This window comes from Chenopodium quinoa, unplaced genomic scaffold (assembly GCF_001683475.1).
Source record: "Chenopodium quinoa cultivar QQ74 unplaced genomic scaffold, ASM168347v1, whole genome shotgun sequence".
NCBI lineage: Eukaryota > Viridiplantae > Streptophyta > Magnoliopsida > Caryophyllales > Amaranthaceae > Chenopodium > Chenopodium quinoa.
Window position 1 is genome coordinate 1,323,365 of NW_018743197.1, and position 72,089 is coordinate 1,395,453.

At 40.4% G+C, this 72,089-nt stretch overlaps 2 protein-coding genes and 2 long non-coding RNA genes across 4 annotated transcripts; 3 read left to right on the forward strand and 1 right to left on the reverse strand.

Moving 5' to 3' along the window:
* Window positions 1-21,836: 21,836 nt before the first annotated feature.
* LOC110733199 lies at window positions 21,837-23,562 on the reverse strand. The gene is made up of 3 exons (XR_002513590.1): window positions 23,318-23,562; window positions 22,345-22,388; window positions 21,837-22,255 (listed from the first exon to the last, which is right to left on the reverse strand). It is a non-coding gene; the product is annotated as an uncharacterized LOC110733199 (long non-coding RNA).
* Window positions 23,563-23,826: 264 nt separating this feature from the next.
* On the forward strand, window positions 23,827-29,679 carry LOC110733228 (glutamate decarboxylase-like). Its single transcript, XM_021913245.1, has 6 exons — window positions 23,827-23,921; window positions 25,491-25,695; window positions 26,642-26,842; window positions 26,998-27,466; window positions 28,463-28,515; window positions 29,092-29,679. Exons 1-6 carry the CDS (start codon window positions 23,827-23,829, stop codon window positions 29,578-29,580), a joined length of 1,512 nt encoding a protein of 503 aa, XP_021768937.1. The 3' UTR covers window positions 29,581-29,679.
* A 669-nt stretch (window positions 29,680-30,348) lies between these two features.
* Window positions 30,349-32,280, forward strand: LOC110733176. Its single transcript, XR_002513565.1, has 3 exons — window positions 30,349-30,917; window positions 31,003-31,834; window positions 31,919-32,280. It is a non-coding gene; the product is annotated as an uncharacterized LOC110733176 (long non-coding RNA).
* Window positions 32,281-35,534: 3,254 nt separating this feature from the next.
* LOC110733177 (RNA polymerase II subunit 5-mediating protein homolog) lies at window positions 35,535-37,217 on the forward strand. The gene is made up of 4 exons (XM_021913189.1): window positions 35,535-35,954; window positions 36,031-36,161; window positions 36,242-36,295; window positions 36,395-37,217. Exons 2-4 carry the CDS (start codon window positions 36,060-36,062, stop codon window positions 36,926-36,928), a joined length of 690 nt encoding a protein of 229 aa, XP_021768881.1. The 5' UTR covers window positions 35,535-35,954; window positions 36,031-36,059; the 3' UTR covers window positions 36,929-37,217.
* Window positions 37,218-72,089: the final 34,872 nt, after the last annotated feature.

Sequence of the window (72,089 nt, forward strand, 5' to 3'; positions counted from 1 at the left end):
GGCTGTCGCCTAACTTCTTTCCTCGCCATGGTTTCTTTTCTTTTACCGGATGGGTTTCTTTTTAGGATCCACGGCGAGTTTATGGACAACGAGATCCGGGCTGATGCCTGGCATCTCTTCCACTTTAAAGGCAAAGATGTCTTTGAATTCTCTCAACAGCTGGTGCAAGCTCTCACCCAGCTTAGCAAATGCAACCGTCCCCACCTTAACCGTCCACTCTGGGCGACTGTCGTCCAAAGGGATATCAATATGTTCGCCAGCAGGCTGGGGACGGAGATCATCTAACCGTTCCCTAGTCAGTGATTGCTATTATTTTTCTTTTTTGACCACCACCAGCTGATCAGTCTTTCTTTTCTTTCTGGCTGGTGGGGCCGACTGTTCTTCCTCGACATCGTCGAGGTCGATTGTTTACTTGCCCCGGCCGGATGCTGCGGCCGCGGGCTTGACGTCCGAGAGATAACACTCTCGAGCCGTCTTCCGATCCCTATTGAGGGAACCGTCTGTTCCATCATCCTTCTCATACTTGATTAGCATGAGAGCAGGAATGATGACGGTCTTACACTCATTTAGAGTGGGTCGGCCAAAGATGAGGTTGTAAGCTATGAGCTCTTCAACCACAAGGAAACGGATGGTCATGTGCCGACCGTCTCCCCAATTCCCCTGGCGGACGAGTAAGGTAATTTGTTCGACTGGGTGCACAAGTCCTCCCCCAAACCCAACAAGGGTGTGAGAGACCTCCATCATGCTATCCGGTTTGCATTTGAGATTGGATATGCATTTGTGGTTGATGAGGTTCGAGGAGCATCCTGTGTCGATCAAAATTCGACCAACCAGTTGGTTGGCCACCTTGCATTCAATGACCACAGGGTCATCATGCGACCGACAGACTTTGCCTCTGTCCTGCTCGGTGATGATAACTTTAGGGAAGGCGGATGTGCCTTCCGCCTCTCCTTCTTCAACAGAGTTGACCATCTTTCTTAGATGGTCCTTGATGCCCCGAATGGTCGGGCCACCCCCGGCAAATCTTCCTGCTATTGTGTATACCTGATTTTCATCAGTTTCGGCACTCACAGTAGGCTGGGGAGTCTTTTTCTTGGACTGCCCCGGATTTGCCTTGGAAGTCACTTTGGACTTCACATAGGACTTTCAGTTGTCCCTTGTCGGCCAGACGATCGAGCTCCTACTTTGGACTGAAACAGTCGTTCGTGTCATGGCCGACATCCTCATGGAAATGGCAATGCTTGTTTTTGTTCTGATTTTCAGCGGAACCTTTCATAGGGGTCGGCTTCTCAAGAGTCAGCCGATCCTTGATTTCTAAGAGGATGGAGAAGTAGTCCTTATGGAACTCGTACCTTGGAACGTACGGTTTCTACTCTTTTTTCTTCTTCTGGGCCGGTTGATCAGAGTTATCAATGGCCCAGATTTGTTTTTTCTTTTTGCTCTATTCTGGCTTAGGAGCCGGCTGAGCAGGCCGACTCTCCTTCTGTCGGTTGGACTTCTTAGGGTCCGACTACTTATTGGAGGAGCAGAGTTCGGTCGCCTGTATATAGGCTTCCGCCTCTCGTAAGGCTCCCTGCAGAGTGAAAATTTGTTTGCGGACGAGTTCATACTTAAAAGTAGACCCGTCCTTCAGACCCTTAAAGAAGTCTGTGAAGGCGACCTTATCAGACAGCCCATCAATCTGGATTTGTACCAGATTGAACCGCCTGACATAGAAACACAGGCCTTCTCTATCTCCCTGTTGTACATTGCCCAAATCAAGGCTTGTCTTTTTGGCAGGGATGTTCATAGAGAAGTTTGAAGCGAACAAGGACGCAAGCGTCTTGAAGCTATTGATACAACCAGCCAGCAGATTGCCGAACCACTGTTGGGCTATGCCCTTTAGGGTGGCTGGAAAACAACAACACCATGAGGCATCATTCAACCCTTGTAAATACATGAGGTGAGTGTATGCTAGCAGGTGGTCTTCTGGGTTGGAGGTCCCATCATAGGTTCCAACCAGAACATTTTTAACCTTGGCCGGTTGTTCGGCTTCGGTTGTTTCCCTAAAGAAGGCAGGGGGTTAATCTCCAAGGTGTTGCAGCCTGAGCTGCCAGTCCATCGGATGATAGCCGTATGCCGCCTAGCCTCCAAAGAGGGCAGGTTGCATGTAAGGTAAAGCAGGCGACTGGTACAATGGCGAAGCCATGTACTGGGCCGACTGGATCACATGAGGGCCACACTGAACCCGTGGGCTGCTTGCTGGAGTCTCATGTACAGACTAGGACTACCTCGCAAAGGTATTCCGAAAGCTATCATGGTAGGTCGACGTTGAAGCCACTCTGATAGCTGGGTTTTCTTCTGCTCAATGTAATGTCGAGCATCAGAGGATGTTTTCTTCCTACTATCCGGCTGTTTGTGCCGGACGGCTTTTCTTGAACCCGTTTCTGGGAAACGGAGCCTTGTGAGGTCGAATTGGGGTCGAGCCTTCTCCATAGGAGCAGGATGAGAAATCGGTTGGCGATCCCTGACCGGCTTCTGTTTGCCAGCTTGAGCTGGCTTCTTGGCCGACTGCTCCTTTCTAGGAGTTGGCGACTTCTTGGAGGCAAGTTGTTTGATTTCACCCTTAAGACTGCTCAGGAGTTTCATGAGTTCATCTCGAGTGACGGGAGTTGATCCTGCCGCCTGGGAAGGATCACCCGTCCGCCCCGAGGGATTCTTTGGCTGACAAGCAGTTTTGCTTGGCCCCGCCTGATCAGTGTGACGCTCCTGCTTTTCCTTATTGCAGATGCGTCTAGAGATGAGGGACCCGTTAGGATCCACAGAGGTTTCGACGTCAGCGTCGTCCCCTGAGTCATGGTCTGTCTGGATCACTATGTTTTTTGGAGGCCGATTGGTCTCAGGATTCGGTACATGGACTTGTGAAGCCATCTCAAAAGTACTCTAAATGTTTCGGGGGTTTTTGTCCCTCGGGAGAGTTACAACACTAAGACTGGATTCAGCAAAGGGCGCCTGTACCTGCAAAGCAAACAGACCGCCGGATGGTCGGTGGTCCGCCTCCGAAGATTAAGTTAGTAAGTATTTGGAGTAAAACGTGCGGAAATAAAGTTATCTGCTCGGATTCCAAGCTCAAGTAAGGTGTTGTCTGTTTCTTGAAAACAACAGCTCTGTAATTAATGTGGAAGTGACGTGTTGTCTCGTGTTCTGTGTATTCTCCGTGTAATAAATGAGGGAATTGTCCCTATTTATAGGGTCTTTTGGAAAAGTGTGCCCTCCCTAGTATCTGGTGACCTAGGGATTAGGTCACGCCGCAAAACGGCGCCTCAAGGTTTGGGCCCTTGAAGGCTGCCATTCCAGAAGCAATATATGGGTGACACGTGTCACTAATCTTAAAAGGCTTTAGGGCGCATCTTAGGGTGACGCGTGTTGCCCTCCTAATGGTCCATTCTGAATCATCAATCAACCCTGAACGGAGGGATGGCTTCCTACCACGTGTCACCATCTCAAAGTTCCAGGTGGCACCTCTACCTATGACACGTGGCGGCTCCTGATTGGGCCACTTGGCTGGGTATAAAAATACCCAAATCAGTACCTATCAATGAAAGCGTTTACTATTGACTCCCAAGTAGAGGTTATTTCTTTCTCAAGAGAAAAGAACCATTGTTGGCAAACGGTTTCAAAAGATAGAGAAAACAAAGAGGGAAACAATTTCTCGTCAATACCCTTAATGCTCATTAATGTTTCAAAAGCTCTTAGGTGAAAATAAGGGTTGTCAGTCGCTTTGAAGTTCGGGATGTCGTTGGCATTGAACTTATGTGGAAGAAGATCCTTGTCCATCGAGACCCCTTGTGAGCTAATTCCTTGAAATTTATAGTCACTAGACAACTTGCTCAAACTTTCTTGCATGAGGTCCATCTCTGTTGTTGCTTCACAGGATCATCGATTTTGAGGGTTAAAACCTTCAACGCCTCATTTACAGTAATCAATTGGTTCCTGAGCTCATTAACTTCTTCTTGAGTTTCCATTATCTTCTTAGCTTTCCTTTTTCGGGCGATTGGTCTATCAAAAAGTTGAACTTGAATAAAAAGATTGTCTTTGATCAAACGTCCTTCCTTTCTTGGCCACGCGCTGTAAATTAAACCATTTTTGTTTTAATTACTTGACTCAAATTGACTTTGACTTTACGAGTTTTGAAAAATATAAAAGCAAAAATAAGGTACATATTAGGATGCATATTTTTGGCAAAAATAAGGTGTATATTTTTTGGAATCAAGTATAGGGTTAAAACAAGTGGTTTAAATTGGAGGATTAATATCCGACTTACCCTCCTAAAAAAAATGACGGAAAATACGCGCATACAAGACTCTTTTAGACATGGTCAAAGTGTGCATTAGTGTGTGTTTTATATAGTGAGTGCAAGTGACATGATTCGACTTTTGTGTAAGACCATGGGACTTAGTGCCTAGACTCGATTAAGGACTTGACATGGTATTATTACCAATAAAAATTAACCAAATTGATTAGCAAACTATTCAATTAGACATAAAGTGATGACTCGAGCAATAAACCGAACTGTCTCCAAAACGACAGGACTGGCGCCTCTCTTTGCAGTGTAGCACCAGACGATAGGACTGTCGCCAGGCGCTACGCTCCACAGAGTGGCGCTGCAGTTTAAATCTTGGCGCCATTGCTGGAACGTCAATGTAAAACTGCTTTCGGTATTATTACTCTACAGGATATGCCTAAAGTTGTACTAAGTCAACTCTGATTAAATTATAAGACTTTAATTACTTTAATTAATTAATTAATTAATTAATTAGGCAAAGTTCTTTTAGTCATAAACCATTTTATTTAGTCTTAACACGAGTCAAACAAACGGTTAGGAAAAACACATAGAGTATGCACAACAAATAATGCACAATTAGTCAAGTAGGCACAACACGATGCAATGAGTTTGCAACCTAACCATGGCTCTAGTTCTCTAAAGTTTGGGATATGGGTTACTCAAAGAGGGTCCATTGTTAATTGTCCGGATGCACCGCGCGGAAGCCTAAACGTGAAGGGTTGGCGCGAGTGGGTGGGACACCGCGAGTTAAGAAAAACTCGCTTCCATGGTTTGGTGAATTCAACATTCTCGGATGTACCCTTTGTTGCACAGAGCGTTCAATCAGGTAAATGGAACATGAATTCCCAAAGGGTTATGTCCATATGTAGAACACATATGGGTTTCAAAAAAGTGAGAAAAACTCAATCAGGAAGTAGGATCGAGCAAACAGTGCTAAAAACTAGTCAAAATTAGAACGCATATTTCTGGCTCGGTATTGGAAGAGCTTGGCGCCAGCAAACAGAGGCCGGCGACAACGATTCGGCTTTAGCACCTGGCGACAGAAGATGTCGCCTGGCTAAAGTTAAATAATTGGCGCTAGACTTTGTTTCTTGACGCTAGTTCCTACATGCCTCAGCAGCTTTCTGTGCTCGATAAAATTTTCCAGTTTCGCACAGCATTATTTCGGTCCTAGTTGTGAAAGATATTCCTCAAATTTCCTACGCGTAAAAATCCTATGTTTTAACTCATTATGGATTGTCATTCCAATGAGATCTTTTTTATGCATATGACAACAATGTTAATCAAAATTACGCACATGAAATACTTAGAACTTTTCGAGTCTCATCCACTCATTCTAAATAATTGCCAAAATAACTTTTAGGAATTAATAAAAATCTTCACCAGTGGAGTCGCCAAAAACTATAGGGAATATTTCAAGCATTATCCCTAGCTTGAGCCCCATTTTGATCGTACACTAAAGTACGGTGGCGTCCAAAGGGAAAGAAGATAGAGCAAAAGAGTCGCCAATAAGTTTTAGGAACTTGTAAACCGTTCACGAGGTGAAGGTTACACCCCTTAACGATCCAGGAGATCGTTAACTCCAATAGGTCTGGAACCATGACTGGTAGTTCGGGGATGAAGGTACAAATTCAACTTAAAAGAGATTGAACCTGCCCTAATAATAGCCCTCTATTTTATTCTTCTCGTATTCATGTGCGCTTTCTGACTAACATGCAATCAATAGGATTAACCCTAAACCTGTTTATCTATGTTGGTTGAATATTAATGCACAAATAAATCTATTATTGGTGATCACTTGCATTATAATCAAAGTAACCCTAACAAGATTATTAATTATCTTATTAAGTGTGATTACAAGTACAAAATTCCCTTTAAACATGCATAAAGGATCAAGCAATAAAAAAAAATAATATCAATCAACATAATAATAATAATAAATAATAATCTTAATAATAATAATTATAATAATCATGTTCATGTTAAAGCATAATAATAATAGCAAGATCCTAGGCATGATACTAACAAGATTAATAACAAACCCTAGCATGTCACTAAACAATAAAAATCAAAGCTTTAACCCTAACATGATACTATCATGAATATCACGAAGAGAATAGGAAGCATCACAGGAATCATAATTGTCATATTTGATAATAGAAGTTATAATCTTTTCTCTAAACATGATACTAGGAAGATCAAAACGCCCAAACATGATACTAGGAATCATAATAACAACCTAGACATGATTTCTATATCATAATATCAATTAAATCAATTAAAGCACTTACTTGGATGGCTCGTATCTCTTTCTAATAACAAAATACACACGTTAGTAACTTCAAGGAAAATAATAAATGAAAACACTTAAATTAAATAATTGAAAGACAGATTTGGGACCAAACCCTCATAAATTAAAACCTTTCACGTTTAGGGCGAAGGAAACTTCGAACTTGGCTAGGTGTTTCTTGGTCTTGTGAATGCGGAATTTTGTAGAAAAAGCTAGAGAAGGAGAAGAATTCTTGAAAACTAGAGAGAATAAGAATTGATGGAATTTGTTGATTTTAGATGATTGAAAACGGAGGTTTTAGGAGGCTATTTATAGAGAAAATCAATCAAACCGATAGAAAAACAAGTTAGAGTTTCGACGAGAATAAAACAGGTTAGCGTCAGACGCTGAACAATAGCGCCAGACGCTAAGGCTAGCGTCAGGCGCCAAGCATTAGCGTCAGGCGCTAATCCCTGTCTTCAGGCGCTAACAATTAATTTCACGTGTTTTCTTAATGTCGATAAAATTTAGCCGTACAGAAGGGGCAAAATGGTATTTTCCTCAAAAACACTCTTTTATTCTGATTAAAACTCTAAAAAGTCAACCAAAGTCAATTTATCAATGTTAATTGAATTAGGAATGAAAAGAACCTTCTAGAAGAATCTAGAAGACTAAAATCAATTCTAATTGCATTAGGAATGATAAATCAATATTAGGCCCTCCTCTAGATCATTGGGCCGCACATAAATATCAAACCGGGCCCAACTCAGTATTTTGGCCATAACTTCCTCATTATTCATCGGAATTGGGCTTATAATATATTTCGTTTGAAAGCTCTTTTCAAGCCCCATCCAACTACACCAATATTGGACCCTTGCTATGGACCAAACCAAACTGGATTGGCTGTTTTCTTAAAATAGGTTTTAAAAAACATAGAGAAAAGAAAAGAATTATAAACTATCCACGACACTTGACTTTCCACACTTTCACTTCATTCGATTATGATTAGACGTGAAAGATACTCATCACCGGGTTTGGTTTTGGGGTGACACAGTTGGGTGTCTACAATACCCATCTTAGAATGTCTAAGTTCAATGGGTCAAACGAAGTCACCAAAGAACTCACATATTGTACTACAATCATTCCTACTAATAAGGAGATGTAGTACATTGATTATTGTTATGTGTGTGAGGTTGAGTTAGATAACTCTTAATAAGTTTGTAGCCTTATTTAAGGTGGTTTGTGACAGTACAAACTTGATGAACTTACCTATGTGAATATAGCGGTTACGCCCAATCCCCTATGAGGTTTTAAAGGCTAGAACCTCTAGAGCATTCATGAAAAATGCAGGTAAATGTAGGGCATTTTTTTAATTTTCGTGAGAACACCTTTGATTTTAGAAAAGTTTAGTACGCAACTGTGTTTTACTAACCTCATAAAAGGTTCAAGGTTAAGTCCACATGACATTGAAACTTGCAAAACTGAGTATTCATTGCCCAAATTCATATTTCTTTCTTTGCTCTTTTGAATCATGTGGGGGAATGTTGGAGTTATTCATTAATCAATCCCTATAATACTACTCCAAGTCTAGGTTCTTTGTTGTTGCTTCAAAAGATCAAAAAATTATATTTTTTTATTACCTAAATTGATATTACATATCAATTAGTTGACTTTATCATCTTAATTTCCTCCTAGCCATTACATAAAGTGATACTATACTTGGAACTTTGGAAGGTTCATTCTTTGGCATGCAAATTAAAGGGAGAATATTGATTCTCATTGACTTAGGAGTATGCATGTTGCCGTGAGAATGGGTGGGTTCATAATCTTGATTAATCAATCAATATGCATGGGAGGTAATTAGTGGACTTTCAATTTCCTCCACCTAACCGTAATATATGCTAAATGCATGCATGATATCACGTGATTAGTGGAGCGAATTGATCTATTCTTTGTAGTTGATTTCCATGAGCTAATTCCTTCCATATTTTGATGATCTTGGAGTAGTATATAATTAAGGCCTTTTGTAGACACCCATTTGTGTCTCCCCAAAGCCAAACCCAGTGATGAGTACCTTTCACGTCGAATCATAATCGAATGAAGTTAAAGTGTGGAAAGTTTAGTGTTGCGGATAGTTTTAATTTCTTTTCTCTTCTCTCTGTTTTTGAAAACCTATTTTAAGAAAATATTCAATCAATTTTAGTTGGTCCATGATATGGGTCCAATATTAGTTTATTTGGATAGGGATTTAAAAGAGCTTTCCAACGATATATTATAAGCCCAATTCCGATGAATATTGAGAAAGTTATGGTCAAATTACTAAAATGGGCCCGGTTTGAGCCTTATATGCGGCCCAATGATCTAGAGAATGGCCTAATATAGATTTATCATTCTTAATGCAATTAGGAATGGTTTTAGTCTTCTAGATTCTTCTAGAAGGTTCTTTTCATTCCTAATTCAATTAGCATTGATAAATTGACTTTTGTTGACTTTTTAGAGTTTTAATCAGAATAAAAGAGCGTTTTTGAGGAAAATACGATTTTATCCTTCTGTACGGCAATTTCTATCTGATTTCAGAAAACGCGTCAATATTTTAGTCAGCGCCAAACACCAGCATTAGCGCCTGACGCTAAGCTTGGCGCCTGGCGCTAACCTTTTTTTACGCGTCAGAACTCTGTTTTGATTGTTTATCTTTTTGGTTGATTTTCTCCATATATAGTCTTCTACAAACTCCGTTTTCAATCACCAACTCTCGTCAAGATTTTCTTGAATACTCTATCACTCTCTCTCTTTTCTAAACTAGCCTTCTCTCAATAACAAAATTCCGCATTCGTAAGACTTAGATACACCTAGCCATATTCGAAGTTGCCTTCAATTCGCCCTAGACGTGAAAGGTTTAATTTTACTAAGGGTTTGGTCACAAATCTCTCTTTCAATTATTTAATTTAATTGTTGTTTTATTATTTTCCTTGAAGTTACTAACGCGTGTATTTTGTTATTAGAAAGAGATACGAGGCATCCAAGTAAGTATTTTAATGGTTTTTATTGATGTTATTATGTAGAAATCATGCTTAGGTCGTTATTATGATTCCTAGTATCATGTCTAGGGTAATTTTAATATTAAGTATGATTAATAGTATGACGCTTCCTATGTTTTCCTAATATTTATGATTGTTAGTATCATGTTAAGGCTAAAGCTTTGATTTTTATTGTTTAGTAACATGCTAGGGTTTGTTATTAATCTTGTTAGTATCATGCCTAGGATCTTGCTATTATTATGCTTTAACATGATTATTGATTATAATTATTATTTTTATTATTATTATGTTGCTTGATATTATTTATTTTTATTGCTTGATCACGCCTTTTATGCATGTTTAAAGGGAATTTGTACTTGTAATCACGCTTAATAAGAGAATTAATAATTTTGTTTAGGGTTAATTTGATTATAATTCAAGTGATCGCCAATAATAGATTTATTTGTGCATTAATATTCAACCAACATAGATAAACAGGTTTAGGGTAATCCTATTGATTGCATGTTAGTCAGAAAGCGCACATGAATACGATCAGAATAAAGTAGAGGCCTATTATTAGGGAAGGTTCAATCTCTTTTAGGTTGGATTTGTACCTTCATCCCCGAACCCTATTTGGTTCAAGACCTGATGGAGTTGACGATCTCTTGGATCGTTAAGGGGTGTAACCTTCACCTCGTGAACGGTTTACAAGTTCCTAAAAATTTTGCTGGCGACTCTTTTGCTCTAGCTTCCTTCCCTTTGGATGCCACCATACTTTAGTGTATGATCACAGCGGGGTTCAAGCTAGGGGTTAATGCTTGAAATATTCCCTACACCTTTGTACTTCATTCGGACACATAAAAATTACATACTACACTCTATTCCATACTCCAAAAATGATACACAATATTATAGTCTCTAATTGTTTGGAAATGTTCAAAGTGTTCTCAATCTAGCTCTTTGTAGTACACCGTAGCGTTGGAGTCGTGTATCCCTAGAGGTCGGTTGCTACGAGTCCGTGTGTATTGTACGGGGCAAATTCGACTTTAGGGAAGTGATTTATTGTCACGCCACGACAATTTCAGATAAGCCTTTCTAATTTTATCGTCTAGTAGTCATACTATATTATTCTCTAGTCGTTATACTTCTTACAAATATAATTGATAATACAAAGCAAGCAACAACCAAATGGGTTGTTAGTCATCATTTCAAAACCTAATGAGCCCACATAAAGTCTTTTGAAAATTATGAACAAGTCTTTAGCTTACAACCATTCTTGGAGATGCTATAAGGCAAGAGATACAAAGAGCAAGTTGGACTAGGTTTAATATGCAAAGAATATTTTATTGGAGGTATCCTTTTTTTTTTTACAACAGAAACAAACAGATTACATATTAATACTAAAGTTAATAAAGTTAACCGCCGCTTCTCCAGCTATCAGATGAGCTCTTTGAACGCGCTGACGGTCCGCCTTGTGAACACTACAGACCTGAAAGGTTGAGCCAAGATGCTGAATCTTGCGGATAAGCCAAAGGTAATCTATGTTACCCTGGCCATCCCCTCGAAGGAGGGAAGCAAGATTACAGGAGTCAGTAAGCACCATTAGAGAATGAAAGCCATTATCAAAAGCCCACTGTAACCTATACAAGAAAGACAGTGCCTCCGCATGTAAAGCTGAAGAGCCAGCCCCGAAGTTACTTCCACCAATGATCCGATAATCCCCCGGGTCATCATTATCCAAGCACCACCCCATCCCGACATGTTGAGAATCTTTGAACCAAGACCCATCAATTTTCATAGACAGTAAAACACTCCCATGAGAATTTAGACCAAACTGAGCTACGAAAAACCCAGGCGGAATAGGGGAATCACCAACACTCCAGACATCGTTTGGGGAATTTGCAAAGGCATCCGAAGCTACAAAAATTGAATGTGATTCCATTATTGTGGTGAACTGTGAATCAAACGGGCGTGATGCCAACGAGTCCTTAAAGACTCTGGAATTTCGACATAGCCACAGACTCCAAAGCGTACCGACAAAGGTACCTAAGCGAGTACTAGATGGGCCATCCTGACTAATAAAAAGTCGGATATAATCTAGGATCCAATTAGAGAGAGAAAGGTCTCCATTAAATTCTTAGCGGATGCCAAGGCATCCACCCCTCCAAACTAATCGTGCAGTAGTGTACATTTTGAAAAGATGTTGTATGTCCTCTGGTTCTGAACGACAGAGGTCACAGAACACATCTTGAATTGGAACACCCCTGTGATGGAGCTAAACCTTCACTACAAGATCCCGGTGTAGCAGTTTCCATATAAACATCTTCCATTTAGGTTTTATCTGGAGAGACCAAAGAACTTTCCAGAAGGAATTAGTACTAGAAGGTGTGGTGACAAGAGAAAGTTGTTGTTGAAGCATTGCATAACCTGTTTTCACCGAGTATGATCCAGATGGGGTGCTCGCCCAGAACCGGAAGTCTTTCTGAGTCGTATCAGGAACCTCCATTGCAAGGATTGTAGAGGCCGACGAAGGAACAAACCAGTCAACTACCTTAGTTGTATCCTACAACCTTGTGTGAGGATGAATAAAAAAACTAACCGTTTGCGCAGCAGAACTTAACAAAGGAATTCCGGGTTTGAACTCCGGAACACAACCATTGACCCACCTGGCCGAACCATCCAGGGTGGAGAGGCCATTACCAATCTTCCAATTGTAGCCCTATTTCAAAAGAGTGTCCGCCTTAAGTAACCCCCGTAGGCCATACGAAAGACGACCATTGTGAGGATTGTTGGACAGGAAGGTAGTACGCGCTCCAAAAACTTTGGAAACTAGCAGTTGTGGGTTAGAAAAAAGTCTTCAAACCTGTTTCATAAGCAATGCTTTGTTTAAGGAAGATAGACATCGAATGCCCAAGACACCCAAGCCACGAGGAAGATGCATAGTATCCTTATTAACCAAGTGCATACCCTTAGCGTCCGAATGTGCCAAGAAGAACCGCATGAGCAAGGAATCAATTTTCCTAGTAACCGAGACAGGTAACTCATAGCAAGCGAGAACATGGGAGGCCATTACTACAAGGATAGAGTTGATAAAAATTAACTTTTGTTATTGTGACATCCGGATGGCATTTAAACAATTAATCCTTCCAACGATTTTGTCGATTATGAACTGGAAGTGGTCCTTCTTCTTTCCCACAAAGTCAATAGGAGCTCCCTGATGATGATCAAACACCTGAACAAGCTTCATTCAAAATATCGATTTGAAACCTGCCTGAGAGGATAAACTGATATTCGGGCTAAACTTAATCAATGACTTTGACAAGTTTAGCTCTTCTCCTGAAATCTTCGTAAACCGTTGGAGATCTGCATGATATTAGTACATGAAGTAAACGTTGCCCGGAAAAAGATGAGCGTGTCATCCGCAAAGAATAAATGCGAGATGGTAGGGCTCGATCTAGATAGTTGAATTCCTTGAAAAAGCTTCATATCCTGTCCTTGGTGCAACATACGAGAGAAAATATCCATGTAGAAAAGAAAAACATAAGGAGAAATGGGATCACCCTGACGAAGACCACATTGTGGTTTAAAAGGCTCTGAGGTTGTGCCATTGATCAAGGATTTGTAAGAAACCGTGGCAAGGAATTACTGGATCATTTGAAGCCAACGTGCTGGAAACCCATAGGCCTTTAAGACCTGCAATAGAAAACTCCAGTGAACTCTATCATAAGCTTTGCTCATATCGATTTTAATTGAGGCAAGCCAATTAGTGCCAGACTTAGAACAATTGATTTTCTCCCATTAATTCATGACTCAACAAAATATTATCTGTCATAACACGTCCTTGTACAAAGGCGTGCTGAGAATCTGAGATGAGAAGAGGAAGATAACGGCGAAGCCTGCTCACCAAGCACATAGAAGCGCATTTGTACACTGTGTTGCAAAGCCTAATCGGACGCAAATGTCCCATCTTTGTTGGGGTACCAATCTTAGAAATCATAACAAGGAGAGATTGATTCCACTCTTTCAGTAGGTATCCTGTCTGAAAAAAACTTAGAATGCCTTAAATAACTGAATCACCCACTACATCCCAGTGAGTTTTAAAGAACTCAACTGTGATTCCGTCCGGACCCGGAGACTTACAGTTCCCTAAAGAAAACATTGCAGTTCGGATCTCAGAAGCAGAGAAAGGCCGTTCCAAATTAGCGAGTTGAGAGGAATTAAAACGAGGAAGATCTAATTTGCGAAGGTCGATATCAATTTCGGGATCATAGGGAGGCAAACTATCAGTCTTGAACGTTTTTTTCAGAGACTCCACAAGAACTCGCTGAACATCTGTTTGCCCATGTTGGAGCTCTCCCAGATCATCTAACAACGCGGTAATCTCATATTTTTTTTTCTGAAGACTCTTAACCTTTGAGAACAGAACTTTAGACGGGTAATCGCCCTTCAGTATCCAGTTTTTCTTACAACGTTGTCTCCAATACTGTAGCTGCACCAATATATTGTCCTTTGATGAACCTATATTATTCAGATAGAGCGAGGCATCAGAAACCGACTGGAGAGTCTCTCCCTCAATGGAAAGGTCGTTGGAGACACCATACCCTGATTAATGCTTTTACATGTTCCAGATTCTTTGAGAGAATGAACATAGGTGAGACGAAGAATTGTCGTTGCCAAGTAGAGAGAACAAAGTCATGAATTTCTTTAAAGTTGAGACACCAATTATCCAATTGTTAAGGACGGTTTGAGTGGCTCTGGAACTAGGATCGGTTGATTAAGAACGCGACTATCATGATAATTATTAAACCAATCAGAGGTCATATAGGCCCGATCCAAACGCTGTAAAATGAGTTGATCGTTATCCCTATTATTTGTCCATGTATAGGGGGGACCTTTGAAGGGATTAGCAAGTAAACTAGACTGAATTATAAAGTCAATACAAGAATCCCAACCCTTAATGACAGAAGACCCACCCAACCTATAAGAGTGATGCTCAATTTGATTAATATCTCCAATAATCAAGCAATTAGGAGCAATAGCAAGTAAATCCAAAATCAAACTCCAAACTTGGGGTCTATCTTCCAGAACAGGAGCACCCATAAACAAACATCACACATTTACTATTTCCATTAGTAAGCTTTACATTACATAGTACAACGTTTAAACAACAAAAAACGCAAGAAACATCCTCCGAACCATAACCAAAGACTACTAAACCCCAACCGACGTCGGACTAGTAATACTAAGGAAGCTATTCACAACGGAAACTGAGATTTTAGTTTCACACAAAAACAAAAAAGTAGGAGCAAAAGAGTGCAACAACCAATACACATAAGGAAGCTTAGGCGAAGTTAGGTCGTTTAGTCCCCGACAATTCCAAGATGTAATCTTCGTAAGACCTTGGGGAGCTGTAAAGGGCCAGCTACCTTACCAAAGTTGTCCAAGAAAACATTAGACAAGTGAGCAGAAGATGCACTTGTACCAAAACAAAAGGCCTTTGATGCAAACCCATGATCTGAAATATTTTGTGATTTGCAAGAAGAAGCAGAGGCCGCCTCTTCAACCTTTCTTTTCCCACCTGACAATCCCATGAAAAGGTTGGAAGAGCAGCCCATAGAAGTGTCACCAAGCTGAGCTTTATTAGCAGCAACAAACCCCAAGTAGTTTGCCATAGAAGCATCCGAGAAAGACTTAGCAACAGCCTTCCGCGTGTCCGTAGCAGGCAAGGTAAAACCTCCCTTAGATTGGACATTAAGAGACCTTATTTTCCGACGTTTTTGAGACCACGTCGAACCATAATAACCAAAAAAAGGATCTTGATCATATGAGAGGCACCTATGAAAAGGGCCTCGGGAACTCCTTTTGTGTGGGTGAGCATCAGTGTGAGAATGTATTGGACGCATAGGAACCTTATTTGCTGGAGGCGGGTTAGAGTGGTCGTCTAAATGAAGACTTACGAGCATGGCTGGCACTGTTTCAGTAGCGTCAACAACAACAACATCATAACAACCAACAGCAGAGTACAGAACAACGTAATTTGTAGCAACAAAACCTATAGAGGTAGACTGAACATCAGCAGAAATAAAAGTTGCAGGACACGTAGCAGCAGCATAAACAGCAGCAGGATTAAAAGCAGGGGCTGCGGCAGTATTAACAGTTTCAATTGCGGCAGCAGCAGCAGCTGCATAACAACGAACAGCAGAGTTCATAGCAGCATAATTAGCAGCAGCAGAACCTATAGAAGCAGAACCAATAGCAGAAGAATTAAGGGCAACAATACACGATGCAGCAGAATGAACATCAACTGCATTAACAGCACTTCTTGCAGCACTATTAACAGTGAAAGCAGCAGTAGCAGGCATTGCAAATTCCTCCGAGTCAGAGCTATTCGTAAGAAAACTCTCCTCAAGTGTTGCTAAAATTCAAAATCCCCCTGCATAAGTAACATGACTTCGAAGCTGCGTAAAGGGAGCATACAGATCTCCTTGTGGAATAGCAGCTCGATTCTCTTCAAGGAACCTTGTTGAACTTGGGTTATGGTACGACTCCGGGGTTGTTGGGTCTGTTTCAGAAGAAACAGAACTCTGAACACCTTTTGATGAAGCAAAATCATAAGTCGTTGAATTCGAGGTAGAGGAAGAAACCACATAAATTGGGTGAGACAAGCAACCATTTTGATAAACCCCATTTATAGGAATAAACTCCGGATCAATATTATCATTATTGTCCCCTGTATGAGCAGCGTCGTGCATATGTCCATTTGGAAAGCTATTATCCCCTGCCCCCGAAGAATCCGAATCCGAGTTATCAGTTTCAGCACCATCATCCGAATCAGGATTATCATCACCATTATGATCGTCATCAGGATGTTCCTGATCGTGTTCATTATCATCATTACCATCATGATTATTCCCATTAGGATGATTGTCATCATCATTATCCATATCATCATTATCATCCTCATCTCCTACAACATCAGAACCCGAAGAATCCTCACTGTTACACTCGAAATCTTGCGCTAAAACAAGAAGATTAACTCTTGTGTTTCTATTATTGAAAACATCCTGAGTACCTTCGACCATATTTGTGTAAAATGGTCTGAGATTTTGATTATACAGCACCGTTAACCCCTGATCCTCGAAGGCTTCCAGACGAGCATTAATCCTTCTAGCAGCCACATAGTCCAAACTGTGACAGAAATCCGAGAAATGACCCACCAAACAACATTTTTTACAGAACAAAAACACCCCTTCGTAGCGGAAATAAATCCATATAGGGTCACCATCACCCGGAAAAAACAACTTGGAATTAATGGTTTAGAGAGATCGACTAAGACTTGACCCCGCAATTCTGGCTCCGTAGGAAGGCCATCACCATCATATTCAAGCGTTTCGACTACCCCTACAAGCTTTAAGGTTTCAACAGCCCACTCAGGGTCCAGGAGCCCTAGTGGCAGCCCATACACTCGAATCCAAAGCCTCGTGATATAAATATTAACATTGGCAGGGACGGTGTACCTATTACATCTACGAATATTGCCAATTCGACCATCCAAAACGAAAGTGTGTTGCTCAAGTAAAGCTTCTACGTCAGCCAAATTTGAGCATGCAAATATATAATAACAACCAGTACGGTGAACAACAATATTACCTCGTGAGAGCCATTGAGAATCAACCATCTGTTGAACGAACGCACGACTTGGAGGAGTGGGACCAAAGAATCTTCCAATAACCGCTTTGTTCCAGTCAATATTCGTAATATATATAATTCTCCAAAGGTTGATTTATATAAACCCCCGATTGGTACAAGGTCCATTGATTAATATGCGCCATAACGAACACGACAACACGGACAAGGTAATTAAGAAGGAGGAGTTACTGAACTGGGTGAAGAACAGAGGAGTAAAGAGCAATAAATTTTGAGAATCCAGAAGAGAAAGATAGCAGAGGTTATGAAATTTGGTAAAACCAAAAATTTAATCCCAAATAACTGAGATTGAGACTAAGCATACTCTTAGACTTCCAAGTGATCCACGTGTTGGAGCCAGGAAACAAAGAGCAACACACCTAGAAAAGTGGGGCTCAAGAACACTCCTTGAGCACAAAGAAAGCTCCCAGAAAAGGAATTGATTATTTTAAAAGCTTTAAAAACAGATTGGATAGGAGAAAATGGGGCCCTCACACCAAATATAAGCTAAAATGATGCAAAGGAATCCTTAAAAGGAACAAATTTGAGGAAACTAACGAAAGAACAGCCAAGAACAAGAGGTAACCCTAGAAACCTAGGAACCGCGCCTTGGTAATTGTAGAGAGAATAAACACCTGCTTGCTTGGCTTTTTTTTAGAATACTATGTATAGGTATCCATTTTAAAGTATGGGGCAATCTAAGCTTCTAGGAATAGAGAAATTACTAGTTTAATTTCTAGTAAGGCTTTAATAAGGTTAACTTAAAAACCTTTAGTATAAAGGAAGAAAGAATAAAAGTTGTGTTAAAAAATATACTAAATAAATTAAGTTTTTATAATTGATTTTTTTTCACAAGGTTTTATAAATATAATCTTGAACTATATATATTTTGTCGTCTCTCCTTTTTCTCTATTCTTATCTCTTCCTTCTTCCTCAAAACCTAATAATGATAATAATTTGTTGTTCTAGGGCCTATCACTAACCTTTTGGTTGATGGTATGCTCCTAGATCTCTTGTTTTCCTTCTAGATTTCTTCGGGGCTACCCAATTTGTGGGTTATTTCTACTTGTATATATATATCAGGTTTAATTTCTCTCGTTTTGAGAGTTTAGCGCTAAATTTTTTAATTCTGTTGGGAAAATTGATTCTTTGATGAAGATTTGTGCAATGTTACAATGGAGGTTAATTCTACATCTACAATAAAAATATTATTGATTTTAAAACTATAATAAATCGAAAGACCTCCTCATAGAAGGTTGTATCAAACAACGATGTGAAAGAGGATATTCATTAATGTCATAAGTGATTAGAATATTATTTGATCCAATTTCTATTGTATTTGCTAGTATATTATTTGATCCAATTTCTATCGTGTTTGCTAGTTTTGTTATATATATATATATATATATATATATATATATATATATATATATATATATATATATATATATATATATATAATAAATGTCGTATGACTTATCTATCAAAAAAATAAATTTTTCTTTAACAAGATGTGTACTACCTCTGGTTTTTTTAGTTAACACGTTTTGACTTTAGTGCTATTCACACTCTTTCCTTTGATCGTGTTTTGTGACTTATACGTAATGAAAAATATAGTTTAGGTCTTGTTTGATTCGTCACAATGTATATTTTTAAAATATCAAATTTTTATAAATTTTGGTAATTGATAATTAAAAATATTAACGATTGAACTTGTACATTGATAAACATAACTAAAGAAACATGACAACTACAAACGAAACGGATGAACTAACCGTTTTGATAGGGCTAGACACAAAACAATAAAAGACGAAGGTGAGGCAGTTTCTTATAAATTAGTTTAGATGTCGACACCGAAAATCGGATTTATGCGGCCAGCGAAGCTGCCGACTTCCATGGCACCCCACATCCATGGCCCACATAAGCACGTGTCACCCATTCATCTGATCACCTCGTAAGTTGTAAACTTGTAATCAATCCAAAATCCCCCACCCATAATATTAATAATTTCATATCATATGATATTGTTCACTTTAATAATTTTGATCAAATTCTACTCCACTTTCCTCTTCTCTTCTTTTGCTGATATATTAGACCAACATCTTGTGCAATAACTATAGTATATCTGTATATAGGGGTGTACACCGGTCCAAAACCGGACCGGACCTGGACCGGACCTGTTTGGACCGGGGACCTGAATTGGGTAATTATGAGGACCGGGGACGGACCTGAATTAACAGGTCCGGTTCCGGGCCAGACCTGAAAAATCAGGTCCGGCCCGGGTTTGGACCTGAATGGACCTGTTTTGTGTCTTTTTCGTTTTTTTTTTTTAATACAAAACCTGTTGGACTTGCATATGGACCTGCATATGGACCTGTTTTGTGATTTTTAGACCTGTTGCATAATTTAATAATTACATACAAACCAAAATTATCAATTACAAAACTACATAAAGTCTATAAAGTCCCGATTCTCAAACACCAAAAATACAAATGAGTCCACCGAAAATACAAATAAGTCCACGAAAACTCATAAAATTACATAAATTCTCTTAAGTCTCAACTCTCAAGTACTAGAAATACATAAATTCTCCAACGAGTTGTTTTCCCTTTGATCGCGTGATTCACACTAATGAGTCCACGAAAACAACTTCATCGTCTACATCGTTAGATTCACCACGTTGCACCTCTAAATAAAATACAATATAGAATATATTAATGATTGATAACAATGAAATAATAAATTTGGCGTAACAAAATTTCAAATACATAAAATTATTACTACCTTTCTCTATTTCCTCTAACTCTTTCAAATTTTCTTCCACATCAACAATTGGCACTTCCTTAGCTCTAAGCCAATCTTGTGTGCAAAGTAACGCTTGAACCATCTTCAATACAAAAATATTACACAAATATGTATAAACAAAGTCATATTAAGATATAAACAAACTTGATTTTATAAAATAAAAAGATAACGATGCATTACCTTAGGAGTTAAAGAACTCCGAAATGGATCTAGAGTACGACCTCCCGTACTAAAAGCAGATTCCGATGCAACGGTCGACAATGGGATGGCTAGTATGTCACGTGCCATGCGATTAAGAATCACATAACGCTGACCATTCTTACCCCACCATGTCAATGCATCTTGTTCTTCCTCCTCCGGCCCTAATTGATCATTTAAGTACCTATCCAACTCACTTATCGCATACCCACTTGTCCCCTTCAATCGTTTTGCTCTTTCTTTTAGTTTCCTCACATAATCGGAACCCACTCCTTTACTATTATCAATATCCATTGACATATTATCTCCACAATCTGGAATATTAGAAGTAGCATACATTTTTCTATATTCCTCAAATAAAGAGTAAGCGAACTCCTTCACATCATTAGCAAGTTTTGTACCCTTTTCTGGTCCATGCATATCCGTTAGTGTCAATTCAACAATGACCATCTTAGAGTGAGGGTCGAGAAGAAGAGCAACATAAATGAACTTATTCATCTTATCCACATCCCCCTAATACTTATCAAACTTTTTTTTCATTGCAATGGCCATAGCTTGAAAATTCAAGTCCTCACTTTGTTCCCAATTATTCAACATATCATACATAGAAGCAATTTCTCCTAAACCTTTATTAGCTGTCACATAATGGGAACCAGAAATTCGTTTAGTTAACAGATAAAACCCCTCTAGAAACAAAACCAACCTCTCCACTTTTTCCCAATCTTCGGGTTCGGGAGGCCTTTCATTGTCATTCAAATCCTCTCCATCAGGAAGAGATAACCCAATAAAAACACGTCGAAACTTCAAAGCCGTTTCCAACATTATGTATGTGGAGTTCCAACGAGTGGGGACATCAAAGGATAAAGAAGATTTTGAATCTATGTTTGCTTTTTGCACAGGATCTTTGAATCTAAGTATTCTTACAGGGGAATTCTTAACATATTTCACAGCATTTCTAACTCTATCAATGCACACACCATGTTCTCTAATACCATCCCACACAATTAAATTAATGATATGAGCAATGCATCTAACATGAAGATTTTTTCCATCATTTATACATCCTGTTCTTCTAACCATTCTACTCAAGTGTGCACAAGCAACATCATTTGAAGAAGCATTATCAACAGTGACAGTAAAAAGTTTATCATCAATACCCCAATACTCTAAACATGCCTCAACTGCTTTTCCAATAGCCTCTCCTTTATGACTAGAAATTGGACAAAAATTTATGATCTTTTTATTCAATTTCCAGTCATTATCAATGAAATGAGCTGTAAGACACATATAATTAATTCTTTGTATTGAAGTCCAAGTATCAGTGGTCACAGAAATTCTTTGACATGTCTTAAACATTTCTCTCAATTTCTCTTTTTCACTATAATACAACTTTAAACAATCACGAGCAATGGTAACACGAGATGGAATGTGAAATTGTGGACATGCAACTTGCACAAAGTGCCTAAAACCGGGTTTTTCCACATGCTTAAATGGTAACTCATCAACAATAATCATGTGAATCAATGTCTCTCTAACATCATTCAAGTTAATAATCTTACTCCCACACTTTAATTCACTACTCTCATGTTCTTGATCAAAATACAATTTAGTTTGCTTTTCTTTGCCCTTTTCTTTTTCTATATTAATAGGATTACCGAGACATGATTCTGCATGGTTTTTAACATTTTTTGAACCATTAAGATTACCATCAGCAACAAAAGTTTTAGGACAGAACTTACATTCAGCTCGTAGTTTTCCATTCCCGACGTACTCTAAGTAATATTTCCAATACTCAGCTTTCCTCTTACTTTTTCTGTTCCATATATATTCCCGCCCCGCTTTTAGCTTCTTATCAGGAGGCAAAGTAGATTGCAATTCTTCCATATCCTTTTCATAAAGTGGCTGTGACGTTTGTTCAGAAAAAGAAGCAGACCGTTTGGATTGAGAGCTCTCCATCTACAATATAATTATATACAATATAAGTAATTTTAAAGTAACAATTATATACACATACCATTTTATAAAAAAATTTAAGAGCAACTTACATTGCAAGAATAAGAATCCGTGGTTCCTTGACTTCCTTCACTCCCTGCAAGAATAAAAACAAAAATAAGAACCCCTGAACTACACACAGGTTAGCCAACTTATTTAATCTTAATAATCTGAGTCCATACTTTTAGCAGCCTAGCAGGAATAAACACAAATTTTAAAGTATAAGTTAGCTTAAAAAGTGTCCATATATACACATTAGAAATATCAATACCAGGTAAATAGCGTATATGATACGGAGTATGAGTTAGTTTAATAAGTGCAAGTCCATTCATTATTCATTAGAAAACCAAACAATGATTAATATAATGAATCACTAGTTCACTACTCATCCAAAAAATTTCTCAACGATCAAAATTTATTACGAAGTAGTAAGTTACTAAGTTGTGCCGCATTATGTTGGATCAATTTGCAGGTTGGTATTATGGTATATATTCAACTATTCATAATACAATGTGAAATTGAATTGCCACATATAACATTCAAACACAGAGACTAATAATGCATACAAATATACAATAGAGTACATACTTAGCAGTTTTCTGTATTATACATAAATATTGATTGAGATAATGATGGATTTTTTTTTGTATTTCTCATCATCAAGACAAATTCAAGTGGAGACATATATTACCTTGAATAACTTATACTTTAGGAATAAACACAAATTTTCGCACTAAATTAATCTTAATAATCATAATAAACACAAAATTCCGAACTAAATTTCGCACTTGAACCCTAAACCCTAAACTTCTTAATTCTTATGAACCCTAAACTCAAAAAAACAAAAAAAAAAACAGAAATTCGAAAGAGATGAACTAAAAATAAGAAATTCAACATGCAAACATCAAACAAATAAACAATCATTAAAAGCAATTGAAAATTTGAAACAAGAATAAACATATAAATTCTCACACTTAAATTTATTATTTCGAATTAAAAATACCAAAATTATAAGCAAATACTTACCAGATATTATCGGTGTGCATCGCCTGAGAGAATGAGGGAGGTGTCGGCAGTGGGCGGTGGCCGGAGCGAGTTGGGACAACCGCGTTGAGAAGTTGAGATTGAGGGAGGTTGAGAGAATCAGTTTGGGCTTAGGGAGTTAGGGTTAGAACTTAAAAATATGAAAGAGAAGTTTTAACGTCAGTTTCAATTTTTCAGAGTTTGGTTTTCTTTTTTTTTTTTTTTTTTTTAATTACGATTTTCCCGGGTTTCAGGTCCGGACCTGAAAACCCCGGGTTTGGACCGGGTCCGGACCGGGACCGGGAACCTGGATTTTTAAGAACCGGGACCGGACCTGAATCAACAGGTCCGGATCAGGTCCGGTCCGGTTCAGGTCGGTTCAGGTCCGGTTTCAGGTCCGGTTTCAGGTCCGGGCCAATTTTTGTACACCCCTATCTGTATATACAAACTACTTGTTCATTAGTTTGTTTGATTTACTTGATTTCTTTAAAGAGAAAAATAAGAAGGTGAAAATGGTGATCAGTGATACTACTTCTTCAGCAGATGCTTCTAACAAAACGTTGTGCTGTACCTTTGCTTCGCGCTACGTTCGCGATGCACTCCCTAGGTATGATCCACTTGTCTAATTTTGTACTCCACTAGTTTTATTGCTCATTAGATGAACAATTAGCATTATATACTCTTGGAGTACTATAAATCAGGTACTCCATACACAATATGTTTGAGTTATTTTGCCTATACTTTGTGTTATTTTGTTTTAAAGTTATTCACGTCAGGTACTCCATACACATTATATACTCTTGGAGTACTATACTTTGTGTTATTTTATTACAACAATATGTTATTTACTTATTTACTTCAAGTTATTTTAATTAATATAAAATAATAAGAAATTCACATCAAAAGAGGTACTAAATAACAATTAACATAAAATAATAATTACTTATTTAAAAATAACATATATATAAATTAAAATAAAAAGAAATTCACATCAAAATAACATTAGTGGCGTTGAGATTTAGGGAATCTTGACAAAAATCGAATGCTTGAAGAGGTACTAAATTTCTAAACATGAACATGTTTGAACCCTTAAATGGCTTCAACTCCATTGATTTCTAGGAAACCCAGAAAATTGGAAGAAGAAAAGAGGAGAAGAAGAAAAGAGGAGAGAGAGAGAGAGAGTGTGTTTGACTTTGAGATGGAGTAGCAAGAGGGAGAGGGAGTGAGTATAGGAGGTTGATTTCTATGAAACCCAAAAAATTGGAAGAGAGGAGAGAGAAAGTGTGGTTTTTGGTTGGAGTATCCGAGAGGTAGAGAGAGAGTGAGTGTGGGAGGAAGATGATTGAGAAAAAGGGCGAAATAACAACATTTATTTAAAAGTAAAATACTACCTCCTTTATATATTATATGCAACGATTAGACATTTTTTCTCTCTACTTTATGTCAAATCGTTGCAAATAATATATAACAGAGATAGTATTTAAAAATTGAAATAATAAGAAGTTAACATCAAAATAACATGAATTTTATAGAACTGGACTTGGTATTCCGGGAGTAAGATAGAAATTGCATTAGACGAAATCGTGCTCAAATCCTCTTTAAGTTTACTAAATATTACTAATTACTAGTATACTTCCTTTGTTACTAAATAATTGTACAATTATGCTTTTTTACGATCTTTAATAGTGCATAGTTAAATCGTAGTATATATATATATATATATATATATATATATATATATATATATATATATATATATATATATATATATATATATATATATATCCTCATTAGATTCACGTATTGTATTTGCTTTTTCTTGCGTTTTGTGTGCGGTTGGCCATGCTATATGGCCGTTTGTAATATAACAAAATAACTCCCATAATATTGACTGAGCAACCCCTATGGGCTTGAAGCAGCCTTTGCAAGGCTATAACATTGACCGAATAAGTGAATAACTCCTTTAAATACTAACGGAGTAACCCTTATAACACTAACGGAGTAACCCCTACTACACATCCTTAGTTTCAAAGACAATAGCTGATTATGCATTGCATAGACAAGAAGTATAAATGAAATTACTCTGCAGTGATATGCTTATTGTATATATAACAAAAAAAACAAAAAAAGGATTTGTCTATATCAAATTTTGTTTGTTTGTCCTATGTACATGAAGGTTTCAAATGCCGGATAAATCAATACCAAAGGATGCAGCTTACCAAATAATAAATGATGAGCTGATGCTCGATGGAAATCCAAGGGTGAATTTGGCGTCATTTGTGACTACTTGGATGGAGCCTGAGTGTGATAAGCTGATTATGTCTTCCATAAACAAAAACTATGTTGACATGGATGAGTACCCTGTTACAACTGAACTTCAGGTAATCCATTCTCTAACTTTGCATTCTTAATTTTATTTGTATCGTTATACTGTGGAAAATTTGTCATCTGTGGTATGCGTAACTGTTCCTAAACATTTTATTACATATCATACGGATTACGGAGTAAATAGAATATTGCGTTGCCTGTGGCATTGCACCTGGATAGGTGCCTCTCTTCTCTTGACTTTTTTCTTTGATATTAGCATAATACAAAAATCATAAAGCCCTAAAGAAAACAATTAGGGAGGTCTGGCAGTAGTTTACAATCTTACTACTAATCAGAAGAGGAACAAGAGATTTCGAGTGCGAATAAACAAGGATCTGTGGATACGTACTGATGATTTGTATCCTAACAAAGAGCATTTAGGCTTGCAATAGCCTCTGCATGATTTTCCGAGGTGGCAGCACTTAAAACCTCCTTTCCCCATCCTTATCCAGTACTTGTGCAGTAAAGGTAGTCCCTCCATCCCAACCCATCTTGCTTCCTTATGCCATGAGCCATCTATAGAGGCTTTGAAAATCCTTCTCTTGATGTTACGTTGCAATATGTTTTTGGCATTGCAATTGGGATACAAATCATACAATCACTTTTTTTATCATCTAAACCAAGGTAAAGTCATCTACATTGCATTCTTCCATGGAAAATTCTTTTTTTTTTTATTCCACAAATAACTATTTTCTTAAACCTATTTCTGTGCACCCAATTGAAGCCTCATCCAATAAAAAAATAATAATAATAATAAAAAAACACTTATAGAGGATTTGAACATGATTTTAACTAATAAGGGTCCATGCATGTCCCTTTCCCTACGCCAAATATAGAGGATAGGATAGTTGCATTAGTCTATATTATGTATCATTTTAAAAAGATTAGAAGAAGATTAGTGTATGTACTCTTGTTTATCTTTTTTTTTCGACAAATCTGAATATCTACTTAACTGTGCAGAATCGATGTGTTAATATCATTGCACACCTTTTTAATGCTCCTGTTGGAGATGAAGAATCAGCAGTTGGTGTAAGCACTGTAGGGTCTTCAGAGGCAATCATGCTGGCAGGTTTAGCATTTAAAAGGAAATGGCAGCAAAAGAGAAAAGCAGAAGGAAAACCTTGTGACAAGCCTAATATAGTCACAGGAGCAAACGTGCAGGTGCAAATTTAGGATGTTTTTTCTTTTTTTCCCGGTTTTTCCTTTTCACTTTTTTTTTTCTAGTAGTTGATATTTAACTGTAACCATTAGCTTTTAGCAGTTCCTACTCTATTGCATGGCAAAGCTAAGTGATAAACACTTGACTAAAATTGCAGGTTTGCTGGGAAAAGTTCGCTAGGTACTTTGAGGTAGAACTGAAGGAGGTCAAATTGAAAGAAGGATATTATGTGATGGATCCAGAGAAAGCTGTGGATATGGTGGATGAGAACACCATATGTGTAGCTGCTATCTTAGGTTCCACCTTGACAGGAGAGTTTGAGGACGTGAAGCTTCTTAACGATCTTCTGATTAAGAAGAACAAGGAGACTGGATGGGACACACCCATTCATGTTGATGCTGCTAGCGGTGGATTCATTGCTCCCTTTATTTACCCTGATATTGAGTGGGACTTTCGGTTGCCATTGGTGAAGAGCATTAATGTTAGTGGTCACAAATACGGCCTTGTTTATGCTGGTATAGGTTGGGTTATCTGGAGGACCAAAGAAGATTTGCCAGAGGATCTTGTTTTCCACATTAATTACCTTGGATCTGATCAGCCGACTTTCACACTCAACTTCTCCAAAGGTATATCAGTTGCCATATATATTAGAATAATGTGAAACTTGTGATTTTCTCTGATTTTTCTACATTAGGTACATATGCTAATTTGTGGTATTGTATGTGCATTAAGAGAGTAAGAGATCTTACCATGATTGAGAGTTTGCTTAAAATTACCAGGAAATTTCACACCAATAATAGTGACAATTAGGTGTCTTTGCAATATAATTCAAATAATTGATTACAACCTTTTATAATTCCTGCTATTGAGTTACTCTTCTTGAAAGAGTAGTTTTTATTATAGCTTGTAGGCCCACATTTAGATGAGCACATTTTGATCGAGACTTCCCCTTTTCTTCCCTTCTCTGCCCTGCTGCCTTTGCTTCTTGAATCCGGCATTTCATATCCCCGCCCCCTCTCCTCTCGTAGTCTCGTAGACATCTTCCCTGACTCAAGCAGCCAAGAATGTGTGGTGGCAAGGGTGGGATTTTGGTGTAGGTGTTTACTTGCGCGGGATCTTCACTCTGGAAGTGAGTCTGCTGAATATTGATGGGTGGTGGTAAAATTTAGATGTTGCAAAGGTTAGGTGCACTACATGTGTTGTAAAGGTGAGATAAAATGTAGGAACGGGGATGGGGTTGGACAATGGGAATAGTCGATTACATGAATGCTTTACTGATCCTGCATTCTTAGATTGTTGCATAATTGCATCAGTACTTGAGTTAAATCTCAAAGAAAGCTCTCGCCAAGTTGGTGTTTAGGATGGTCATGTTTTTTCCTCTGTGCAAATCTTTAATTTTTTTTGTTGGAAGGAACCCTCACACTTTCACTTCAGAGTGGTCTTATACTCTTATATATGCACATCTCCCACAAAAGATGAATATTTAATAATAAGACAAGTAGTGGGTAGCTAAGATTATTATGTGTATCAAATTAAATCCAATTTAAATAGTGGGCATACAATACCGCAACAGCTTGCATCCTAAACATCAGTATAACCCGTCATATAATTTCTGTTTGCAGGTTCAAGTCAGATCATTGCGCAATATTATCAGTTGATACGGCTTGGCTTTGAGGTGAAAATCCTAACTCTTTCTCTTCTGTTCCTCTGTTTGTTTGATAGAATAATATGTTACAAGAAACTGTAGCAAAATGGTGCTCCATGGCTCATAATGCAGCTGAAGTGACTGATTATCTACTTGCGTACATATTCCAAAAGCATTAAAGCAGTCACTTGAGAAGTCAGCTAGTTTTATCATAGTTAAGCTACTTGAGAGTTGAGAAAAATAAGCAGTGTCACTTTGTTATTATTCATTTACTTCAATATCTTATTGTATTTGTAAGGGTATAATAAGGATACAACAAACCTAGGGTACTACATCATGGTTGATATTAAAGAATAAGATTATCCGAATTTCAATATTGAACTTAGCTAATCTCCTTATGGTTAGTGCCGAGATGGGCTAGTGCTATAAGAGGCTTTATAACTCCATATCTCATGAAAAAATGGCTTATTTTGATTAATTTGCTTGATTTCTTTAGACTTTCTTTGTTAACTCGTTACTCTACTGAAAAGTACATCAAATCGTGTCTAGAATGATAATCAACCTATTATACGTAGTATTTTGATATCTTATTCTATTAAACTGCAGGGTTACAAGCATATCATGGAAAATTGCAGGGAAAATGCAAAGATGTTGACAGAAGAAATAGAAAGGGTGGGGAAATTCAAAGTGGTCTCCAAGTATATCGGTGTCCCAGTCGTTGCATTTTCTTTAAAAGACAGCAGCAACTACAGTGTTTTTGACATAGCAGAGAGATTAAAGCGCTTTGGGTGGATTGTCCCAGCTTACACAATGCCAGCCAATGCTGAGCACATTGCAGTGTTGCGCGTGGTAGTAAGGGAGGATTTTAGTAGGAGCCTTGCAGAGAGACTTATGTCCAACATCCATCAAGTACTAAATGAGATGGATGCTTACCCTGTCGCGGTATCAAGCAAGTCCACCCATGTTACCATTGACAAGGATAAAACACAAGGAGACAAGGTTGTTACCAAGAAAGATGTTATAGAGACTCAAAAGGAAGTAACTAAGTACTGGAAAAAGCTTGTTGATCGAACCAAGGCAAACGGAGTTTGCTAGTCACCATGTGCCCTCTCAGTTACGAATCTGTATCATGTTATTGTATCATACTATCATACAGTTTATTTTGCTGGTCAATCTTTCCTGATTAAGGGATTGCAATTATCTCCAGATGGGGAAACAAGGTTGAATGAATGCAGTGCATGAACTTTCTGTTTTGCATTTGTTATCTCTTAATCAAAATATCGATTCTCATTAAGGGATGCTTCATTTAGGAGAATTGTTGTTGTTTGATTAAGGAGTATAGTAGTACTTCTCTTGAAGTGCTTTAGAACTATAAATGCATTTTTGCAGTACTTTATTTTTATATTTTATTATTATAGATCATTAATTTGTATCCTGGTTGAAGTAATGCTTAATTTCTTGATTAATTACTTTTTAGGCTCCATATATAATAATTAATTCAATATATTTGTGCTCATATTATATATTGTTTTGGGTGTTTTTATCCCTCGGGAGGGTTACGACTCGAAGACTGGTCCGGCTCGGGTGGTGTTTTTATCCCTCGGGAGGGTTACGACTCGAAGACTGGTCCGGCTCGGGTTGTACCTGCAAAAACAACGGAGACTCCTGGTGGAGAAAATACAAGTTAATAACTGATATCAACATATTTTGTTGATATCAGGGGCAATACCGTCTTTTCCTCAGTTAAATGAGGGGCACGGAGGTCCATGCGAAAAAGCCAACTATGTTCCCGTAATATGAGCCTTGTTTTAAACAAGTTGGAAAGGAAACGTCGTTAACGACTTAACGACTAAAACCCTCTTTCTCACTTTCACAGGTAACCTCTTTACCCTCTTTCTTACTTTCAATGGTGGAATCGAATCTGTAAAAAGTTGCTGGGAGTTGTTCAATTGTTGGCTTAATTGCAAAATCGCAGTTGAAGATTGGCCAGATAAGTTGCGGTGTCGGCTTAATTGAAAAATCGCAGTGTCTTTGCCCGGAGGCAGGCCAGTTGGCCGTAGTAATCCTTTCTTATAGAAATTGTCCCGCGGTAGTGTTTCTGTTGGCTTTTCACCGAATATCCAATTGCGTACCTGATGACTGTTACTTAAGTTGTTCTATTAATTGGATGCCTGTTGATGTTCTGAAATTGGTTATTTTATTGCTGCAAATACTCACTTTTAGGGTAGAATATATGGGTGGAAGGAGATGTTTGAAACATAAAAGGAGTGCTATCCAAGAAGATGATTTGGAAGAGGTATTTGTCTGCAATTTAGAATCATTGCATGCTTTCATTCTTGAATTCAGTCGTTAATCATCGGCATTGTTGTGTTATTGGAGGTTGATTATTACACACCACTCCTTTGAAGGATCTAACTGAGGACATTTTTAAGGTAAACTGTAATAATCTGCATTGTTGTATTATTGGAGTTTGATTATTACACAACCCGTATCTTTAATTTGATATTGATGCTGCAGGATGATTCATTAAATGTTGGCGGTCAAATTAAAGCAAGAGGGGATGTGTTATTAGAAAGGGATAGAGCTAGTAGTCGGGTGAGTAAGTTGTTATGGACAGTATGGTTTAATGTTTTGCTAAGTGAATTGTAATTGTAATTAGGTGATGTTGAACCTCTTCTTTGTAGCCACCTAACACTAGCTGTCGTATTGAGACCTTTGGAAGAATATGCCAAACTTTTGATGATTGGAGAATTCGATGGGTCGGAGAAATGGGTTTTGGTGGTCTTTTACACTTTGCACGAGACATGCATCTCCCAAGGCAGCTATCTTACTGGTTAATGACTCAAATTGATCCTCTGAATAGTACTTTAAGAGGTGTAGATGGTAGATTGTTCAACATTTCAAAGAACCAAGTACACTGGGTCCTAGGTATTCCTAACAGGGGATTTGTTGTTCCAACTTACAAATCATTGTCACAAGAGGGCAATCTTGAGATTCTAGACATAATGGGTAGGTATGGCAAATCATGGAATAGTAGACACTACAAAACAGAGGGAATACCTATTAATAGGCAATTAATGGAGAGGGTAGAGGGGCATTGGCAGGAACACGAGGAAGATGAGTTCAAGATGTTTTTATTCTGTCATTGGAGATGTTGTTATGCCCGACACAATCCTCTAGGCTAGTGTCCGATCTTGTTCCTTCATTGACATGTGCCCCTAGAGCTGCGGAGTATGGCTGGTGTAGTCTTGTGTTGAAGAAGCTGATGGACAGTGTTGCTGCATTTTCACGTAGATATTACTCGAGTGGTTTTTCTAGTGGGTGTGGTGGTTGCCTTATTTTTGTTGTGGTATGTCTGTTTCTGATCCTCATTTTTCCTTGTGTAATCTTCATTATATGAAGATTTTAATTCTTCATTTACCTAATATGTCAGGTTATGTATTTGGATCGTCTTAATAGGCAACCTGTAGGATGCTCATTTCAAATTGTATTTCTCTGCTTCGGGGAAAGCAATAGCACTCGGTGTACCAAACTCAGAGGAAAGCGTAAACCAAGCACCAAACCCCAGAGCCTGTTGCCCCTATCGTTGGATCTTATTTTTCACATTTTGTTTATCTTCATAACATTTTCTATTGTAGATCCTGGATGCTGCCTATGGTGAACGACATCCTAGATTAGCAAGGGATACATCCTAGATTAGCAAGGGAAACAGATGGGCCTGGGCAGTGTAACGAGGTTGGCTGAATACTTTGTAAATTATTCTATCTGAAATTTAATGTATTAGTTTTTGGTTCTTAACTGTTGTAATTTGTGATCAACATGTGTTAACCGTGTATAATCTTTCACAAATGAGGAAGCCTACACCCAAGCGTCTTGGCCACTAAGAACCTCAGGCAGTACAAGGAACAACATGTATGTATGATGTCTGACCCTGCCGAACTTAAGGATGTTAAATTAAAATTTGGTTGTTGTTTGAAAATCAAACATTTGAAGAGGTAAAAACATGAATTTTAAAGCTGATTACTTTGGAGAACCGGAATTCAATTCGGTTACTAATTTTTTTGCTTATTCACAGGTTGATGCCTTTTGATTTTTCTATGGTTTGTTCTTTTTACTTCTGGATACAATGATTAGTCATTTCGTTAATCTTGTGTGATGTACTAATTAAACTGTAGTTTGTGTATGTGTAGGTGTGTCAATTTGCCCATGTGATGGATTTCCAATCTCGTGCTCAGATTGTCAAGTACCCATTCATATTGGTGAGATGGGTATTTGGGTTGTTATTGATATCTTTTGTTCCCTTTCCTCATTTGTCTATTTGCTTATCTATTTGATATTGTGCAGCCTGTCATTATTAATTTTAGGGGACATATCTCTATGACATAGTTAATGACTTTCTCCACACCCGGTGTTGTTGTTTGTTGGTTATTGTGTTCAATATGAGTTTGATTTTGGCGTCATTTAAGTTTTCATTGGCGAGTTTTCATTGGCGGCGATATCCTAACAAATATAATTTTTTCATGTTTGTAGTTGGTCCACATAACCATGGCGTCGTGTATGCGTGTGTGTGTTGTTAAAAAACGAGGATCTGCAGTGTTCCTGGATGTTCTGAAATCAAATTCATTATTGGATTCGTTGGTAGTCCATGGACTTAAAGTGAGTTATTCATAATTGTGTTTTTTTATGTACTAGCTGGATGTATGTCATAGTTTATTGCACCATTTGTTTCATAATGCAGATAACAGATGATGAACACCTTGTTTGGGAAATCAATAACAATAATGGTGTTTCGGGGGTTTTTGTCCCTTGGGAGAGTTACAACACTAAGACTGGATTCAGCAAAGGGCGCCTGTACCTGCAAAGCAAACGGACCGCCGGATGGTCGGTGGTCCGGCTCCGAAGATTAAGTTAGTAAGTATTCGGAGTAACACGTGCTGAAATAAAGTTATCTGCTCGGATTCCAAGCTCAGGTAAGGTGCTGTCTGTTTCTTGAAAACGACAGCTCTGTATTAAATGTGATAGTGACGTGTTGTCTCATAGTTAGTATCCTCTCTCATAAATGTAGGACCTGTCCCTATTTATAGGGTCTTTTTGAAAAGTGTGCCCTCCCTAGGATCTGGTGACCTAGGGATTAGGTCACGCCGTAAAACGGCGCCTCAAGGTTTGGGCCCTTGAAGGCCGCCATTCCATAAGCAAAGCCTGAGTGACACGTGTCACTGAGCCCAAAAGGCCTTTGGGCATCTCTTAGGGTGACACGTGTCGCCCTCTTAATGGTCCATGCTAGATCATCAATCATCTCTGAACGGGGGAATGCCTGCCTACCACGTGTCACCATCTCAAAGGTCCACATGGCACCCCTTCTAATGACACGTGGCGGCTTCCGATTGGGCCACCTGGCCGGGTATAAAAATACCCAAATCATTTTCCCCTCACAGGGGTCACGTGCATTGCACATGACACTTGTGACAGGTGTCATCATCCAACTGGCCGGATTTTCAAATTACATTTTGGAGGGAAAAATTAGGGTTTACCTTTTCTATAAATAGGAGGGTTTGACTCCCCTTTTGTTTTCACACCTTTGCGAATCTTGGATAATCTCTGGACTTTTGACTTTCAAAGACTCTCAAAGACCTAAACTTGTCAAGCATCCGACGCTCGGCTTTCTGTCTGTCTGTTTCAGCAAACCAGGCGTCTCGTAATACCTTCTTCTAAGGTAACCGCCTGCTCTCTTCTTTTACTTATTCTTTCTTGCATTTTTTCTTTATCAAATGGTTTCCTAAACGCACACGGCACGACCTAGGTTAGCGATCAACCGGTCATCGGGGACGGCTGAATCTAGAACTAGGAGTGCCGAATGCTCGTTCGAGAACTTTCCTTTAAGTACATCTCCAAATTCGACAGTGTCTGTGCATCTGCAGGACATAATGGCAAGAACAAAGCAGACAACGAGGAGATATAGGGCGGGTGGTTCATTTTACCATTCGGATAGTGAGACTGTCAACTCTGATTGCTCCATTAGGGTGCCTGCTAGTGAAATTTCTGAGCATGACCTTCCCCAAACTCAAACCTATTACTCTTCCCCTTCTTCAAGCGGCACCCCTAGTGATACTATACTGCGGGAAGCCGACAGTCAATACTAGGCCGAGCCTTCGGAACAGGCGTCGGAGGAGAGTCTAGGGGAGGACCTTGCTGGCCCCAGCCGGCAGTCCCCTAGCTCTGGGGAGAGCTCTGATGACGATTCGGCCTCGTCATCTTTTGAAAATGCCTCCGTTACTTTAGAGGAGGCCCGAGCAAAGATAAGAACTGCAAGGGAATCCTTGTCAGTGGAAAAGGGTGAAGGCTGGGCGGAGCCGAGTGCTTCTAGGCGCTTGGAACGCGCCCCCTACTATCACCATGTCCCGCAAAGCAAGTGGACTTCTATGACATCCGGTCTGGCAACTTGTCCCGAATTCATGGATTAATATCATCGGGTACGTTGTCACATGTGAAATGCTGGAGGTGGATCCCAGCTTTGAGGCATTCGCCCACATGCATTATCTCAGCCGAGCGCCTGCTAAGGGCGGCGAAGGCTGGTACACCTTGTCCACCTGCAAGGGGTACATGATGGCAGTCGGCAAGGAGAACAAGTGGAAGGACTGGAGAACAAAGTTCTACATAGTCCATTCCTCTGATAGCCGACTGAACCAGAAATACCATAGGTGGAACAAGGATCCGCCCCTCCTGGCTGGCAAGAGTGCCTTGCCTCCTCTCCCTAGGCGGGCCTAGGAGGAAATTTTTGAAAGTGTCCGTTCGGACAAATGAGCAGGGGGAGAAAATAGTCGTCCCCAGAGCTACATACCCCTTTACAAGTGGCTAGAAGATGGGGTGTTCTTGGCCGCTTGTGGGCTAAGCTCTGAGATGCTGAGAGGTAGTCGGCCGTCTGATTTTATGCAACCTTTAAATTTCTTTTCAATGTTTGTTTATAAAGTCTAACTCCTGCTTTTGGTGCAGACAAAGCTATGGAAAAGGTCTCGGCAACAAGGAAGCCGGTTGCTATTTTTGCAGCAAAATATCGCTCGAACGTCCTTAATCGAGCGAGTGACGAGCAGAAAACAGTCGGGACTCCCAAGGTAGTTGTTTATAACACTTGATATATTTTTCAACAAAGGTTAATTTTTGCCCGCCTTTTTTTCTGACGCCTTTCTTTTTGCTCATGTAGAGTGGTTCGACCAGGCCCACTCCCTCCAACCAATCCCAACCAAATATCCAGAAAACAGGGGCTGGTGATGTGAGTGCATCCGGCAAGAACCGGAAGCACATTGCTCACAAGCCCATAAAAGGGGACGACTCTACTCTCGAAGCTGACAGGGTGGTCAGCAAACCGGATGCTACTCAGGCATCGAAGGGTGGCTTTAAGCAACCCAGTACTGCTGTCGGCTCAGCACGAGAGAAGAGGCGTCACGGGAAGGAGGAGGAGGTTCACCCGGACGGTATAAACCGTGTCTTCATTGAATTTCTACATCAAGATAGTTTCTTAGAACTTCTTTGACTAACTTTAATTTTCAGCTCCTGTGCAAAGGCCGATTGTCGTCCAGATGGCCAAGGAGATGCTGAGGGCGCTTGACCTAGAGGACAAGGCGTCCGTAAGAGGAGTCGACACCCTTAACTTGGGTGCCATCTTGGGGAACCTTTGTGAGGTAAAAAGTTAACTTAATTTCTTATTATTTAAGCACATGTCCGACTGGTCTTGACCATTCGGCTCTTTTCTCATTTTCAGGCTATGCTGCGCATCCAGGGGCTAAGAAGGTCAATCAAGGAGAAGTCTAAAGAGGTAACAGCTGCTAAAGCTCGAGCCGAGTCCGCCTTAGACCGAACTCAATTTGAAATTGCTCAAAATGAGCTTCTGACCCTTGATATGATGTATTCCCAGGCGGATGCCATTCTGCAGGTAAAGAAGGACCTAGATTCGGCTCGCTCCAAAATCATTGACCTTAAGGCCGAAATTAAAGGTCTTAAGGAAAAGCTTGAGCCTCTTCAAGAGGCTAAGAAAGTGGCGGAGAGGGCCAATGAGCGGGTTGGCCACCTGCAGGTGCGCCTGGCGAACCAGGAGAAGCAGCTGAAGTCCAAGTTCAAGTCCCGAGCTGAGGAGGAGAAGGAGGCCCTTGTCAAACAAATGATGGAGGACTATGAGGCCATCATGCAGATGGCATGGGAGGCGGTACAGCCGGGTGCTGACTATAGCACCTGGAAATCCAAGTTTGATCAAGCAAACGAGGATTTCAATGCTGAACTTCTTCGCCAATCTCAAGAGGAGGCGAACAAGGCTGATGCTGAGGGCGAAGAGGTCGGCTCCTCATCAGGCTCTTCTGGGGACGAGGAGGGGGACGAGGAGAATGATGAAAATGCGGAGCAGTCGGAAGGTGATGATGCGGCTGCCAATGTTGATAACTCCTCTGCCCCTTGAGCTTTTTATAAGTTCTTTCTGCGGCCGAATGGCCATTTACCTCATCTTCCGGCCTGCGTGCCGAGTAAATGTGCATTTTTATCGACCGAGAGGTCGGGTAAATTAACAATTTCTCTGGCTTTGCCAGCAAACAATCTTACCCAGTCGTCTGGTTGCGATTGGGCTTTTTAATATGAAATCATTCAGCCGTTTGGCTGAAGTTATTCATATTGTTGTTCCTTAAATTTTTTCATTGCATGTTTTTTTTTTACTAAGTATTATAACCTGTATACCATGCGAATGTTCTTGCTCCTGGACGGATGTCGAGTGGTTTCGGTTGAGTTGATTGATTGACTTAGAAATTATTGATACTTAGAAGAGTATGCATGGTTTCTAAGTCAATCAATCACTATGGTGATTTCCCCAAACAACGCGACAGACGGCCATCCAGAGCTAATGAATAATTGTTTTCATTCGGCCATTGGCACAAACGAAATACAAAATTCTTGACTTAGCAAATTTGCTAAAAAGAAAACCTTTGCCTGTTTTACCCCAAGAACTAAAAGCAGGCGCATCCGGCCATAGGCCTCGTCGAGATAAGATGATAAGTTTTAGCTTAGTCTTAATTTTACTTAGGAAGAATAACCCGTCTGTCTTGCCCCAAGAGCAAAGAACAGGCACATCCGACCCACAGGTCTCTTTTTTAATCTGCTAAGTGTTTTAGCTTATTTTTTCGTAAGTAATAGTCCGCCTATCCTGCGTTTGAGCAGAAATAGGCGTATCTGGCCAAAGGCCTCATAAGTTAACTTAACTTGTAGATTAGAAAAATTTTCCGCCTGTCTTGCCCCAGAGCAAAAACAGGTACATCTGGCTTATTGCCTCAATAACCTCTACTTATGAAACAATGACCCTTTTCCGACTGTGCTAGAACAGTTAGAAAATTCTGGCCTTTTTAGATTTCACTTTCGATTAAATCAAATGACTGCGAATGCTGCCTTAGCATTCGGTAGGGCCGCTTGATGTATTCGTAGAGCAATGTGCCACCCAAATGGGAGATGCTTCTCCTCGACGAATTCGCCCGAATGAACGTCGCCGGTTATCTGACTCATGTTGGAGCAGACGGTCATACTCATGTTGGAGCAGACTGTGACCGTTCGGCCTCTATTCGTTTACTAACATCCGGCCATTGGCCTTAAAATGATTTTATATGGCCTTAGGCCTTTTAAAGAATTAAGCAGATATTCGTTAAGCGTTGGCATAAACTTAAAGATTTTCGTAAGAACGACTGCTTTAAAGCAGTCGGCTCCTTCAGAGAGATTGGGGCGTCTGCTGTTGGAACAGACACTTTCCAAATACATTGGCCGTCTGTATTTTGTACAGGCGACGCTAATAAAAAAGACAAGTTGGGAAATGAAGGCATATTCTCATTAACAAAATTTGAAATGACAAAATTTGAGGTATTTACATTCGTACTTAGAAATAGTACTTTTTCAAGTTATCTATATTCCAAGTTCTAGGCAGCTGCCTACCGTTTGGTTCTTCCAGGCAATAGGTGTCGTCTTTTACTTCCTCATATATTCGGTAGGGGCCTTCCCAATTTGGGGTTAGCTTTCCCTTCTCATTCGCCCTACCGACTGCCTCCATTTTCCGTAGCACAAAGTCCCCCACTTCGAGAGGACGCTTGTGTACTCTTTTGTTGTAAGCCCGTGTCATTCTCATATGGTAAATCTCATGGCGCAAGGCAACATTGCCCCTGCGCTCTGAAAGTGAGTCCAATGCTAGCCGCATGGCCTCCCAGTTTACTTCTTCGTCATATAACATGACTCAAAGAGTAGGTTAATAGTGTACAATGGGCAGGACAACTTCTGCACCATACACCATGAGGAATGGGGTTTCTACAGTTGCTCCTTTAGCAGTCGTTTCGATGGACTAGAGGACGTGTGGTAATTCATCCGCCCAAAGGCCACCAGCCCGTTCAATTTTCTTTTTAATCCCGTCTGAGATTAGCTTGTTGAAGGCTTCGACCTGGTCGTTTGCTTGAGGACGGCCGACTGATGCAAAGAAGCTTGAGACCCCTTGGTCTCCCAGCCAAGTCTTGAGTTGAGGCGTCTCAAATTGAGGACCATTGTCAAAAACCATAGACATGGGCATCCCAAACCGAGTGATAATATTCCTCCAAATGAAGGAAATGACATCTTTTGTCTTGATGTTTTTGACCGCCTCCGCCTCTACCCACTTGGTAAAGTAATCCACAGCTACCAATATATAGTGCTTGCCGCCTGGTGCTGCTGTGTAAAGCCGAAGTATGTCCATGCCCCATTTGGCAAAGGGTATTGGGCTGTGGATGGCCGTCAGGTAGGTGGTCGGACGATGGATGAGCTTGCCAAACTTTTGGCACTTGTCACATTTTTTGACCATTTCCATGGTTTCCGACTCCAGAGTAGGCCAAAAATAGAGCCGCCTAGCCTTGGCAGCTAAAGACCTGTCGCCTATATGGGAGGCGCAGAAACCCGCATGCAAATCTTCGAGGACCTCTTTACCCTTCTCTGGGGTAACACACTTCAACAGGGGTTTCAAGAAACCAGCTTTGAAGAGTTCTCCTTGTCTCAGCTCGAAGTTTGCCGCTTTCTTCTTCAGAACAGCCGCCTCCTAGGGTGAATTAGGGAGTGTGCCGTCTGCAAGATAAGCCCGGATGTTGTCCATCCAGGTAGAGCTTCGGTAGAGAATTCCAATGGGGTCTTCATTATATATACTTCTCTTTTCCATGACCTCCCAGAAAACCGACCGAGGTGTTTCACAAGAGGCGGATGATACTAGTTTTGACAGAGCATCCGCCTAATTGTTTGAAGATCTGGGTACCTGAGTTAGATGGAACTCCTCAAGTGTCTCAACTTCACTTTTGACCGCCTGCAAATATTTTATCATGGCCGGATGAGTGGCCTCGTACGTTCTATTGACCTGGAGTACGACTAGTTGAGAATCAGAGCAGGCGTCAATTTTCTTTTCCCCAGCCGCCTTGCAATACCGAATGCCAGCTAGCAGGGCCTCATACTCGGCCTCATTATTAGAGACCTGGAACTTGAACCGTAGTGCATATTTGTACTTATCTCCCTTAGGAGATTGACAGATAATCCATGCTCCACAGCCGTTCGCAATGGAGCTCCCGTCCACTTACACGTTCCAAACCTGGTCAGTAATGTCCGGTGCAACCGGCCTTGTCATTTCAACAATAAAGTCGGCGAATGCTTGCCCCTTTATTGTCTTCCTTGGTTCGTAAGTGATTTCTAATCCTTGCATTTCAATCGCCCATTTAAGCATTCGTCCAGAAGACTCCAAGGTTGTGAGTGGCCGCTTGATCGATTGGTCAGTATAGACCTCTACTGCATGCGCCAAGAAGTAGGGTTTTAGCTTCTTGATGGCCATGTAAAGGGCAAGACCAAATTTTTCAACCTGGGGTACCGAATCTCTGCGTTCCTGAGAACATGGCTACTGAAAAACACCGGGAGCTGGATGCCGTCTCTTTCAGCTAAGAGAACGACACTGAGGGCATGATCAGAGACGGCTAAATACATGAAGAGCTTTTCTTTGGGCAAATGGCTAACAAGCCTCGGCAAAGAGTGCGTATGAGTTTTCAGCTTTTAAAAGCCGCCTCTGCATTGGCCCCCCATTCAAAGTTGATCTTCTTTTTGATTGCCTGGAAGAAGTAGAGACACTTGTCGCCTGACTGACTGAGGAATCTCCCCAAGGCCGTCAGGCAACCTGTTAACTTTTGCACTTCCTTCACAGTACGGGGCGACTGCATGTCGATTTCCGCCTGTATTTTCTCAGGGTTGGCCTCTATTCCCCTTTGGTTAATCAAAAATCCGAGAAACTTCCCAGACTCAACACCAAAGACACACTTTTTTGGGTTTAGCATGACCTTGTGCCGCCTGAGTGTGGCGAATGTTTCACGGAGATCAACAAGATGATCCGCCTGTTTTTTGGATTTGACTATCATGTCATCAATGTACGCCTCTACATTCCTTCCGATTTGATTAATGAAGACCGTAGTAATCATTCGTTGGAAAGTAGCAGGCGCATTCTTCAAACCAAACGGCATTACCGTATAACAGAACAACCCCTGATCAGTGACGAATGCCGTCTTTTCTTGATCTTTTTTCCACAGGGGGATCTGATGGAAACCTGAATAGGCGTCCATAAAACTCATCAGGGCATGTCCGGCTGTTGAATCAACCAGACTGTCGATCTTAGGTAGTGGATAACTATCTTTTGGACATGCCTTGTTGAGGTATGTGTAATCAACACACATGCGCCAAGTTCCATTCGGCTTTTTTACTAACACAACGTTAGCTACCCACTCAGGGAAATTGCACGGCCGAATGAACTTGGCGTCTAGAAGCTTTTTAAATTCGGCGGTTGCCGTCTGACTTCTTTCCTCGCCATGGTTTCTTTTCTTCTGCCGGATGGGCTTCTTTTTAGGATCCACGGCGAGTTTATGGACAGCGAGATCCGGGCTGATGCCTGGCATCTCTTCCATTTCAAAGGGAAATATTTCTTTGAATTCTCTCAACAGCTAGTGCAGGCTCTCACCCAGCTTTGCAAATGCAACCGTCCCCACCTTAACCGTCCGCTCCGGGCGGCTATCGTCCAGAGGGATATCAATGTGTTCGCCAGCAGGCTGGGGACGGAGATCATCCGACCGTTCCCCGGTCAGTGATTGCTATCGTTTTTCTTTTTTGACCACCACCAACTGATTAGTCTTGTTTTTCTTTCTGGCTGATGGGGTCGACTGTTCTTCCTCGACATCGTCGGGGTCGATTGTCTCCTTGCCCCGGCCGGATGCTGCGGCCTCGGGCTTGGCATCCGAGAGGTAACACTCTCGAGCCGTCTTCTGTTCCCCATTGAGGGAACCGACTTTTCCATCATCCTTCTCATACTTGAGCAGCATGAGAGCAGGGATTATGACGACCTTACACTCATTTAGAGTGGGTCGGCCAAAGATGAGGTTGTAAGCTATGAGCTCTTCAACCACTAGGAAACAGATTGTCATGTACCAACCATCTCCCCTGTTCCCCAGGCGGACAGGAAAGTCAATTCGTCCGACTGGGTGCACAAGTCCTCCCCCAAACCCAACAAGGGTGTGGGAGACCTCCATCATGCTATCCGTTTTGTATTTGAGATTGGATAAGCATTTGAGGCTGATGAGGTCCGAGGAGCTTCCTGTGTCAATCAAAATTCGACCAACCAAGTGGTTAGCCACCTTGCATTCAATGACCACAGGGTCATCATGCGGCCGGCGGACTTTGCCTCTGTCCTGCTCGGTGATAACAACTTTAGGGAAGGCGGATGTGCTTGCCGCCTCTCCTTCTTCAACAGAGTTGACCATCTTTCTCAGATGGTCCTTGGTGCCCCGAATGGTCGGGCCACTACCGGCAAATCTGCCTGCTATGGTGTATACCGGATCTTCATCAGTTTCGGCACTCACAGCAGGCTGGGGAGTCTTTTTCTTGGACTGCCCCGGATTTGCCTTTGAAGTCACTTTGGACTTCACATATGACTTCAGCTGTCCTTTGTCTGCCAGACAGTCGAGTTCCCGCTTGAGACTGAAGCAGTCGTTTGTGTCATGGCCGACATCCTCATGGAAATGGCAATGCTTGTTTTTGTTCCAATTTTCAGCGGAACCTTTCATAGGGGTCGGCTTCTCAAGAGTCAGCCGATCCTTAATTTCCAAGAGGATGGAGCAGCAGTCCTTGTGGAACTCGTACCTTGGAACGTACGGTTTCCACTCTTTTTTCTTCTTCTGGGCCGGTTGATCAGAGTTATCAATGGCCCAGATTTGTTTTTTCTTTTTTCTCTCTTGTGGCTTAGGAGCCGGCTGAGCAGGCCGACTCTCCTTCTATCGGTCGGACTTCTTAGGGTCCGACTGCTTATTGGAGGAGCAGAGCTCGGTCGCCTGTATATAGGCTTCCGCCTCTCGTAAGGCTCCTTGCAGAGTGAAAATTTGTTTGCGGACGAGTTCATACTTAAAAGTGGACCCGTCCTTCAGACCCTTAAAGAAGTCTGTGAAGGCGACCTCATCAGACAGCCCATGAATCTAGATTCGTACCAGATTGAACTGCCTAACATAGGAACGCAGGCCTTCTCTATCTCCCTGTTGTACATTACCCAAATCAAGGCTTGTCTTTTTTGCAGGGATGTTCATAGAGAATTTTGAAGCGAACAAGAACGCAAGTGTCTTGAAGCTATTAATACAACCAGCCGGCAGATTGCCGAACCACTGTTTGTAGGGAATAAATTTCAAGCGTTAAACCCCTAGCTTGAACCCCAGTGTGATCATACACTAAAGTACGGTAGCGTCCAAAAGGGAAGAAGATAGAGCAAAAGAGTCGCCAACAAGTTTTAGGAACTTGTAAACCGTTCATAGGATGAAGGTTACACCCCTTAACGATCCAAGAGATGGTCAACTCCATAAGGTCTAGAACTAAATAAGGGTTCGGGGATGAAGGTACAAATCCAACCTATAAGAGATTGAACCTGCCCTAATAATAGGCCTCTACTTTATTCTGATCGTATTCATGTGCGCTTTTTAATTAACATGTAAGCAATAGAATTACTCTAAACCTGTTTATTTATGTTGGTTGAATATTAATGCACACATAAATCTATTATTGGCGATCACTTGAATTATAATCATATTAACCCAAACAAGATTATTAATTATCTTATTAAGCGTGATTACAAGTACCAATTCCCCTTAAACATGCAATAAAGGTGTGATCAAACAATAAAAATAAAAATCAAGCAACATAATAAATAATAATAAATTATAATCATCATTATAATAGTCATAATAATAATCATAATAATAAAATAATCATCATAAAAATAATAATAATAATAATATTCACAATCATCATAAATTATAACAATTATAATTATAATCATGTTCATGTTAATATTAAAGCATAATAATAGCAAGATCCTAGGCATGATACTAACAAGATTAATAACAAACCCTAGCATGTCACTAAGCAATAAAAATCAAATCTTTAGCCCTAACATGATACTAACAATCATAAATATTATGAAGAACATAGGAAGCATCGCAGGAATCATATTTAATATTATAGTTACCCTAGACATGATACTAGGAATATCATAATAACAATATAAACATGATTTCTACATCATAACATCAAAAAATCAATTAAAGTACTTATTTTGATGCCTCGTACCTCTTTCTAATAACAAAATACACACATTAGTAACTTCACGGAAAATAATAATCAAAACAATTAAATTAAATAATTGAAAGAGAGATTTGGGACCAAACCCTCATAAAATAAACCTTTCACGTCTAGGGCGAAGACAACTTTGAATATGGCTAGGTGTTTCTAGATCTTGCGAATGCGGAATTTTGTATGTGAAAACAAAGTTTAGAGAAAGAATAGAAAGAAAGAAAGATGAATGAGAGGATTAATTGAATGAAAACCAATTGTAGACGAATGCTAATTAAAACTGGTTGTAGATGATAACTGGTGAATGATGAGAATTGGTGAATCAAAACGGAGTTTTTAATACGTTATTTATAGAGAAAATCAGCCAAAAAGATAAATTAACAAAAGAGAGTCTGACGCACGAAAAACAGAGCTGGCGCAAACCCTGGCTAACTAGCGCCAGGCACCAACACTAGCGCCAGGCGCCAATGGCTAGCTCCAGGCGCCAATGCCTGGAGTCAGGCGCCAAGCCTGTTTTTAGCGCGTTTTTAAAAATCAGATAAGTTTGATGTACTGGAGGATAAAATCATATATTTTCCTCGAAAATGCTATTTAATTTTAATTAAAACTCTGAAAAGTCAACAAAAGTCAATTTATCAATGCTAATTGAATTAGGAATGAAAAGAACCTTCTAGAAGAATCGAGAAGACTAAAACCATTCCTAATTGCATTAGGAATGATAAATCATATTAGGCCCTCCCCTAGATCATTGGGCCGTATATAAGGCTCAAACCGGGCCCAGTTTAGTAAATTGGCCATAATTTCCTCAATATTCATCGGAATTGGGCTTATAATATATCGTTGGAAAGCTCTTGTCAAGCCCCATCCAACTACACTATAATTGGAGCCATATCATGGACCAATCAAACTGGATTGGTTGTTTTCTTAAACTAAGTTTTCAAAAACAGAGTGAAGAGAAATGAAATTAAAACTATCTGCAACACTAGACTTTCCACACTTTCACTTCATTCGATTGTGATTCGACGCGAAAGGTACTCATCATCGGGTTTGGTTTTGGGGAGACACAAATGGGTGTCTACAGAAGCCCCCACTTTGACTGAGTTTGGAGAAACGCAAGTTTCGAAAACAAAAGTCAAAGTATCGATAGGGACGGAGAATGATTCAGAACGTTCTGCGATCCTAAACCACTCTTGTAACGCCGATACCTGCAAAACTAGCATTAGTTAAACAGATAAAAGAGTTAAGAAACGCGTATCTTGCACCGTTGAGCACACGTCTCTGAAAGTAACCGATTTGCTGCCGCTTTACTGTTGTGTTGATGACCTCCTGCAAGCTAGAGAACGCCATCCCGCCTGAAAACTGCTACGCCCGTAAGTGCTTCCAAATTAGAAGACTGCTTTGCCTGAAACGATCCTCCTCCGCTATGATAATATTCCACGTCCAAGGGAATACCATCGAAGAGTATTTCTCTTGAAATCACCTTCAGTTCTTTGTGACAACACTCCACAAGCTAGGGAATGCCGTTGAAGATATCCTCGCTTGAAGTCATCCTCATTTGATGCGATAATTCTCCAAAGGAAATTATTGAAGACCCACGCTGGTCGATCTTTAAAAGTTCGCCTGAACTTTGCTTCTGCTATACCTGTACGTCGGCCCTTTTGTTGCTTTGAACCTGTACGTCGGTGCTTTTTTTTGCTTTTGAACCTATATGTCGGTGCTTTTTTTTGTTAATGAGCCAATGCTTAGGCGCTTTAAGCTAAGTGAGACGATCTTTCATCAGGTCGATCACTTTACGTAATCAAGCCGATTACTAAATCATGTCAAATTGCTTAGAGGGGCTAACTGGCGTACCAAGGAACCCAAAATATGTTGCAAAAAGGTAGAACAACCTCACCAAGTGGCTGGGTGTTCTAGCGCCGCTGAAAAGCCATCAGTGCCACACAATTAGCCTTAGCGCCAGGCGTTGGGATTGGCGCCAGGCGCCAAGCCTAATTTTTGACGCCAATGCTTAGGGCTTGGCGCCAGCATGGGGGTTTCTTTAAATACCCTTTTCCTCTTCATTTTGCTGCTTGCTCGTCGCGAAACTGCTCGAAAAAAACCAGAAAATTTCATTTGCTTCGTTCTTGCTCGTTTCTCAACTGAATTCACTCAAATTCGTTGCAAATCAAATCTCTTTTCATCTATTTTTCCGATCTATGTAAGTTTTCTTCAAACTCACATCAATTTTTATAAATTTTTGGCATTTATTCACGAATTTCATGTAAATTTGAAATTAAAAATGCTCAATTCGCTTTGTTTATCAAATTTTATGCCATGAAATTGCTTGATTATGTTTATATATTGCCTTGGGAGTAATTTGAGACTTGTTTGACTCAATTTGGTGAAGAAATGAGCATTTTGCCATTGTTGGACCTCATAAGGTCGTGAAGAACAATGTGACTTGTTCTTGGTGTTTTTGCTAGCAATTCTTGTCTAATTTGTCACAATAATTACTATAGTGTTGCAAGAAATTGTGTGATTGCTTGAAAAATGCCGTTATGCTCAATTTGAATTTGTGCTCTGTTTTAGTACTACGTACTCTGTTTTTTGCAAACATAGTATCATGCGGATAGGCGAACCTTAGATACTATAGAACCTTAATTTATGATGATTTGGCATAATGTAGTATGGCTAGACAGCGAGGCTCGGGTTCACGGTCCCGAAACACCCGACGGGAGCATGAGCCCGTAGAGGATGACGTACACCTTCTACTTCGCTTGGTCGACTCCCCGAGTGGGATGAGCGGACCCTGTTCTTCCCCCCCCCCCCCCGTCCACCACATTTTCGAGAGGGTGAGACGGGGCATCACGTTCGGGAGGACGCGCTATCACGGTTCCGGCTGTGATGGTTTGGGCGATTTGTACAAGATGTACATCGCCAGGGATCTGGAGACGAGACTCCTATGGGAGTCTTGCGGACAAACTTCCCTGTTCGAGACCTCCGAGGCTATGGTGCGCGCTTTGGTGGAGTTCTTCTGGGACACCACCAGCACTTTCCACTTCCCCTGGGGCGAGATGATGGTCACCCCTACGGACTTTAGTCTCATTACAGGACTAGAGTTCCACTCTGTGTTGCTGCCGTTCGATAGTGGGATCGACGTCTTTTCTGCGGAGGTCGAGCTGTTGGGGCCAATCTCTATTCGGGCCCAAGCTGAGGTCGAGACGACTCAGTTTAGTGCTAGGGGAATTCGCCGCTCGACGCTGGCAGCGGCTTTTGATGACGATGCGACCACCCGAGAGCAGTGGGTGCGCATCTTTGCGCAGATGTTGTTGTCAGGGACGTTCTCCCCTGACAAAGGTAGTAGGGCGTTGCTTTACTACCTTCCTGTTGTCCGCGATCTTCACCAGATAGGGACTTATGACTGGGCCAGCTTGGCCTACGCTGACTTCGTTCGTGCACTGAGGGACTCGTGTCGACAACGGTCCTTTAGGACGAATGTCGCTTTGTCTGCCTTTTGGAAGGTTGTAGAGGTAAACATTATTCCCTATAAAGTTTAGCTCTACGTTTTAGCTAGCAATTACTCACAATTTTAACTCCTTGTAGATCTGGTTCTACGAGCACTTTCTTTCTGCTGCGCCGGCGAGACCATCGCCGCGCGGATTTCCTGTGAGCGGTTCTTGGGGCGGCCACCATGTGGATATGTCTACTATACATGTCCGGAACTGGATCATCGCGGTACGACTCTTTATTCTTTATTTTCTTTTTTACGATGCTTTAGGTACACTCTCGCCTGATTGATGTTCTTTGTAGGGTCCTGAGGTGGTGTACCAGCCGTGGAGCGGCTGGACAGTCCCTGGATTAGCCGCACAGTATTATGCTGAGCGTCGCTATTTCCTGGGGACTTATGGAGCGATCGCGTACTTATGAGAGAGGGTTGCTAGACAGCATTCCTCTGATGTCTTCGTCGTTCCTGCTCCTCCACCACGTCATATGTTCGACGACGCGCGATTGTTGAGCATGTGTGAGGGAGCTGGTACCCCTTGGCGGTCTTATGTGATCCCTGGGCGGTGCTTTGCTGAGGAGCTACTGCCGTTGTTAGCTCCAGCCCCCGTACCGGCTGAGGATGTGAAGGTAAGATTTTTCAGCTTTTACTTTCCATTGAGTAGCCCCCAAGTAATGTTTTACTGACTTTTTTAGTTTATCAGGACGGTGCTATTGAGTTCGTGCCACCCCGTATGTCCATCCACTACCAGGGGAAATATGGGCAGATCGAGGAGATGATTCCTCCGGCTCCCGAGGGCGAGCGCTTCGTAGAGCGGTCGATTCCTCGCCACCAGACTCGAGTAAGCCTAGTTATTCACAATTTTTTTTTGTTCATATATCATGCATATTTACTGACTTATTTCTCTGACAGTTTTCGCGCAAGGTGGTTTCGGCGATGGCACGATGTATAGATGCCTTCCGGAGCCAGCTCGTGCGGATGAGGAATGCAGCCACCTACCGCCGGGACGACGTCATTCGAGAGGTAGTCTTTCTTTATATATTTTTTGCATTACCGCTTTGATTTTGCCTTATTTCTGATTTCATTCTTTTTTACAGGGCCAGCCTATTGCTTCTCACACCCGCACGAGACCTGAGGTGCGGAGGGATCCGGCGAGGTCTAGCTCGAGACGTCGTCGTACTACGTCAGGGGGTAGAGGTGGTCGCTCTGAGGCTGCTCGTGCTGACGTTGCAAAGGGCTCGGGATCTTCTTCTGAGGGAGCTGATGCTGCACCGGTAGGCGAGGGAGAGGCTACCTCGGCTTTCAGAGGTGGTGGGACGTACGAGGTAGGCTCGTCATCGCAACAGCCTCCGCAGCCTCTGCCTCAGGTTGATCTTGGGTAAAGTGGACCTACATTGAGTCTTCCTCCTCCTGCAGAGACTAGAGCTGGAACTGGAGCTGGAGCTGGAGCTGGTGGAGAGGTGACTCCCCGTATGATGCAATTTTACGATATGATGGGTATACGTCCTCCGGCGCCGTAGTTTGTTCCTGTGTATATTTATTTTGACTTTGTATAGAACTTTACCTTAGACTCCTATTTTTTCTTAGACATATTTTTTATATTTATGCTATTTTGAGTTTATTTTGTTTGTTATTATTATGTGTATGTTTGTGTGTGCAAGAGAAGTGTGACAAACAATTTTGCGCAAAAGTTCCGTCATTTTTATTATTGATGGAGGGTATCCGACTCTCTCCCCCAAAAAGAAAAAATAAAAAAGGAAAAAATCGAATAAATGTCGAGTGTATAAAAAAAACTTGGAAATTAATGTAAATAAAGTCCAAAAAAGAATAATATAATTAATATAGTAGCTATTTTAATTAAAAAAAAGGATAAAAAAGATGTTTAGAAAATATAAACGGTGTCGTTAAGTCATTAGCCGACTCGAGTTTAGGATAAAAACGCAATTTAAGCAAGCGCGCCTGATGTGGCAACTTGGCGCCAGCGGGCGCCATGCAATAGCGCATAGCGCCAGGCGCTATACTTGGAGTGTGGCACCAAGTGCTGGCAGCTGGCGCCAATTACGGAGTCCGACAGCCAATTGGCGCTGATTCTGTATTTCATTATGATTAAAACTTCTCGCGATTTGTGTATAAATAGCCCCCTGCCTAGCCGATTCTTCTCTTAATTCCAGCAAATAAAATAATTCTTTGCCTTAGAAAAAATATAATACCATGTCTTTAGTCACCAAAACTTTCACCCAATACACTCATGAATGGTGTCGATCTCTTAATACTAGAGACAGAAAAGAATTAGACTTGTTTCATTTGGGGGGAATTTATGGCATCAAAGGGGTAGAGCTTGACTTAGATTTCATACATACCGCTCTAGAATTTTGGAACGTTGATACTCATTGCTTTAGAATAGGGTATGATGAGATTAGCCCATTGCCAGAAGAATTTGGTGCTATTTTAGGATTCCCTGCAATAGACCTCATAGTAATTCCTAGAGTAGATGCATATTATTAAAAGGATTTTGAGCGCTTCTTTAATTTAAAAGAAAGGGATTTATCAAAAATAGTAGATGGCAACATAGTGGATTTGAAAGAATTTGCACGCCATTATTTTGATAAACCTCTTTCTGAATCTTTTCATATATATAGAAGAAGGGCGTTCTTAATTTGCATGCATAATCAATTTTTTCTTAGTAGTGGTAAAAATAATGAAGGTCAATCAATTATAACCACCGTACTAGAACAAATTGAATCAGGGAGAAATCCAATGCCATTGATAATTGCAGAGACTATGATTAGTCTTGATGAACTGAAAAGGAACCCAAAAGCACCTTTTCGCGGCTCTCCAATTTTATTACAGGTAGAAAAATAATATTTTTAATTACAGAAATCAAAAAATATATTTTTGTATTGTAATAATAATTCATTTGCATTGCAATTTTTTTTACAGATGTGGATAATGGAAAGGCTAGGATTAATTAGCCCTCCGGACGATATTGAGAAGTATACTCTCAATTGCTCCGTGAGAAGGAAGAAACACTTCCCTAAAATTAGGCGCCATGGGTGGAGAAAGGTCTTCGAATCTCGTGATTTTGCTATCAAGTGGGTCGTCCCAAGGTGGAAAATAGAAAGGATGGTTGGTGTCAACAAGCAATCTTTCTGCCGTCTTCCAAGCTTTTCTCGTATGACTTATTATTACCCCTGCAGGGTAAAAAGACAATGCGGCTTGCTTCAGAATATTCTTTCCGGGGATCTTCGTCCTCCCTATGAGTACCATGTTTCTCAAGAAGTAGACAGATTTGATGCTTATTGGAGTGCTAGACCTTTATGGGAAGTGATTACTCAAAAGGTTCCTCCTTCTTTGCCCAATGATGTGAAGAAGTGGTTGCTGAAGAAGCCTTCGAAGGATTTGAAGAAAGATTAGAGTAAAACTGATGTGAAGAGTCGTCTAGGTGACAGGGTGATTCCTGCCAAGGAACGTCTAGGTGCAAGAGTTGAATTCAAAACACCTGCAATGTCTAGGAAGAAAGGTGTTACCAAAGATAAAGGGAAAAGGAAAGCTGACACCACAGATAAAAAGGCTTGGGTGGAAAAGAAACATGGAGTACTAGCTGAAGGGGAGACTATCTATTCAAAGATAGAATGTAGGTCCTCTAAAGGATGCCTACTAGCTAAAGTTATGGATGAGGAGGAGGAAGTAGACAAAAATTGGAAAAGGGCTAGAAAAGAAAAGAAAGATTAGGAGCATTGCTTAATTCTCAATTTATTAGACTTAGTTTATATTTTTCATTTAAAGTTAATTTATTTCAGCTTTATTTAAATTCCATCAATAATGTAATTTTATTTTATTAATGAAATTTCAGCTTTTAATTAAATTATTTACTTTAAATTTATTTTATTAAAGCAATGAAAACCGAAAAATTAATTTTCCAGAAATTCTTCGAGTATGGAAGTCAAAAATTTTCCGAAAAAATCACCGAAATATACCAAGCGTTTATTTTGAAATTGGCGCCGCTTATTTGCAATTGGCGCCTGCCATTGAAGTCTGGCGCCAGGCGCCAATTTCATCGGCTGGCGCTAATGGTTGTTGGCTGGCGCCAGGCTCTACTCTGCAACGCTGATATTTCGCCGATCTTTGGTTGAATTTTTAATTAATTCTAGGACGCGCGGATGTGGAAAAATAAGGTGGTCGCACCGTAAAGGGTTGCCTACGTATCATTTCTTAAGGAATCAGGCCGAACGTAGCTCTCTTGAGTATCCTACTCAAGTAATTATGGGTAGTTTTTTTTAAGTTGGTCAAGATTTGTCATGTTCGAGAATTCATTTCCATCCATATCACTTAGTTTTGCTGCACCTCCTGACAGGATTGTTTTGACAATGTAGGATCCAGACCAATTAGGTCTAAATTTACCCCTTGGATCTAAAATATTTTTCCTTAGTGCTTTTAACACCAAGTCTCCTACTTTGATATTTCTTGTCTTGACCTTCTTATTAAAATGCCTAGCCATACGAGTCTGGTAACAATGAGTGTGATGTAGAGCTTCTAGTCGTTTCTCATCGAGTAGAATTAATTCTTCATATCTTGCCCTAGTCCATTCAACTTCATCGAGTTTACTCTCCAATGCAATGCGTAGAGATGGTATTTCTAGTTTGACATGTTGTACGACATCTATTCCATATACCAAGGAAAATGGCGTATTTCCTGTTGATGTACGGATTGACGTGCGGTAACACCATAATACGAAGTGAAGTTTGTCAGGCCAATCCTTATAATTTTCCATCATTTTCTCGATGATAGTCTTTAAATTTTTATTAGCTGCCTCGACTGCTCCATTTGCTTGAGGTCTATAAGGGGAAGAATGATGATGTTGAATGCCGTATTTTTGTAGCAATCCTTCACATTCGGCTTGAAAGTGAGTTCCATTGTCACTTATCATTTCATGTGGGACTCCATATCGAAAAATAATATTTCTCTTGATAAAGAGTGCTACATGTTTTGTAGTGAGTTTAGCGTATTATTGCGCTTCGACCCATTTTGTGAAGTAATCAATTGCTACTAGGATATATTCGTGGCCTCCTGTTCCTGGGGGAGTGATTTTGCCAATTATGTCAATTCCCCATGTAGAGAATGGCCATGGCGATGTGTAGGTGTAGAGCAAGGATGGAGGGATATGTTGTAAGTTAGCATAAATTTGGCACTTAGGGCATCTTTTTACATATTGATGGTAATCCCTATTCATTGTAGTCTAATATGTCCTTCTCGCATTACTTTTTGGACTAACATTTTTCCATTTATATGAATGCCACAAATTCTTTCATGGACTATTCTCATTGCTCTTTGTGCATCCTTCTTTCCTACACATAAGAGAGCTCGACCCTTAGGTACCCTTTTATGAGCTCGTTGTCTATGAGTACATATTGGGAAGCCAAAAGCCTTAATGCTCGTTTTGCTCTTTTGTCAGCATGAGGAGGGTATTCTCCTTTGGTGACATAATTGAGTATGTCCGTATACCACGGTTCTTCTTCTTCTTCTTCTTCACCTTGGACTACTTCGTCGTCTTCTATAGCCTGGATGTATGCTGGTTTGTGTCTTTTTTCTATAGTTAGAGGCATTTGCTCGATATCCGTGGGAATCCTAACCATTGAGGCTAATCTTGCCAAGGCATCATCAAATTGATTTTCCTCTCTAGGTAGGTATGTATATTCTACCTTGTCTAATTGATCGGTAAGAGTTTCTAGATAGGTTTGGTAAGGGGCTAAACTTTCGCTCCTTACTTTCCACCTTTTAGATATCTGATTGATAATTAAAGAAGAGTCTCCGAATATCCTTAACTTTATTACTCCCAATGCCAAAGCTGTTTCAAGGCCTACCACGCATGCTTCATATTCAGCGGCATTGTTGGTAACGTCAAAATCAAGCTTTATGGAGATTGGAACGTGCTCTTCTTTAGGTGATACTAGTAGTACTCCAACGCCACATCCCTTTTGGTTCGAGGCTCCGTCGAAGTACAAGGTCCAAGTATCATCTTCAGTGACCATTAAGTCTTCATCTGGAAATTCATTGTCTTGTATTGGCGTCGATTCTTCTATTGGAAAATCTGCTAGAAAGTATGACACCACAGATCCTTTGATAGCTTTTTGTGGCATGAACCTTTTATCAAACTAAGCTAGATTGACTATCCATCTTGATATGTGTCCATTGAGTGTATATTTCTCGAATAGATACTTGAGTGGATCTAATCGGGAGACTACGAAGACGGTATGCACCAGCATGTAATGTGTTAACTTGGTTGTGGCCCACACCAAGGCGAGGCACAACTTCTCGAGCGGTGTATAGAGTGCTTCATATTCGAGCATCTTCTTGCTTAGGTAGTAGATTGTGTTCTCTTTGCCTTCTACTTCTTGTGCTAGCATAGCTCCCATTGTCTCTTTGGTAACCGTCAAATATAACCTAAGAGGTATTCCGGGAAGTGCTGGTGCTAATACGGGAGGGTTTGCGAGATAGGCTTTGATCTTTTCAAAGGCTTTTTGACACTCGTCATCCCATATCACTGGTACATTCTTCTTGAGTTTTTTGAAGATTGGTTCACATATTGTCGTTAGTTTTGATATGAACCTACTTATGTATTGCAACCGGCTAATAAATCCTCGAATTTGTTTCTCAGTCGTGGGCGGTGGCATTGACATGATTTCTTTGATCTTGGTTGGGTCTACCTCTATTCCTCTAGAGCTTATGACGTAACCCAAAAGCTTGCCTGAGGTGACTCCAAAAGCGCACTTAGATGCATTCAACCTCATATTATATTTCCTTAGCCTTTCGAAAAATTTCCTTAAGGCTACTTGATGGCCTGGACGGTCTTTTAATTTTACAATCATGTCGTCGACATATACCTCAACTTCTTTATGTATCATGTCATGGAGTAAGGCAGTTGCTGCACGTTGGTAAGTAGCACCCGCGTTTTTCAACCTGAATGACATTACCGTGTAGCAGTAAGTGCCCCATAGTGTTATAAAAGTTGTTTTATCCATGTCTTCTTCTGCCATAAGAATCTGGTTGTAACCTGCGTACCCATCCATGAACGAGAGAAGCGCGTGATTTGTCGTGTTATCTACCAGAATATCGATGTGTGGCAAAGGGAAGTCGTCCTTTGGACTTGCCTTATTTAGATCTCGATAGTCGACACACATTCTTACCCTTCCGTCTTTCTTCGGAACTGGGACGACGTTGGCGTCCCATTTGGTGTATTTGGATACCTTGATGAAACCTGCAATTATTTGTTTTTGAACTTCTTCTTTTATTTTAAGAGCTACGTCAGGTTTCACTCGACGTAACTTTTGTTTTACGGGTTTCATTCATGGAATTATTGGTATAGTGTGTTGAGCTATTTCTAATGCCTTGCATATCTTCATATGACCAAGCAAATACATCGATAAATTCTTTAAGTAAGTTAATTAAATAGGTTCTTTCTTGTTTATTTAGTGTTAATCCGATTTTAACTTCTCTTTTATGAGTTGAATCATTTGAGATATCAATTGTTTCAGTTTCATCAATTACCGGTGTTTTCTTTTCGAGTGTTTCCATTGCTTTAATAATTTCTTTATCTTTTTCATTGTTAGTTAAGCAATGCTCGTCATCTTGGTTTAGAGAAGAACACGAGAAGTAAGGAGAATGAGAAATATTATTATACTATGAGATCATTACATCAAAGAGTGATATGTCCTCAGGGACTGGATCACTAACTATCCTAGGAGAAGAGATAGGAAGGGGAGGCCTCACAGCTAAAGACCTAGAAGGTTCTGCGGGGAAAGACTCTGACTCAGACTCTGACTCTGACTCGGACGATTCTTCAAACATCGGCCCTTGCCCTGTCGTGATCGATATCTTCCTTCCACTCGGAGTAGTCACCTTGATAGTCTTGCACCACCCTTGTAGCGATCCTTCAGTTGGAGTGATTAGCTTCGAGGGATTGAAGCTTTCACTTTGTAGGACTGTTTGAATGAGCGAGGAGTTATCCTCTTTACAAGTTGGCTCATTCTTTTCTCGCCCAAACAGTAATCCCATTACGTTAAAGTCAAAGCATGGGGGTGCTTTCTCCTTGTGGACAGGAGTTGGGATTTCATCAATGAAGTAGCAATCCAAGAAAATCTCGAATCCCGGTTGTCTTATGCCGTTTACAACAAATGGCTTGGGAAATTCATGGCATGGACAATCCTCTCCTTCTTTTATAAACTGACCATTAAGCGTAAGAGGGTGCTGATCCATTGGGATTGCTTTCTTTTGAATGCGAGCATCCCTACGTGCTTTTGACTTTTCCTGGGCTCGCTTGAGATCTTTCCGAGTCGGTTCGAAACCAAGTCCAAAAGTGTCTAACTTAGGAAGGCCAGGTGACTCCAGCGGTTTTGCCATTCCTTTCTTCTTTCCTAGGGTCATCCCAGGAAAATGTCCTTGTTTCTTTAGCATGTCATTGACAATCATGTTGGAATGGGGGTCATGGCAAAGAGGGGTCCTTTCATCCTCCAGGATTAAGGAGACTTCTTCGTTAAAGCCCCATAAATCTTCATCGGCCTCGTCGTGCTCCACATTAATGATTGGATTCTCTATAGATTTGATCCTCATAGGCGAAGCATCGATGGTGATTGGAATTCCCCCAACTATAGCTTTTACTTGTTGGTGGAGATATGAAGGGACGACCTTTAGATCATGAAGCCAAGGGCGTTCCAACAACAAGTTGAATGAAGCTTTAATGTCTACTACTCGGAAAGTAGTAGCATGCTCTATTGCTCCTCCTGTTACATTTAGGGTAATCTTGCCAACAGCTTGATGACGAGTGTTGTCGTAGGCCCTTATTCCTTGTGTAGACGGAGTTAAATCTTCATCCCTTATGCCGAGCATCCTCGCAGTTCTAAGTGGACAAACGTTGATGGCCGATCCATTGTCTACAAGAGTCATAGGAACATTCATCCTCTTGCAAACTACTGTGAGATTTAATGCCTTGTAATGTTTGTCACCTTCTGGGGGTAAATCTTTGTCAGAAAAGGTGATCAAATTAATCGGACTAGGAAGGTCACTTGTGAGGAAATTGGCTAATCCCTCAGGAGTAGTGTCAGAATCTATCCCAATTTTGTCTAAGGCATTCATTACAGCCAACCTATGTTCTCGAGATGTTGCCAGAAGTTTCCATACATTCATCTCAACTTTTGTCTTCTTAAACTGCTTAACAATATCATTGTCTTCAATAATAGGTATGGGAACTTGTTGTGTGGTTGGCATAGGTTGTGTTGAAACGGGAGGTTGCATTCTTCTGGATCTTGTGAGGACGTCTATCGATGAGTCTTCTTCAGCCCAAATGTCATCTGTGGTGTATGACACAGAAGGTGTAGGTCCTACTACGTCCTTTAGATAGACATCTTCTTCATCACTGTCCCAAACTCCATTAATGGTGGCATCCTCTTCTTGTTGAACTTGAACTAGTTTCTTTTCATCAATCATTTTCTGAACCAAATCCTTGAATTTGAAACATTTTTCTATAGTGTGACCCCCTGATTGATGATACTGACAGTAATATCTATCTGTTCTTTTCAACGATTCGAATGGTCTCGGTTCGAGAGGTTTGATCTCGCCACTCTCGGAGAGAATTTCGAACATTTGTGCATATGAGATCCCAATTGGAGTTTAGATTCTATTTCTCTTCTTGGGTTTTTCAGTGACTTGTAAAGGAAAATGCTTTGCCTCATAAGTCGTTCTCACTAGTGTGAATTCCCTTTTAGGTTCATCTTTCGGAAGTGGAACCTCATCACATTTCTTTTGGGATTCCTTTATAGCCTTGAGAGCTTCACGTAGTAGATGCGATACCTCCATCATAGACAGTGTGAGAAATTGTATATCTTCCTTACTTGCCGGTCCTGGAAGGTTATCCTTGACGGGTCTAATGAGAGATGAGGGGTCAACCTCGTTTTTCTCATCAGAGATAGCCAGGGTATGAGTGAGAGGTGCATTGTCAATGCTTGGCTTCTTACTGGTGGGGGGCAACGACAGCTTGTTGTTGTCGATTAAGTCTTGGATGGCTTCCTTAAGCTTCAAACAATTTTCGGTGAGATGGCCCCTACCTTGGTGATACTTGCAGTGTGCATTGGGGTTCCAATGAGCCCACCTCTTCTCGACTGGTGGGTCCCCAAATGGTCCAATAGGAGTTATAAGACCTTTTGCATTTAATCGATCAAATGCGGTGTCATAACTCATGCCGATAGGAGTGAAGTTCCTCCTAAATGGTTTCTTTTGTCCTTGATTGTTCATAGCAAGGACTTCTCCTAAATTAAAATTGCTAACGTTGTTTGAGTGGGCGGTTTTGGAAGAAGAAGGATTGTTGTTCTTCTTTCCTTTCCAGCCACTGTTGGAGTTATTGTTGGCAGCTTTAAACTTAGCCAAGTCGTCTTCAATATTGATCCCAATGTCATAAACGGCCTTGAAGGTATGGAGATTATTTTGATACTTGAGATGCTTGGAATATTTTTCTTGAAGATTTTTTATGAACAGCCTCACAGATTCTTTTTCACTTGGCACTTCAATCATCTTAGCTGAGGTTTCCTTCCATTTGTTAAATAAAGAGGTGAAGCCTTCATTCTCTTTTTGCTTGAGGATTTCAAGTTCCCTATGGTCAGTCTCGACTTGAATGTTGCACTTGTACCTATCAACGAAAGCGTTTGCTATGGACTCCCAGGTAGAGGTCTTTTCTTTCTCGAGAGAAAAGAACCATTGTTGGCAAACGGTCTCGAGAGATAGTGAGAACAGAGAGGGGAAAACCTTCTTATCGATACCCTTAATACTCATTATTGTTTCGAATGCTCTTAAATGAAAGTAAGGGTTATCAGTTGCTATGAATTTTGGGATGTCGCTGGTGTTGAACTTCTGCGAAAGAAGATCATTGTCCAACGAGACCCCTTGTGATGTAAGTCCTTGAAACTTGTAGTCGCTAGACAGCTTTCTTAGACTCTCTTGCATGAGGTCCATCTGTTGTTACTTCACGGGATCATCGATCTTTAGTGCGAGAAGCTTCAGTGTCTCAGTCACGGTAACCAGTTGGTTCCTAAGATCATTAACTTCTTCTTGTGTTGCCATTATAGTCTTAGCTTTCCTCTTACAAGCTATGGGTTTGTCGAAAAGTTGGACTTGTACGAAGAGGTTGTCTTTGATTAACCGTCCTTCCTTTCTTGACCACGCGCTGTAAATTAAACCATTTTGCGTTTAAATTACCTGACTCGAATCAACTTGACTTTACGGTTTAATTTAAGGAAGAAAAAAGAAAAGGGTGCATATTTTTGGCAAAAATAATGTACATATATTTAGGGAACTACGTATAGTTTTTTTTTTATTGGAGGATTAATATCCGACTTACCCCCTAAAAAAATGACGGAAAGAAACGCGCACACAAGACTCTCTTAAACATGGTCAAAGTATGTGTATTGGTGTGTGCGTTGAGTGTAAGTGACATGCTTGGACTCTTGTGTAAGACCATGGGACTTAGTGCCTAAAAGCAAAACTTAACCGAATTAGGTGGAAAACTGATTAATTAGACTCTAGGTGATGACTCGACCAATAATCCGAAATGTCGGCCAAACGACAGGACTGGCGTTGCACCGTGGAGCTTGGCGCCAGACGACAGAGCTGTCGTTAGGCGCTACACTCAATAATGTGGCGCTACAGCTCAGACCTTGGCGCCAATATTGGAGCTTCGATCTGGGACTGTTTTCGGTGTTATTAGTCAATCGGGGCATGCCTAAAGTCGTACTAGGTCAATTCTGATTAAAATATTAGATTTTATTGACTCAAAATAATTAATTAATTAATTAAATAGGAAAAGTTCTTTAAGTCATTAATTTATTTAGTCTCAACACAAGTCAAACAAACGGTTAAGAGAAACATAGAATATATGCACAACAAATAATGCACAATTAGTCAAGTAGGCATAATATGATGCAATGCGTTTGCAACCTAACCATGACTCTAGTTGTGTAAAGTTCGGGATATGGGTTAGTCAATAGAGGGTCCATGGTTAATTTTTCGGATGCACCGCGCGGAAGCCTAACCGTTAAGGGTTGGCGCGAGTGGATGGGACACCGCGAGTTAAGAAAAAACTCGCTTCCATGGTTTGGTAAATTCAACATCTCAGATGTAGCCTTTGTTGCACGGAGCGTTCAATCGGGTAGATGGAGCATGAATTCCCAGAGGGTTATGTCCATATGTAGAACACATATGGGTTTCAGAAAAGTGAGAGAAAATTCAATCAGGAAGTAGGATCGAGCAAACAATACGAAAAACCGGTTGAACTTAGAACGCATATTTCTGGCTCGGTATTGGGAGAAATTGGGGCCAGCAAAAAGAGACTGGCGCCAGCTTTTAGCTGTAGCGCCTGGCGCCAATACTGGTGTCTGGCGCTACAACTAAAATGCTGGCGTCAAGCTCTGGCCCCTGACGCTACTTCCCACATGCCTCAGCAGCTTTCTTTGCTCGATAAGATTTTCCAGTTTCGCGTGGTGTTATTCCGATCCTAGTTGTGAAAGATATTTCTCAAATTTTCTATGTGTAAAATCTTATGTTTTTAACTCATTACGGATGGTCTTTCCAATGAGATCTTTTTTATGCATATGACAATAATGTTAATCAAAATTACGCACATGAAATACTTAGAACTTTTCGAGTCTCATCCACTCATTCTAAATCATTGCCGAAACAAATTCAGAAATTAAAATAGAAATCCTCCCCAGTGGAGTCGCCAAAAACTGTAGGGAATAAATTTCAAGCGTTAAACCCCTATCTTGAACCCCACTGTGATCATACACTAAAGTACGGTGGCGTCCAAAAGGGAAGAAGATAGAGCAAAAGAGTCGCCAACAAGTTTTAAGAACTTGTAAACCGTTCGTAGGATGAAGGTTACACCCCTTAACGATCCAAGAGATCGTCAACTCCATAAGGTCTAGAACCAAATAAGGGTTCGAGGATGAAGGTACAAATCCTACCTAAAAGAGATTGAACATGCCCTAATAATAGGCCTCTACTTTATTCTGATCGTATTCATGTGCGCTTTTTAATTAACATGCAAGCAATAGAATTACTCTAAACCTGTTTATCTATGTTGGTTGAATATTAATGCACACATAAATCTATTATTGGCGATCACTTGAATTATAATCATATTAACCCAAACAAGATTATTAATTATCTTATTAAGCGTGATTACAAGTACCAATTCCCCTTAAACATGCAATAAAGGTGTGATCAAGCAATAAAAATAAAAATCAAGCAACATAATAAATAATAATAAATTATAATCATCATTATAATAGTCATAATAATAATCATAATAATAAAATATCATCATAAAAATAATAATAATAATATTCACAATCATCATAAATTATAACAATTATAATTATAATCATGTTCATGTAAATATTAAAGCATAATAATAGCAAGATCATAGGCATGATACTAACAAGATTAATAACAAACCCTAGCAAGTCACTAAGCAATAAAAATCAAATCTTTAGCCCTAACACGATACTAACAATCATAAATATTATGAAGAACATAGGAAGCATCGCAGGAATCATATTTAATATTAAAGTTACGCTAGACATGATACTAGGAATATCATAGTAACAATATAAACGTGATTTCTACATCATAACATCAAAAAATCAATTAAAGTACTTACTTTGATGCCTCGTACCTCTTTCTAATAACAAAATACACACAATAGTAACTTCAAGAAAAATAATAATCAAAACAATTAAATTAAATAATTGAAAGAGAGATTTGGGACCAAACCCTCAGAAATTAAACCTTTCACGTTTAGGGCGAAGGCAACTTCGAATATGGATAGGTGTTTCTAGATCTTGCGAATGCGGAATTTTGTATGTGAAAACAAAGTTTAGAGAAAGAACAGAAAGAAAGAAAGATGAATGAGAAGATTAATTGAATGAAAACCGATTGTAGACGAATGCTAATTAAAACTGATTGTAGATGATAACTGGTGAATGATGCGAATTGGTGAATCAAAACGGAGTTTTTAATACGTTATTTATAGAGAAAATCAGCCAAAAAGATAAATTAACAAAACAGAGTCTGACTGTAGACACCTAAAAATGTCTCCCCAAAACCAAACCCGATGATGAACAACCTTTCACCGCCACTATTGGTCGGGTTCAGTATTTAATCCCGAGAGTGCTTAAAAAATCGTATTTGATTAAATTCATATTTTTGAACGGTCCATGGACTAGTCTTGATGTTTGGAAAAAGCATAGTTTTTATTTCAGCCCAAACCTATTATTTAATTTTAGCCCAAACCTTTTATTTATTTTTATTTTATTATTTTCTTATTTTAGCCCAAATAATAATAAGTCAGAAAGGCCCAAAATTAACAATCGGCACTTAAAATGCCGAATGAAATTAGGGTTAAAAATGTATTTAGACGGAAAAGTGGGCTGGAAATTCCCGCGCCACGGTAGACAGCCACCGTGGCACAGGAATCCTTCCCGTCTGACGGTAGGATTTCCCGTGACACGGGAAGTCTGCCGTGACACGGGACATTCCGTGTCTTTTCTGCTAAAACCCTTAACGCGTTTCTGTCCCGTTTTCTGAAAATTTCCCGCGTCACACTAAAAATGTACCGTGTCACGGGAAAGGTTGTCGTCTGATGGTTAGACTTCCCGTGTCACGGTACAGTTTTTCGTGTCACGGGATACATTTTTATTGTTTTTATCATTTTAGGGTTCCGTGTGCTCCCTGAGCACATTTTCCCTATAAATACCCCTTCATTTCTCATGTACGGGGCATCAATGAATTTTCTGGTTTATTTTTATCTCTTTTATGCTTTAGCCTAAACACTAGCCTAACCTTATCATTTCAAAATTCCTTCTTCAAGTACTCAAAGGAGTCCATACTTTACTCGTGGTTCTGTCCTTAAGCCAAGGCGTGAAAGGTAGAACTGTTTGAGGGTTTGGCCCTAAATCAACTCTACTTTATTTAATTTAATTTAATTTTGTTGTTATACTATTATTATTTCCTTGAAGTTACTAACTCGTTTATTATTTTGTAGTTGCAAACAAACAGAATCAAAGTAAGAATCATGTTCCTTTTATTTCTATTATTTTTCTAACGATTTTATATTGTTGGAATTATTGTGATTAAATTGTTTCCAATATTAATGTTTGTTCTATTATATTTATTGATCACCATATTGCATGTTAAAGGGAATATGTAATTGAAAATCACGCCTAATAAGATAATTTGGACAACCGGTTTAGGATCCTTTTTAATCTTATTAATTAATTCAAGTGATCACAAATATTTAGAATTATGTGTGCATTAATATTCAACCAATTTAGTTAAATAATAGTTTGGATCGAATTGAATATTTTGTTTGTATGCCTTTGAGATCACATGAATGGTTCTCAATATAAGAATCGAGTAGAGGCCAATACGGGCGAATGTGACTCCATGACTCACTTCGTACCATCATCCCCGATCCTCCTTTCATGGTTCCGAACCATATGGAGTTAGTAATCTCATGGATTATGAATGGGGTGTACTGTAACCTTCATGGGTCAATCGTTATTGCATTCGTTGTCCCTTATTCGTGGTTGCCTTTTTATGATCCGTGAACGGTTTACAAGTTCCTTAAAAAACTTGTTGGCGGCTCCCTACTTTCCTTTTCCCTAATCGTATATGTCAATTCCCACTTCCCATGAATTCCAAGCATATTCACACCATGATTTAACGTAGGCGCACTTCATACGACGCCTACAATTTGGCGACTCCACTGGGGAGGATTCTTGATTATTTATCGATTTGAGTGATCGGTATTTAATAAGATGAGTGGATGAGACTTGAAAGATTCTTGAAAAAAATATTCCTGTGATTAATTTGGCATTTTTGCATCTGCATAGACGTTTTAACGTCGCATTCAGGTCTGTCCCGTAGGAAAAATTGGATAACTTGGTTGCGCGCAAAGGAAAACAGGGCACCAGTCAGATCTTCTGACTGCAGTGCCACGACAAAATCTGCTGTGTCACGGTAAAGTGCACCGTATGACGGTGCACAGTACCATGGCACGGGAATTTTTGTCGTGTCACGACAGTCCTAAAATCAGTCCGGTGGCTTATTTTCTTTCCTCACATTCGACTTCCTTCGATTTTTCTGAAAAAACGTATGTGTTCTACATGCTTCTTAGCCCCGGGGGATTTAAGCTCTATCAACCCAAAAACGCTCTTGGCAATAAGGGTTCATCCGAGTTATTAAATCCACCCAAACCATAGAGTCGAGTTCGATTTCATCACGGACTCGCGGAGCCGGCCGTTGGCATACACCCTCAAGGGAGGTTGCCTTGCTAACGCGTCCAAACTCTTAACCAAGGTACCCTTTTGACACCCAAAGCTTGACCAATAGTTGAACATAGATCTTGACTCTAGGTTGCGAACTTTTTTACATCACCGTGCCTAAATGCTATGTGGTTGTTTGGTGCTAACCTTCATGTGTTTACTCTTTTTTTAACCCATGACCGAGGGTTTTTATTCTCACATAGTAATTAGTACGAACTTAAAATCGGTTAAAATCTGGAAAAATCACAAAACTGACCTGGAATTGCGCACCGTGTCACGGCATGTTCTGTCGCGCCACGGTGAACAGTGCCGTGACACGGGGCTCACTACCGTTTGACGGTAGACTGCACCGTGTCACGACAGTCTGCACCGTGACAGGGTGCTCAGAAACAGTGTCCTGTCAGTCTTTTTTCGATTCTTGTGCGGATGCTGTGTCCAGTTTGGTGTCATATCTAGCTGTACAGTCAAGACAGGCGTCCATAACCTCACCTAATCACTCACATATCGTGTTCACACACTTTTTTTCTTTAAGTCATGCACTAATTTTTTACCGTATTTTTAGGGTAGTCTTGTTTTTGTGTCGTTTTTTTTAGAAGTAAGTCGGATGGTATCCTCCCATATTTTTTTTTAAAAAAATAAACAAGTAGAATTTCAAAATTATAGATTTTTTTTAAAAACAAAATAACAAAATTTTTTTTTCTTTTTTTAATCCGGATGGGTTAAGGTTAAGTTTGGTCATTAAAGGTGTGTTTGTTTCGGTGTCACAGCACTTGGTCAAGAAGCAGGGGTAGATTGTTACGGTTCGAGTCAATACCTCAACAACCTCTTATACCAAAGAGGCGTACAAGGAAACCACCTCAATCATCTCCACAAGACCCATCTCCAGTCCACTTTCAACCAATGGCTACCAAGGAAGACATCGAAAACCTCAACAGGACAATCGAAAGGTTGTCTAACATGATGCAGACACTCACCACTAGAGTCAGCACGGTAGAACAAGACAGTCAAAACAATGTCACTACTGCTGCAATGGACAAGATTAAGAAACAGATGAGCAAGATTTCTGAAGAATTCACTTATGTGGAATAGCCTGTCACCTCTTTGTCCATAAGAGACAAGCTTCCTGAGAAGTTTTCCACTGCTAACATTCTCAAATTCAAGCCTACAGATAATCCGCTTTTCCATTTGAAGGCTTTTTTTACAACTATGGCTCTTAAGGGAGTATATGTGACACTCTTCCCTAAGGTGTTCCCTCTTTTCTTGGAGCATGCCTGTCAACAGTGTTCTACTCTTTGGAATCCAAACATGTCGCGGCCTGGGAGGATGTTGCTGAAAGCTTTATGAATCGTTACAAGTGTAACATTCAGGCCAAGACTTCTGAACGTGAACTCTCCATTCTCAAACAGAAAGAGAATGAAGGTTTCACCACTTACTTAAGCAGGTGGAGGGAAACAGCTGCGCTCCTGGTGGATCCCCCCAAGGAGAAAGAAATGGTTCACTTGTTCATTGCCAATCTGACTCATAAGTACAAGCAACACTTGAAGTTTCTGTCTCTGAGTACCTTTGAAGCTGTATACGATATTGGAATTAATCTCGAGGACGAACTAATGAAGTCTGTTAGTAGCAACAATAATAACAGCACTTGGAAAAACAAGAAGAACGACACTCCTTCTTCTTCGTCTTCTAAGCCCAATAATGCTACCAACAATATCAATATCAATGATGTGCTGGCCCTTAATGCTCCTCCTCAAAGATTCCAAAGGCAAAGGAGGGTTTACACGCCTTTGGGAATAACTTATGATGCTGCTTATGACCGTTTGCATGGTCAAGGACTGATTATGCCAATCGGACCATTTCTAGAACCTCGACCAGATAATAGGACCGCTAGCTATGACCCCAATGCTTATTGCAAGTTTCATCAAGGAAAGGGTCATAACACTGAGAAGTGTTGGAGGTTGAAGGATGCGATCCAAGACCTAATTGATGCTAATCAACTTCCTGTCCCTCCAGGGGGCAAGAAGCCTAACATTCAAACAGGTCCTCTTTCTAATGCTTTGGCTATCACGGGAGATGAAATCTCCTTTGATCCGTCGATACTCATTCAACCTTTGAATGAACCTCTGCCAGAAGTTGTATTTGTCTCGAGTTCTGAAGAAGTGAATGGAATTTGGGATAGTGACGATGAAGACGTCTATCTCAAGGATATAGCATGTTCATCTCTTGGCACAAGTTAAGACATTTGGGGGGACTTTGAGGTCAAGGTTCTCACCAGAAATGGACGGTTGCAACAATCTAATCCACCTCCACCTCAACCACAATCACATCCGATAGTTGATCCCATCGACCCTGTGAACAACGATGTGGTCAAACAATTGCAAAAGACCAAGGTGGAGATGAATGTATGGAAGCTTTTGGCCACCTCCCACGAGCATCGAAAGGCTGTGATGAATGCTTTGGTGAAAATAGGAGTTGATGATGACATGACTCCTCAAGGACTGGTCAACTTTCTCACTACTGAGTTGCAAAGTACCAGCAATCTGATTTTGTTTTCTGACAAGGATCTGCCCCCGAAAGGGGATCAACATAATAAGGCCTTACACCTCACTGTGGTGTGTAGGCAAATGAATGTTCCTATGAGCCTGGTTGATAACGGCTCTACAATCAATGTGTGCCCACTCCGTACTGCAAAGAAGTTTGGAATAAAGAATGAAGAACTGACTCCCTCCACTCAAGGGATTCGCGCTTATGATAATACTCGCCGTCAAGCCGTGGGTACTATCATATTTAACATAACTACTGGGGCCATTGAACGTCGCACTAAATTTCAGGTGGTGCACATTAAGGCCTCTTTCAATCTGCTATTAGGACGCCCTTGGCTTCATGAGCTAAAGGCGATTCCATCCTCGCTGCACCAGAAAGTGAAAGTCATAGTTAGAGGGGTTCCAATTACTATTGATGCTTCTCCTATGCGCATTCAAGTTATCGACACTCCTATCGTCCATGTTGAACATGACGAAGAAGATGAAGATCTTTGGGGTTTTCACTAGATGATGTTCTCATGATTGAAGAGGAGGAAAAGTGCCATCTCGACTTCGATCCCTATTCAAACACCAATAGAAATGCCATTTTGAAGAAGCAAGGTCATTTCCCTGGAATGACCCTTGAACTCAAGAAGAAAATGGCTGAATCTTGGGGCCATCCTGGTGCACTCAAGAAGGATACTTTTGGCTTGGGATTCAAGCCAAAAAAAGAAGATGTGAAGCAAGCTATATCGAAGATGAAGGCTCTCAATAACGCTCGAATCATGAAGAAGGAAATGGCCATGGATCCATATCCATTAACACTCAATGGCCAGTACATCAAGGAAGGGGAAGACTTTGCGTGCTATGAATTCCCTGAACCATTTGTCCATGATGGGATCCGTGAACCAGGATTCGAGATGTTCCTCGATTGTGACTTTGTTGATGAAGACAAAGAGCTCTTCACAACCGAGAAGCCAGCTAGCCCGAACTCTGATGATCTAGGAATCAACCTGCTTTTTGGAATGGAGAAGATTGATTCTAAGCCGATACACAATGATAACTCCGAGCTCGTTCAAGCTGTCATAGCAAACAAGGATTTTGACCCCTCCGAGTTAATCGTCCAAGCTGACAACATTTCAAGGGGATGGCGCAAGACATTGAGGATCACTACGCCAAGTGGAGAGAAGTTGGAAATAACCGCTGACGAAGGTCCTATGTTTGATGAGTCGTCTGGGTCCGATTCCGAGTCTGAGTCTAAGTCTGTAGACGAGTCCTTAGAGTCTGAGGCCGACCCTCTTTCTGCTATAGAGTTCAACCCTGAGTCTCTTGTTGAGTCCTCTCTCTCTAGTACAAATAATTCCGGTGAGGCGCAACGACCTTGCCCCTCTTGATGTATTAGCCAATGAATTCAATAAAATGAGTACCTTTGCTTACGATGTGTGTCATTCCCCTAGCCCTGATCAATATTTCTTTCCTAATGATAAAAATGACAAAGAAATAATAAAAGCAATGGAAGAACACGAAAATAAAACAGCAGTTATTGAAGATACATAAACAGTTAACATTTCCAATGATACGACTGGTAAAGAAGTAAAAATTGGATTAACACTAAGTCAAGATGAACGCAAAGAGCTAATTAACTTGCTTAGTGATTTGTTTATATATTTGCTTGGTCATACCAAGATATGCCAGGAATTGACAGGGATATAGCTCAGCATACGATACCACTCATTCCAAGTATGAAGCCTATTAAACAAAAGTTGCGCCGTATGAAACCGGATGTGGCTCTCAAAATCAAGGAAGAAATCAGGAAGCAGTTGGCCGCAAGTTTCATCAGAGTATCCAAATATCCAGAATGTATAACAAATGTGGTTCCAGTTCCAAAGAAGGATGGAAGGGTCAGAATGTGTGTTGATTACAGGGATCTCAATAAAGCAAGCCCAAAAGATGGATTCCCTCTACCTCACATAGACATTCTGGTCGATAACACAGCAAACCATGCACTCCTATCATTCATGGACGGTTACGCCGGATATAATCAGGTATTGATGGCCGAAGAATACATGGAGAAAACCACTTTCATCACGCAATGGGGTACATATTGCTATACGGTAATGCCATTCGGGTTGAAAAACGCGGGTGCCACCTACCAAAGAGCAGCTACAGCGTTATTACATGACATGATGCACAAAGAGGTGGAGGTCTATGTCGATGATATGATCGTTAAGTCTAAAGATCGCCCAGGCCATATTATTGCACTTCGCAAGTTCTTTGAAAGGCTCAGCAAGTACAACATGAGATTAAATCCAGCAAAGTGTGCATTCGGAGTCACGTCAGGAAATTACTTGGATACGTGATCAGTTCTCGAGGGATTGAAATAGATCCTACAAAAGTGAAGGCGATCATGGCCATGCTACCGCCCAAAAATGAGAAGGAGATTCGAGGTTTCATTGGAAGGTTGCAATATATAAGTAGGTTCATACCAAAGCTCACAGCGATATGTGAACCTATATTCAAGAAGCTCAAGAAAAATGTCCCTGTCACATGGGATGACGATTGCCAAAAAGCTTTCGACAAAATCAAAGAGTACTTGGCAAACCCACTCGTGCTAGCGCCAGCAATACCTGACTTTCCTCTTTGACTCTACCTTACGGTAACAAGAGAAACGATGGGGGAAATGCTAGCACAAGAGATCGAAAACAAGGATATGAGACGCGATACACACCACTTGAAAAGTTGTGTCTCGCACTTGTGTGGGCCGCACAAAAACTAAGACATTACATGCTCACTCATACGGTGCATGTCGTGTCCAAGATGGATCCTCTCAAATACTTGTTCGAAAAAGCGACACTCAATGGAAGATTATCAAGGTGGATAGTCAATCTTGCTCAGTTTGACTTGAGATTTGTGCCACAAAAAGCCATCAAAGGTTCTGCGGTTTCTGACTTCTTAGCAGACTTTCCGCTAGAAGAAGTTGAAAAAGAAGAAGATGAGTACGATTTCCCTGACGAAGATTTACTCATGACTGAAGATGATAGCTGGATGCTTTATTTCGATGGAGCTTCAAACCAAAAAGGATTTGGTGTAGGAGTCTTGCTTGTATCACCCAATGAAGAGCACATCCCAATTTCCATGATGCTCGACTTTGATGTCACCAACAATGCCGCAGAGTATGAAGCATGCATTTTGGGGTTAGAAACAGCTGTCGCCTTGGGAATTAAGAAACTCAGAATCTACGGTGATTCTTCACTAATCATTAACCAAATCTCCAAGAGATGGAAAGTGAGAAGTGAAAGTCTCGATACGTATCAAGCTCATTTAGAAACTTTCACGGAGCAACTGGATGAAGTGGAATATACGTATTTCCCAAGAGAAGAAAACCAATTCGCCGACGCACTAGCTAAATTAGCATCAATGGTGCGAATTCCAACTGGTACAATCAGAATGCCACTGACCATAGAAAGAAGATATGAGTTGGCTTATGTTCACGCACTCGACGATGAACAAGAATCACAAGAAGAAGATGAAGAGCCATGGTATACAGATATCCTTAATTATGTGATAAGAGGAGAATACCCTCCTAATACTGATAAAAGGGCACGCCGTGATTTGAGGATCCTGGCCTCACAATATGTGCTCATCAGGGGAGAACTCCACAAGAGAACTGCAATGGGAAGAAATCTCTTATGCATAGCCAAGAAAGAAGCACATAAAACCATGGAAAACCTTCATGCCTGTATATGTGGAACACACATGAATGCAAAGATGTTAGTCCAAAAGATTCAACGAAAAGGTTACTATTGGACTACTATGGAGAGAGATTGTCACGAATACGTCAAGAAATGTATGAAGTGTCAAGTCTACGCAAATTTACCCATGTTCCACCTTCACTTCTCTACAAATATACTTATCCATGGCCTTTCTCCACTTGGGGCATCGACATCATTGGAAAAATAACACCACCAGGACAAGGGGGGCATGAATTCATTCTCGTAGCAATCGACTATTTCACCAAATGGGTCGAAGCTGCCTCATATGCTAAGCTGACGGAGAAACATGTAGCTCAATTCATTGAGAAAAATATCATATGCCGCTATGGGGTACCACATGAGATGATTAGTGATAATGGAACACATTTCCAAGCCGAATGCGCGGAATTATTACAAAAATATCATATCAAGCATCACAGATCATCACCTTACAGACCACAAACAAATGGTGCAGTCGAATCGGCTAACAAAAATGTGAAAACTATCATTGAAAAGATGACAGAAAATTACAAGGATTGGCCAAGTAAGCTACATTTTGCTCTTTGGGGATATCGAACCTCTGTTCGTACATCAACGGGGGCTACTCCTTTCTCTTTGGTCTTTGGAGTTGAAGCTGTACAACCAATAGAACTCGAAATCCCTTCTCTTCGAATCGCATTGGAAAGCCAATTAGATGAAGTCGACTGGATTAGAGCAAGATATGATGAACTAGTCTTACTTGATGAAAAACGCTTGACAGCTTTGCATCATGTCCAAATCTACCAACAGCGTATGGCGCGACATTTTAATAAAAAAGTTAAGACTAGGAACATCAAAGACGGTGACCTGGTGCTTAAGGCACTTCGTAAAAATGTGTTAGATCTAAGAGGAAAATTCAGACCAAATTGGTCAGGCCCGTACATTGTTAAAGCCATCTTGTCTGGCGGAGCGGCACAATTGGTAGACATGGACTGTAACGGTTTCCACAATTTAACCAACTTGGATCAACTCAAGAAATTCTATGCCTAGTCGCATGGGTTCATGACCCAATAGAGCTACGTTTGGCCTGATTCCTTTTTAGGATACGTAGGCAACCCCTCAAGGGGGCCCGATCACTTTAAAAAATAAAAATCCTCCCTCCGTCGAGTATACGCGTCAGTTCAGCACTGCGTCACGACAAAAAAAAAACAGGGCTTTCTGCCATGACACGGGACATTCCACCGTGTCACGGTACAGTCCACCGTGGCGCAGTGGACCTGAGCGCAAAAAAAAAAAAAAAAAAAAAGAAATTGTTGTGACGCGGGAATTTGTAACGTGTCACGGGATTTTTCACCATGACATGGTGGAATTTCAGGTTTTCCGATTTTTTTTAGTGACGCATTCGTTGCGAATTCATTGTTCGTTCGAGGTTTTTTTTTGTTCTTCCATTGCGTCCGACTCCTTGACTCGGATAAATAAATTAATAAATAAAATTCATTGTAATTTTTTATTTAAGGCTGAAATAAATATGCTATTATTATTGAAATAAATACGACTACAATTATTGGCATCAATGCCTTATTTTAAATAAAAAAAATTAAATCATAAAAAGCAAAGCAATATTGGTCTAATCCCTCTTCACTTTAGGAACATCCTTCTCTTGGTCAATTAGGTCGGCCTTCACCATTAAGGTGTCTTTTGTAGCCCGAACCGTCACACCCCTAGTCGAACTTTCACCCCTTTCACCTTTCTTGAAATTCTTCGGTTATTTCTCTCTATAGATCATCTTATCTTTACCCTTCCCTTTCACATAATTCTTCTTTTTTGGCATTATAGGAGTCTTAAA

Coding starts and splice junctions, on each gene's coding strand:
- LOC110733228 (XM_021913245.1), top strand. CDS start 23,827: ATGGTGATCAGTGATACTACTTCTTCAGCAGATGCTTCTAACAAAACG. Junction 23,922..25,490: donor GTTCGCGATGCACTCCCTAG/GTATGATCCACT, acceptor ATGTACATGAAG/GTTTCAAATGCCGGATAAAT. Junction 25,696..26,641: donor CTGTTACAACTGAACTTCAG/GTAATCCATTCT, acceptor TTAACTGTGCAG/AATCGATGTGTTAATATCAT.
- LOC110733177 (XM_021913189.1), top strand. CDS start 36,060: ATGGCCAAGGAGATGCTGAGGGCGCTTGACCTAGAGGACAAGGCGTCC. Junction 36,162..36,241: donor TCTTGGGGAACCTTTGTGAG/GTAAAAAGTTAA, acceptor TCTCATTTTCAG/GCTATGCTGCGCATCCAGGG. Junction 36,296..36,394: donor TCAAGGAGAAGTCTAAAGAG/GTAACAGCTGCT, acceptor ATGTATTCCCAG/GCGGATGCCATTCTGCAGGT.